The 72,089-nt window shown below is 39.0% G+C and overlaps 2 non-coding genes across 2 annotated transcripts; one reads left to right on the top strand and one right to left on the bottom strand.

The window, feature by feature from the left end:
- Positions 1-30,131: 30,131 nt before the first annotated feature.
- Positions 30,132-30,239, top strand: LOC130964533 (small nucleolar RNA R71). The gene has a single exon (XR_009080623.1). It is a non-coding gene; the product is annotated as a small nucleolar RNA R71 (small nucleolar RNA).
- Positions 30,240-41,974: 11,735 nt separating this feature from the next.
- Positions 41,975-42,082, bottom strand: LOC130964616 (small nucleolar RNA R71). Its single transcript, XR_009080704.1, has one exon. It is a non-coding gene; the product is annotated as a small nucleolar RNA R71 (small nucleolar RNA).
- Positions 42,083-72,089: the final 30,007 nt, after the last annotated feature.

The raw sequence follows: 72,089 nt of genomic DNA on the forward strand, positions 1-72,089 counted from the left end.
ACCAACAAAGAAGTAAGACAGAGCTAACTTCCATGAAACAAGCAACAAACACAGACTCTACATTCAAACAAAGTTTTTCCAAAACGAGAAAACGCTGCACCAAACAAAGAGGAGCTAACCTTTTTGTCTTCTTCGAAGAAACCAAAAACAGGGGAAGATAATGGTGTTGCAGAACAATAAATGATTCCCCCTCAAAGAAAAGCCCCACGTTCTTCAAAATTCTTCAAAAATGAAGCTTTAAAGCAAGAAGGGGGAAGGACTGGGGAAAAACGAAAGAGCGCAAATATCACATAGGGAGAGGAGAACAAAAAGAAAGAAAGAGAAAGGGGAGGAGTATTTAAAATACCCAAGGGACAAAATTGTAAAACTTCCTCCCCTCATTAAAGAACGTGCATGGTTATGGATGTAACCGCTTCCCATATGTCAAAGAGGGAAACCAGCCGACGCAACTATTGGCATTCGAAAACCACGTCAATTTTCTGGATTAAAAATAGAAACCGACCTGGAAGACCCGAAGTGATAATCATGCTCCTTGGCGTTCATCCGACTTCATTCATACTTGAATCCGACTTAAAGCAAAAGATCAAACTCAAGTAGGGGCACTATTCATACCAGGCCCAAAGCATAAGCTAGGCCCAAAGGCAGAGAAAGCCCAAACTACGGCCATCCACAACCGACCTCTTCACAGGTTGGACAAAGTGCTACAAAGTAACACCCTTCATCCCTGAAGGAGTTATAACCAAGGTTCTGAAAACCGAACCGGTCATCGAATCGTTCTAGTGACTGGTTCATTAGTTTATTGGTCCAACCGGTTCAATCGTAGTTCAACCGAAATAACCATTTTATAATAAATAAAATATAAATAATCACACCAAGATTAACAAAATTCAACTATATTAACTAAGATTAACAAAATTTTCAAACATAATTTTAACAAGATAAATTAACATAGTTTTCAAACCAATTTTAACAAGTTCAGCACAATGATTAATAGCGAAAAAAGGCTAGCACGGTCAACTCTTCAATTGCTTGATAACCTCCTTTCCTTTCTAACACCGTCAAAGTAATCTCTAGCTCATCCCACAATAAGTTATATCAATTAGAAATTATCAAACCACATTCATTTTGTATGTAAAAATAGTTTTAACATGGAAAGCTTCATTACAAGAATGCAAGAATGCAAGTCGGTGTGCAGGTCCTCAGATAGCAAATTATACAAACATTCAAGAAAAAAGAAAGATAACACAGCAACAACACAACAGCAGTAGAAACATTTAAAACAAAGTAACAAAGAAAGAAATATCTATGAATCAGCATTGCTAAGAATAATAACTTGAACGTGTATGCTCAAAGAATCAAAGGCTAAGCTTCACTGGGAAAGTGAAGAACACCCAAACAAAGAAAACATCAATCACAGCTTAAACCAAAATTCACAATCCCTTTAAATTGAAGCAGCAAGCAACTTGAGAACTAAAGCAAGGTTAACAAGGTTAAGCAGTGAACTAAATCAGCTTAATTTTAACAAAGATTAACTGAACTAAATCAACTAATTATTCAATGACTCAATCCAAAACAAGAAAACAGTATAATACAGCACAAGAGCAAAGCTAATCAATGATTTAAATTTCAATTGAGTAGCACTAACAGAATAAAAAAAAATTAATGTTCTAGTAGAATCTCAAAAAAATCATTGAATCAATGTTCTGAACAAAGATAAAAAAAATAGAAAACGAAATTTTTTTAAAAAATGAAGCCATTGCCTTCGTGAGCTCGAGGAAGACGCACCAATTATTGAATGAGGAAAAAGCGCGGAGCCACAGACAACCAGACGAAGACACGGTGGTGTCTGAGCGCAACGGATGGCGGTGTTGAGTGAGATCCTTGCGGTGGTGGGGGAGTAACCTAGGGTTTGTGTTTTGGGGGTGGGGAGCTATATACCTGTATCTGAATGAGGAGGAGGAGGAGAAGTGGGGAACCTGCACGACGGAGGCTTCCACATTCGCACAGTGGCTGCGCGATGGAAGGGAAGGAAAGTTTCTATCGCTGCGACGCGATGGAGGGGAAGTGAGGGAGCATGCAGTGGCTGTTCGAAGTTCTGACGGCGGCGGTAGCAGGCGGTGGCTGGACGGATGACCAGATGAGAGGAGTCCTAGACTGAGTGTGAGAGAGGCACTGAGGCTAAGGCGCATTCTGGATCTGGATTCGATTCTGGAGTCTGGACGATGGAGTTTGGGTAAGGCTAGTTAGTGTGCAGCACAATAAAAACGACATCGTTTTGTTCCTTATCAAAAAATCCGGCCGGGTCATGGTTTGGTTCAACCGACCAGTTCCCAACCGATTTGACGGTTCAATTACAGTTTTTGAAATTGGCGGTTTTAGCATTTGTCCGAGTCATTTTTTTGCAGCGGTTCACAGTTCAACCAGTTCGACCGGCAGGTCCGAACCGATTTTCAGAACATTGGTTATAACCAACCCCTAATATCTCTCTCCACTTCTAGAAGAGAGATCTCAACAATCTCTAGATAAAGGGACGGTTATCCACCATCAGTAGTGGAACTACTCCAACGGTGGTTATTAACTCATCACCTATAAATACACTGACACCCTCAAGTATGCTTAAGTTCCAATACACTTAAACCTACTAAGACCCTTGCTGACTTAGGCATCGGAGTATTTTGCAGGTACCACCTACATTTTCTCACAAACAATTTAGACGACGGCTGCTTGACGCAGACTAAGTCAGAAACACCCCACTAAGAGCTTGGACCTTACGTCCAGGTCCAGATACAATCTAATTTCAGATAACCCTCAAAATATTTACATAATAAAATAAAATTAAAATAAAATTTTAAAAGAGACTAAAATAAAATTTTTATATAATTTACATGTAAAAAAATAAAATAAGAGCCATTTTTACCTTTTACCATTACATGGCTCTACCCCTGAATTAAATACCCTAACTTAACAATAAACCCCAATTATCAAATACTAATATAAAATTTACAACTACATCACAACTTAGTTAAAATATGGAAATAAATGCTCTCTCTTCAACATGCGTTTTACTTTGCGTCTCAATTTACACTTGTTCCTACATGTGCGTCCTTAATCTTCGCATAAGCATAAATTTTTCACCCTAAATAAAAAATTCTTAATATTCTCAACAATAGAGTATCACAACTTAACTTGCCTAATAATAACTTCTTTCATATTACTTTTTCAATCAACAACTAATACTTTTAATAATTTATAATTAGTTAAATCATACTATTTTTAACCACTCTCTAAATACTTATAATTTAAAATTTCACAGACTTTAAAATACGTAATTAATTGGGATAAGTATTGTTTTGGTCCCTTACATTGAAGGTCGGAATTGAAACCGTCCCTAATATAATTTTCGATTTAAAATCATACTTAACATTTTTTTTCGTATTAAAATCGTCCTTTTAATTTTTTTGGACAAAATTACCCTCAACACTACCAACACAATTATCTCCTCCATCACCACCACCAACACCACCACCACAACCAGCACCACCACCACCACCACCACCAAATAACAGCAACAATATCAAACAACACCAAACCATACCAAACCAAGAAACAAAAACAGAAAACAAGACCACCACCACCACCACCACCACCACCACCACCAAACAACAGCAACAACACCAAACAACACCAAACCAAGAAGCAAAAACAGAAAACAAAAAAGCAGAACGGCGAGACGGAGGCGGCAAGACGGAGGCGGCAAGGCAAAGGCGGCAAGGCGGCGAGGCGGCGAGGCAGAGGCAGACGAGGCAGAGGCAGCTCCAAACTTTGCCGCCGCCACCGTCCCCCTCCCCCTTTCCCCTTCCCCCTCCCCCTCTGATCTCCCCTTCCCCCCACCCCCACCCCGACCTTGCGTCCTTTCCCCTCCCCCTCTGATCTCCCCTTCCCCCCACCTCCACCCCGACCTCGCGTCCTTTCCCTCTCCTCCTCTGATCTCCCCCACCACCACCCGACCCCGGCTTCTTCCACTTCCCCTCCTCCCTCTCTTTGCCGCCGGCGCTGTCCCCCTCCCCCCTTCCCCTTCCCCTTTTCCCTCCCCCCTTCGAATACCCTTTTCTTCCCCCCCCCCCCAACGCATTTCCCCCACCCCGAATCCGCGTCCCCTCATTTTCTTCCTCTTCTTCTCCAGCTTCTTCCACTTTCCCTCCTCCCTCTCTTCGCCGCCGGCGTCGTCCCCCTCCCCCCTTCCCCCTATCCCTCCCCCCCAACGCGTTTTCTTTTATTTTTTTTTAAATTTTATAATTTTTTATTATAGGGGTAGTTTAGGAATAAATTAAAAAATTTTATTAAAAATGATGATTTTAAATTTAAATACAACTTTAAGGATGATTTTAAATCAAAATATACACTAGGGACAAGTTCGATTCCGACCCTCAACGTGAGGGATCAAAACAATACTTATCCCTAATTAATTTTATCTTTATTCAACAAATTTGTTTTAACCATAATTTAATTTATTTAGATTACATACTCAAAATTCATTTCAACTAAGTACAAATACTAAACTACCAATAATTACATATGTATACACAAGTATATACATAATCTTTTTTAAACTGAATATATATATATATATATATATATATATATATTGGTAAATAAACTGAAAATTTACTTAGACCTAGAGCAGGTCTTCGGCGGTCCACCTAGGTCATATATGCCACTAAGTACAGACCCCGAGTCATTGGGTGTTCACATATTTACATATGTTATTATATTTCAAGGATCAAAATTAATCAAAAAAGGATAATATGTTCTTAAAAGACATTCCAACCCATCAAAAATACCTCATCTTTCTTTCTAACATTAAGTCTAAAACGGTCTATCTATAAGCCCAACAATTAGCCTAAGTTAATTATTTAGAACTAACTAAAATTAACAAATTCTTACGTAAATCCATCACATGATAATCATTAGACAAAGACACTGTATAATGCCAGAAATTGTCCCTTACTAGGACACTTGGTGTACATGGACAGCATAGTTTTACATGTGTAGAACTTTCCATTCATTTTATACCCGAGAATTTGCCATAAAAATATTATTAAGTGTTAATCCAAAATAACACTATTGCTGGTGTTGTAATGTGTAGATTGCTATTTTAAACGTGTACGCCAAAAATTAATCATGAAATCAACTATTATATATTAGTATATAATATATGTATTGCTTAACGAGTAGTGTTATACATACAAGTCATTTGAGTTTACAAGTCATATAAATTGGACCAAATCACACGTGTTACTCAACGGTTTTCATAACAGGCTTCACGTTCCTCCTCCTCCTCCTCCTCCTCTTCCTTCTTCTTCTCCTTCTTCTTTGCGTTTCTCCTCTTTTTTCTTCGCGTGTTTCATTTTTATCATTATTTTGTTATTAATGTTGTTGCTGCTGCATTTTTTCCCTCTTTCTCTTTTTATTGATTTTATAACATTATGTATTTTTTCTTCTTTGTTTGATTTTTTCTCCTAAGAAGAATTATAAGAAAACGAAATAAGAAGACGACGAAGATGAATGAGTAAAAGATGAGGAGGAGGAAAATGAAGAGTTTTAAATTATGCAGAACTTATCAGAATAAAAATACATCTAAAATTCTTAAAAATACACTTAAATATCTTCGTATTACACCCAAATTTACTGCAATATTTCTTTCTTTCTTTTATTTAAATGAATGTAAGTTCATTCTCTTCCAAATAATTTTGCAGCATTATGTATTTTTTTTTGTTTGATTTTTTTGTTTTTATTCTTGTTAAGAAAGGAAAACAAGAAAAAACTTGAGAAGGTAAAACAAAAAGAAAAAGATGAATAAGAAAAAAAGAAGATAGTGATGATGATGGAAAAAAACGAAGAAGCAGTAGAAGATGAGGAAGAGGAAGAGAAAGAGGAAGAGTTTTGAATTATGCAGAACTTATCAAAATAAAAATACACCTAAAAATTCTTAAAATACACCCAAATATCTTCGTGTTACACCTAAATTTACTGCAAATACAGAAAAATATTTTTTTCAATGCAGAACTTTTATATTATATTCAATTCTAACCATAAACGATGAAACATTATTCACATACAGAATCATAAACTACTAACAAAAAAACTAACTAGAAAAAATTCCAATGAAAAAAAAAGGAGGAAGAGGAGGAGGAGGAAGTGGTGGTGTTGATGATGACATTAACAAAAGAAGAAGAAAAAGAAGAGGAAGAAGAACGTACAGTAACGACTCGAAGCGTGTGAATATAAATGACTTATAAAGACTTGTATGAGAAAATACTTGTATGTGGAGAATTATTCTTGTTTAATATATATTTTATATTATAATAAATATTTTATATGAGTATTTAATTTAGTGATTAATTTTTAATATATTTTTAATATAGTTATGAATATTTTATCATGTCTATTTTAGAGATTTAAAGCCAATACTAAATTAATAAAAAATAAATTGTTTTGATTCGATACATAATTAGTGTATATAATTAAAACAACACCATATAAATTAAAACTATTAATTGAAATATAAAAATAAAATATTTTGTCACTAATTTAACGTAGCATATATATAACCTAATTTTGGAGTCGCTTTGCTCTGTTCAAAGGAATTGTTGGTTTTGTAGTCTTTAGCAAGGTTCTGAAAACCGGTTCGGATCGGCCGGTCGAACCGATTGAACCGTGAAATGTAGAGGAAAATGACTCGGACAAATGTCAAAACCGCAAATTTTAAAAACCGGAATTAAACCGGTGAACCGGTCAGGAACCGGTCGGTCGAACCGAACCGTGACCCGACCGATTTTTGAATGGGGAATGAAACGTCGCCGTTTCAGCTGCTGTACTTAGCCGTAAGTCCATCCTCGATGCCCAGATCCAGATTCCTCCACTCCAGAACGCCTTTGCCTCTCTCACACTCAATCTCCATCCTCTGCACTTAGCCCTAGCTCCTGGCCGTCCCTTACCTCTGTCCAGCCATTGCCTCGTGCCGCCGCCGTCGCTCCCTCCAGCAGCCACCGTTTGCTCGCTCACCTTCCCTCCATCGCGCTGCAGCCATCGATATCAACCTTCCCTTCCATCGCGCAGCCATCGCAACTTTCCTCCGTCGTGCAGTCGCGCAGCCACACCGCCGCCAGCACTAGCTCTGTTCTCCGCAACCATTATCCCAGTTCGAAGCCCATTCGAAGGTACTCCACTACAGCTCCTTGTCTTGGTCACTCGGTCTCTTTATCTCCCTCTTGCATGCTCTGTTCTCCGCAACCACATTCCCATTTCGTAGCCCGTTTGAAGACTTCTTCTAGCTTCTAGGTAAATTTTTTATTAACTATGATTGAACCATTGTTGATGTTTGATTCTGCGAAGCTCTGTGAACTGTGAAGTCACTGAAGTGTGAACTGAATTACTCATTTACTGAAACTTCTAGCTCTGTGAAGTCTCTGATTTACTGATTTACTGATTTTTTATTGTGCGACGGGTGTTTGATGAAATGCCTGAGAGGGATGTAGTCTCGTGGACCACAATGTTATCCGCGTATTCCCAGGCCAAGCTTCCACAGGAAGCGTTGGAGTTGTTTTGGGAGATGAGGCATACTGAGGTGAGGCTAGATGAGGTTACCATGGTGAGTGTGATCTCGGCTTGCACAAATTTGGGAGACATAGAGACAGAGAGGATGGTGCATGAGTACATAGAGTAGAATGGGTTTATGTGGATGGTTGCACTCTGCAATTCCCTGATCGATATGTATGGAAAATGTGAACTGATTTACTGATTTATTGAATAATTGTTTGATTCTTCTAGCTTCTTGTTCTAGGTAATTTTTTTTATTAACTATGTGATTTACTGATTTTGTATTGCTCTGTGAAGTGTGAACTAATTCAACTGAAGTTACTGAACTGGACTGTGAACTTTGTTTAATAATTATGAATTATTATTATTAGTTAAACTGTGAAGTGTGAACTACTGAAGTCACTAAAGTGTGAACTAATTTACTGATTTAATGAAGCTTCTAGCTCTGTGAAGTCTTTGATTTATTGGTTTATTGAATAATTGTTTGATGCTTCTAGCTTCTAGCTCTAGGTAATTTTTTTTATTAACTATGTAATTTACTGATTTTTTATTGCTCTGTGAAGTGTGAACTGATTCAACTAAAGTTATTGAACTGAATTGTGAACTTTGTTGAATAATTGTGAATAATTATTGTTAGTTAAGCTGTGAAGTGTGAACTACTGAATTTTGTTGTTTGTTGAATAATTGTGAATAATTTTAGATATTGTTTGTTGTGATCTTGAGATTATTGGGTTGGAGTGGGTTGTTGTGATATTGTAATTGAAAAAAAGTCAAAAAACCATTATTGGCTGGGATCAACCAAGAACCATTATTGTATTTGAATGAGATCATAATATTCTGGTTTATGTAGTTCTTTTAATTTGAATGATATTTTAAGGTTTATTTTAGACTATAACTATATTTTAACATGTTTATTTATATTTTATTTATTATTTTATTATAAAACGGTTTTTTCGGTTTAACCACGGTCAAACCGGTAGAACCTATAAACCAGTAAACCAGTAGTTAGAGCGGTTTAGTGACCGGTTCGGTTTTCAGAACCTTGGTCTTTAGTATGTATTTTTGATACCTTTATTTTATATTTGACCTCTGCTGATCATTAAAACTTCTCAATCTAAGAAGTTTCTGTAGGTACTTTTTTTTTAACGATAAAATATTAAATAATTTTAAAACAATTAAGATCAGCAATGAAAAGATATGTTTCGAATGCATGTGTCTATACCAAACAGAACAGATATATAACATACATTCAATATTTCTCGTACTGGCAAAACAAGTCCATCAATTAAACCAGGATAACTGAGATAGGTTTATATAACATATGATTCTAACTGATAAAGATTTTCATAAAAGTTCAACCTAAAGTGGCAAGGAGGATGAATGAAATGATGTCATTTTAGGTTTTATTCATACTATTTGGATATCAACAAATCGTGATTAAGTGCCAATAGAGTTACAACATTGAATTTGAGAGATCAAATTGAGTTCAATTGAAAATTAAATAATCAAACTGAGTTAATTAAAATTTGAGATCGAATTAAACTACACATAAAATTTAAGAGACCAAACTAAGTCTTTATTCTTTTCATTTCTATTATAATCTTGTCATGACAAATCCCTCAAGCATGCTTTGATTTTTAAAATGACTTCAAAAAAGAACAGAAGAGCAGTTTTGTTATAATGAATCAACTCCCAATACAATGCTTCCTATCAATCCATCACAATCAAACTAAGTTAGTTGTTTTAATATGCAGTATCTTTTCCAATTGCATGTCTTTTTAACCCTTTTAGTATTTTGAAGTTGCATTAGTTCTCATTGTTAGAGTTTTACAGAACAGTATGATGCTTTAAGTTGAGAATTAACCAAGATAAAGAGAAAATCTCAAGCAATTCAAATGCATTATCAAAGATAGAAATATACAAAAAACAATCTAAAGATGAGAGCATTAATAAAAAAATTTAACCAAGTTATTGGACTTGTCAATGAAGGATGATTAGAAATTCATCCACATTAAACTGAGAAGACGATAAATACTACTGCATCTTAGACAATAAACATTGCTCTTAGTTTGTGAAAGGTCATAGCCAATCCTTCTGCTGCAATTTCAAAGGCAAATAAACCTCAGATAGATACTGAAAGCCGAAGGTGCTCAGTACCTGAATTTCAGCCTTCTGCTTTATTTTCACCATTAATGTCAATTCCTCAACCCAACCTGGATTTTTCTTCACAAAATCCTCCTCCAACAAGCCCTTTCTGTTAGATGAACACTGATGAGCGGATATTTTATACGCTTTTTGGGGGTATTTTCATGTAAATTTTAGCATGTTTTAATTAGTTTTTAATATAATTTTATTAGTTTTTAGGCAAAAATCATATTTCTGGACTTTACTATGAGTTTGTGTATTTTTCTGTGATTTCAGGTATTTTCTGACTGAAATTGAGGGAGCTGAGCAAAAATCTGAGTTAGGCTGAAAAAGGACTGTTGATGCTGTTGGATCCTGACCTCCAACAATATATAATAGTCCATACTTTGCGCGAAGATAGACGACGTAAACTGGTGTTCAACGCCAGTATCATGCTGCTGTCTGGCGTCCAGCGCCAGAAACAGGTTACAATCTAGAGTTCAACGCCAGAAACAGGTTACAACCTGGCGTTGAACGCCCAAAACAGCCCCAGGCACGTGAGAAGCTTAAGTCTCAGCCCCAGCACACACCAAGTGGGCCCCAGAAGTGGATTTCTGCACTATCTATCATAGTTTACTCATTTTCTGTAAACCTAGGTTACTAGTTTACTATTTAAACAACTTTTAGAGATTTACTTTGTACCTCATGACATTTTAGATCTGAAATTTGTACCTTTTGGCAGCATGAGTCTCTAAACTCCATTGTTGGGGGTGAGGAGCTCTGCAGCGTCTCGATGAATTAATACAATTACCTTTGTTTTCCATTTAAACACGCTTGTTCCTATCTAAGATGTTCATTCGCGCTTAAACATGAAGAAGGTGATGATCCGTGACACTCATCACCTTCCTCAGATCCATGAACGTGTGCCTGACAACCACCTCCGTTCTACATCAGATTGAATGAGCTTCTCTTAGATTCCTTAATCAGAATCTTCGTGGTATAAGCTATAATTGATGGCGGCCACTCTTGAGGATCCGGAAGGTCTAAACCTTGTCTGTGGTATTCCAAGTAGGATTCAAGGATTGAATGGCTGTGACGAGCTTCAAACTCGCGATTGCTGGGCGTGATGACAAACGCAAAAGGATCAATGGATCCTATTCCAACATGATCGAGAACCAACAGCTGATTAGCCGTGCTGTGACAGAGCATTTGGACCATTTTCACTGAGAGGATGGGAGGTAGCCACTGATGATGGTGACACCCTACATACAGCTTGCCATGGAAGGAGCCTTGCGTGTGGAAAAGGATTTCAAGGAAGAGTTGAAGTCAGAGGACAAAGCATCTCCAAAATCCCAACATGTTCTTCATTAATAAAGTAACAATTACTTATTCCAAACACTTTTACTTCTTACAATTAAATCCAAATAACCTTATTGACATCCTGACTAAGATTAATAAAATAAACATAGATTGCTTCGAACCAATAATCTCCGTGGGATCGACCCTTACTCACGTAAGGTATTACTTGGACGACCCAGTGCACTTGCTAGTTAGTTGTACGGATTGCAAATTCGTGCACCACGTTTTTGGCGCCGTTGCCGGGGATTATTCGAGTTTGAACAACTAAAGGTTTATTTTATTTCTTAGATTAGGAATAATTTATTTTTGTTGCTATAGAGTCATTAAATTCTGATAGGATAATTTCTTTTCAAAAAAAATTTTCAAAAAAATATTATTTTTCTTTATCAATTTTTAAATTTTTTTCGTGAGTTTAGTGTCTTGTTCAAAGTTTGGTGTTAATTGCATATTTTATATTTTTCTTTAAATTTTCAAATTTGTGTTCTTTGTTCTTCATTGATCTTCAAGTTGTTCTTGTTTATTTTTCTTTTTTGATCTTGAGTTTTTCTTGTTTTGTGTCTTTTCTTGTTTTTCTTGTGCTTTTTCAAAACATTAACTTTCAAAAAAATTATACTTTTATCCATAAAAATAATACATCTTTAAAATACGTTACATTTTTAGCTCAGTTGGTTATAGCGTTGGCTTATGTTCTTGGCAATTGGGCACCTTCTTTTTAATATCCTTTTTCAAAAATAATTTTTCTTGATTTAATCTTGTGCCAAACTCTAAGTTTGGTGTTCTCTTGTTAATTTTAATATAATTTTCGAAAATTTATCTTGGTTTTCTAAAAATTTTAAGTTTGGTGTTCTTTCTTTTGTTCTTGGTGTTCTTGTGAATCTTCAAGGTGTTCTTGAGTCTTTCTTGTGTTTTGATCTTAAAATTTTTAAGTTTGATGTTCCTTGGTGTTTTCCCTCCAAAATTTTCGAAAATAAGGAGCATTAAATCTAAAAATTTTATGTCTTGTGTCTTTTGTGAGTTTTTCTCTTTCATCATAAAATTCAAAATTCAAAAAAAAAAATTATCTTTTCTAACTAATTTTAAACTACATTTTCGAAAATTTTATATAAAAATTCAGATTTCAATTTCAAAATTTTTCAATTCTTATCTTTTTAATATATATTTTATTATCTTTTTCAAAAATTTTATCCTAACCACTTTCTCCCTTTCCTCAAATTTTTCGAAAATCTTCAAAAAAAAAGTATATTTTTTCATTTTTTTATTTTATTTATTTTATTTTGTTTTTATTTGCTTTATTTTTATTTTATTTTATAAAACAAATTTTTATAAAATAAATAATATCAACATACATACCATCTCCCTTGCTCCATCATGGAACTAAGTGGAAATGCACAGTGCAAGAGGACTCTGGGGTCATATGCTAGCCCCACTACTGCTTCATATGGGAGTAGTATCTGTATACCCTCCATTGGAGTTAGTAGCTTTGAGTTGAATCCTCAGCTCATTATCATGGTGTAGCAAAGCTGCCAGTATTCTGGTCTTCCACATGAAGAACCTACAGAGTTTCTGGCACAATTTTTGTAAATTGCTGACACAGTACATGGTAAGGAAGTAGATCAGGATGTCTACAGATTATTACTGTTTCCATTTGCTGTAAAAGATCAAGCTAAGAGGTGGTTAAATAACCAACCTAAGAACAGCATAAAAACATGGAAACAGCTGTCAGAAAAATTCCTGAATCACTATTTCCCTCCAAAACGGATGACACAGCTAAGGCTAAGCATCCAAGGCTTCAAACAAGGAGATAGTGAATCCCTTTATGATGCCTGGGAGAGATACAGAGAGATGCTAAGAAAATGCCCCTCTGAGATGTTTTCAGAGTGGGTGCAATTAGACATCTTCTACTATGGGCTTACAGAAAAAGCTCAGATTTCTTTAGATCACTCAGCTGGTGGATCTATACATATGAGAAAAATAATTGAAGAAGCTCAAGAGCTTATTGATACAATTGCCAGAAATCAGCATCTGTACCTAAGCAGTGAATCCTCCATGAAAGAAGAAGCTAAAACAGTAACTACTGAACTCAGTCCTGTGGATCAGGCTAATGAATTCAATCAGCAATTAGATTTTCTAACCCAGCAGCTAGCCGAATTCAAGGAAATACTACAGGAAACAAGAATGGCTAACAGGAATATGGAAGTACAGTTAAAGCAAACAGAAAAGCAACTGTCAAAACAAATAGCAGAAGAATGCCAAGCAGTTCAATTAAGAAGTGGGAAAACATTAAATACCTCACTTCAAAGCAGCAGGAAGCCAAGAAATGAACAAATGGCTACTCAAAATCCCTCTGAGGACAATCAGAGCCCAGAGAGGAATAATGCTGGCGCTAAACGCCAAGACCATGCTCATTCCTGGCGTTCAACGCCAGAAACAAGCATGAATCCGGCGTTGAACGCCCAAAGGAAGCACAGTTCTGGAGTTCAGATGCCAGTAACAGATAAGGAGTTGGCGTCTAACGCCACTCCAGCTTCCACCCCTGGCATTCAAATGCCAGTGGGGGATCAGTCACATACAAGTGCTGATAACAACCCTTCTAAAAAGGCTTCCCAACCCACTTCTGTAAGTAATAAACCTGCAGCAACTAAGGTTGAGGAATACAAAGCCAAAATGCCTTATCCTCAAAAACTCCGCCAAGCGGAACAGGATAAGCAATTTGCCCGCTTTGCAGACTATCTCAGGACTCTTGAAATAAAGATTCTGTTTGCAGAAGCACTTGAGCAAATACCCTCTTATGCCAAGTTCATGAAAGAGATCTTAAGTCATAAGAAGGATTGGAGGGAAACTGAAAAAGTTTACCTCACTGAGGAATGCAGTGCAGTTATCCTGGAAAGCTTACCTGAGAAGCTTAAGGATCCCGGAAGCTTTATGATACCATGCACATTAGAGGGTACTTGTACCAAGCAGGCTCTATGTGATCTTGGGACAAGTATCAACTTAATACCTGCATCTATTATCACAAAGCTTGGTTTGACTGAAGAAGTCAAACCAACCCGGATATGTCTTTAACTTGCTGATGGCTCCATTAAATACCCATCAGGCGTGATTGAAGACATGATTGTCAAGGTTGGGCCATTTGCCTTTCCTACTGACTTTGTGGTGCTGGAAATGGAAGAGCACAAGAGTGCAACTCTCATTCTAGGAAGACCTTTCCTAGCAACTGGCCGAACCCTCATTGACGTCCAAAAAGGGGAAGTAACCCTTAGAGTCAATGAGGAGGAGTTCAAGTTGAATGTTGCCAAAGCCATGCAACATCCAGACACCCCAGATGACTGCATGAGTGTTGATATCATTGACTCTCTGGTAAGAGAGGTCAATATGGCTGAGAGTCTCGAATCAGAGCTAGAGAACATCTTTAAAGATGTTCAGCCTGATTTGGAGGAATCAAAGAGAATAATAGAACCTCTGAAAATCCCACAGGAAAAGGAAAAACCTCCCAAACCTGAGCTCAAACCATTACCACCATCCCTGAAATACGCATTTCTGGGAGAAGGTGATACCTTTCCTGTAATCATAAGCTCTACCTTAGAGCCACAGGAAGAAGAAGCACTAATTCAAGTGCTAAGGACACACAAGACAGCTCTTGGGTGGTCCATCAGTGATCTTAAGGGCATTAGCCCAGCCAGATGCATGCACAAGATCCTATTGGAGGGTGACGCCAAGCCAGTGGTCCAACCACAAAGGCGGCTGAATCCAGCCATGAAGGAAGTTGTGCAGAAGTAGGTCACTAAATTACTAGAGGCTGGGATTATTTATCCTATTTCTGACAGCCCCTGGGTAAGCCCTGTCCAAGTCGTCCCTAAGAAGGGAGGCATGACAGTGGTTCATAATGAAAAAAATGAATTGGTTCCTACAAGAACAGTTACAGGGTCGCGTATGTGTATTGATTATAGAAGGCTCAATACAGCCACCAGAAAGGATCATTTTCCTTTACCATTCATAGACCAGATGCTAGAAAGACTAGCAGGTCATGAATACTACTGCTTCCTGGATGGATATTCAGGTTATAATCAAATTGCAGTAGATCCCCAGGATCAAGAGAAAACGGCATTCACATGCCCATCTGGAGTATTTGCATACAGAAGGATGCCATTTGGCTTGTGCAATGCACCTGCAACCTTTCAAAGGTGCATGCTCTCTATCTTCTTTGATATGGTAGAGAAGTTTCTGGAAGTCTTCATGGATGACTTTTCAGTATTTGGAGACTCATTCAGCTCCTGCCTTAACCATTTAGCACTTGTTCTGAAAAGATGCCAAGAGACCAACCTAGTTTTAAACTGGGAAAAAGGTCACTTTATGGTGACTGAAGGGATTGTCCTTGGGCATAAAATTTCAAACAAGGGAATAGAGGTGGATCAAGCTAAAGTTGAAGTAATTGAAAAATTACCACCACTTGCCAATGTTAAGGCAATCAGAAGCTTTTTGGGGCATGCAGAATTCTATAGGAGGTTTATAAAGGATTTTTCAAAAATTGCAAAACCTCTAAGCAATCTACTAGCTGCTGACATGCCATTTGTGTTTGACACAAAGTGTCTGCAGGCGTTTGAGACCCTGAAAGCTAAACTGGTCACAGCACCAGTTATTTCTGCACCAGACTGGACATTACCCTTTGAACTAATGTGTGATGCCAGTGACCATACCATTGGTGCAGTATTGGGACAGAGGCATAACAAGCTTCTGCATGTCATTTATTATGCTAGCAGTGTTTTAAATGATGCCCAGAAAAATTACACAACCACAGAAAAAGAATTACTTGCAGTAGTTTATGCCATTGACAAGTTTAGATCCTACTTAGTAGGATCAAAAGTGATTGTGTACACTGACCATGCTGCTCTTAAATATCTAATCACAAAGCAGGATTCAAAGCCCAGGCTCATAAGATGGGTGTTGTTTCTACAAGAGTTTGATATAGAAATAAGAGACAGAAAAGGAACAGAGAATCAAGTAGCTGATCACCTGTCCCGGATAGAACCAGTAGCAGGAGCATCCCTCCCTCCTACTGAGATCTCTGAAACCTTTCCGGATGAGCAATTGTTTGCTATTCAGGAAGCTCTGTGGTTTGCAGACATTGCAAACTATAAGACACAAGGTTCTCCTTTTGTAACCATGGAGAGGAAGCATGAAAAGCTTCTCTCACTGCAGAGTCAACCAAAGCCCCAACAGTCCAACTCTAAGTTTGGTGTTGGGAGGCCACAACTAAACTCTAAGTTTGGTATTGAACCCCCACATTCAAACTCTAAGTTTGATGTTGGGAGGTCCCAACCTTGCTCTGATTATCTGTGAGACTCCATGAGGGCTCACTGTCCAGCTAAGGACAATAAAAAAGAGCTTGCTGGGAGGCAACCCAGCCATTCACAAAATTTAATTTTATTTCTTTTTACTAATTAATTTTTACAGGTATATGTCAAAGTATCTTCAAAAGGTAAAATAGTAATTGATTGGATTCACAGAGTTACAAGGGAATTTGGAAGCTCACTGGCGTGAAAAAGCCAGTAAGAAACATTTTGGGCGTTGAACGCCCAAAAGAAGCACCCACTGGGCGTTCAACGCCAGTAAGGGTAGCCATCTGGGCGTTAAACGCCAGAAAGGAGCATCTTCTGGGCGTTGAACGCCAGAAAGAAGCACCTTCTGGGCGTTTAACGCCAAATTGACAGCGTCCTGGGCGTTCAGAAAAACGCCCAGTGACAAAGGACTTCCTGGCGTTCAACGCCAGAAAGAAGCAACAGCTGGGCGTTGAACACCCAGGAGAAGCAGCAATTGGGCGTTAAACGCCCAAAACAAGTAGCATTTGAGCGTTTAACGCCAGAATGGTAGGGAGGAGGTAAAATTCATTTTTCTTCACAAATTTTCTAATTTTTATGTTTCAATTCATAATTTCTTGCATAAACATCTTTTAAAATATCATCCTTCAATTCCAAAAATTTTAATCCTAATTTCTAAAAACACTAATTTCTAAAATCCCTTTTTCAAAAATGTCAAATGTATCTTAATTCATAAACACAAATCTTTTTCCAATCCAAATCTTTTTCAAATCTTTTTCAACTCATCATATCTTTTGGATTTCGAAATTGCCTCTCCCTCTATTCCTCTCCTTTCCTTTCTTTTGCTTGAGGACAAGCAAACCTCTAAGTTTGGTGTGATTTTCCATGATCACTGAGCTAAAACTCATCAAGATCATGGCACCTAAGGGAACAGGAAGAGCAAGGATGTGAACTGAAGGAACTAAAGTGTCAGAAGCTATTCCTTGAAGGACCAAGCACCCCACAGACTAGAGGAACATCCACTTCCCAAAATACAGGTTGTTAAGTTCTAATTTTAAGCTTTAACTCTGTGATAGTATTTTTATAGAAATTTACCTTAGAAGTTATATAGGAGTAGTAGTAATTAGTATCTCTATTTTGATTTATCTCCAATTAAGCTATAATTTATTTTTCTCATCTTCATCAAACATGAATAAAGTAGTAGATTTTTAGAATAAAGAGGCAATATTTTTTTGAGTTCTTAATAAGGAAAATTCTAATTATTTATATGTGGTGGCAATACTTTTTGTCTTCTGAATGAATGCCTGAACAGTGCATATTTTTGATATTGAATTTTATGAATGTTAAAATTGTTGGCTCCTGAAAGAATGATGAACAAGAGAAATGTTATTGATGATCTGAAAAATCATGAAATTGATTCTTGAAACAAGAAAAAGCAGTGAAAAACAAGCTTGCGAAAAAAAAAGTGGCAAAAAAAATAAAAAAAAAAAGAAAAGCAAGCAAAAAAAGCCAATAGCCCTTAAAACCAAAAGGCAAGGATAAAAAGGATCCAAGGCTTTGAGCATCAATGGATAGGAGGGCCCAAGGAAATAAAATCCAAGCCTAAGCGGCTAAATCAAGCTGTCCCTAACCATGTGCTTGTGTCATGAAGGCCCAAGTGAAAAGCTTGAGATTGAGTGGTTAAAGTCGTGATCCAAAGCAAAAAGAGTGTGCTTAAGAGCTCTGGACACCTTTAACTGGGGACTCTAGCAAGGCTGAGTCACAATCTGAAAAGGGTTCACCCAGTCATGTGTCTGTGGCATTTGTGTATCCGGTGGTAATACTGGAAAACAAAGTGCTTAGGGCCACGGCCAAGACTCATAAAAGTAGTTGTGGTCAAGAATCAACATACTTAACTAGGAAAATCAATAATACTATCTGAATTCTAAGTTCCTATGGATGCCAATCATTCTGAATTTCAAAGGATAAAGTGAGATGCCAAAACTGTTTGGAAGCAAAAAGCTACTAGCCCCGCTCATCTAATTAGATTCTGAGCTTCACTTAAAACTCTGAGATATTATTGCTTCTTGATTTCTTTTTATCCTCTTTTATTCATCTAGTTGCTTGGGGACAAGCAACAGTTTAAGTTTGGTGTTGTGATGAGCGGATATTTTATACGCTTTTTGGGGGTATTTTCATGTAGATTTTAGCATGTTTTAATTAGTTTTTAATATAATTTTATTAGTTTTTAGGCAAAAATCATATTTCTGGACTTTACTATGAGTTTGTGTATTTTTCTGTGATTTCAGGTATTTTCTGACTGAAATTGAGGGAGCTAAGCAAAAATCTGAGTTAGGCTGAAAAAGGACTGCTGATGTTGTTGGATCCTGACCTCCCTGCACTCGGAATGGATTTTTTGGAGCTACAGGAGTCCAATTGACGTGCTCTTAATTGGTTTAGAAAGTAGACATCCAGGGCTTTCCAGCAATATATAATAGTCCATACTTTGCGCGAAGATAGTCGACGTAAACTGGTGTTCAACGCCAGTATCATGCTGCTGTCTGGCGTCCAACGCCAGAAGCAGGTTACAAGCTGGAGTTCAACGCCAGAAACAGGTTACAACCTGGCGTTGAACACCCAAAACAGCCCCAGGCACGTGAGAAGCTTAAGTCTCAGCCCCAGCACACACCAAGTGGGCCCCAGAAGTGGATTTCTGCACTATCTATCATAGTTTACTCATTTTCTGTAAACCTAGGTTACTAGTTTACTATTTAAACAACTTTTAGAGATTTACTTTGCACCTCATGACATTTTAGATCTGAAATTTGTACCTTTTGGCAGCATGAGTCTCTAAACTCCATTGTTGGGGGTGAGGAGTGGTGTGCGAAATTGTGATCACTACTTTTCACAACTCAATTAATCCCTAGTAATGGCCCCAAAGACTTGGTGCTCAATACCATGGCATAAACACAACTTTGCACAACTAACCAGCAAGTGCACTGGGTCGTCCAAGTAATAAACCTTACGCGAGTAAGGGTCGATCCCACGGAGATTGTTGGTATGAAGCAAGCTATGGTCACCTTGTAAATCTTAGTCAGGCAGACTCAAATGGGTATAGATGATATATGAATAAAACATAAAGATAAAGATAGAGATACTTATGTATATCATTGGTGAGAGCTTCAGATAAGCGTATGAAGATGCTTGTCCCTTTCGTCTCTCTGCTTTCCTACTGTCTTCATCCAATCCTTCTTACTCCTTTCCATGGCAAGCTTATGCAAGGGTTTCACCGTTGTCAGTGGCTACCTCCCATCCTCTCAGTGGAAATGTTCAACGCACCCTGTCACGGCACGGCTATCCATCTGTCGGTTCTCGATCAGGCCGGAATAGAATCCAGTAATTCTTTTGCGTCTGTCACTAATGCCCCGCCCTCAGGAGTTTGAAGCACGTCACAGTCATTCAATCATTGAATCCTACTCAGAATACCACAGACAAGGTTAGACCTTCCAGATTCTCTTGAATGCCGCCATCAGTTCTTGCCTATACCACGAAGACTCTGATCTCACGGAATGGCTGGCTCGTTTGTCAGGCGAGCACTCGGTTGTCAGGCGATCAACCATGCATCGTGTATCAGGAATCCAAGAGATATTCACCCAATCTAAGGTAGAACGGAGGTGGTTGTCAGTCACACGTTCATAGGTGAGAATGATGATGAGTGTCACGGATCATCACATTCATCAAGTTGAAGAACAAGTGATATCTTGGAACAAGAACAAGCGGAATTGAATAGAAGAACAATAGTAATTGCATTAATACTCGAGGTACAGCAGAGCTCCACACCTTAATCTATGGTGTGTAGAAACTCCACCGTTGAAAATACATAAGAACAAGGTCTAGGCATGGCCGTGAGGCCAGCCCCCAGTGATCAAAAGATTCAAAGATCTCCAGATGTAAAATACAATAGTAAAAGGTCCTACTTATAGGGAACTAGTAGCCTAAGGATTACAAAGATGAGTAAATGACATAAAAATCCACTTTCGGGCCCACTTGGTGTGTGCTTGGGCTGAGCAATGAAGCATTTTTCGTGTAGAGACTCTTCTTGGAGTTAAACGCCAGCTTTTGTGCCAGTTTGGGCGTTTAACTCCCATTTTTGGTGCCAGTTCCGGCCTTTAACGCTGGGAAATCTGAAGGTGACTTTGAACGCCGGTTTGGGCCATCAAATCTTGGGCAAAGTATGGACTATCATATATTGCTGGAAAGCCCAGGATGTCTACTTCGAGTGCAGGGAGGTCAGAATCCAACAGCATCTGCAGTCCTTTTCAGTCTCTGAATCAGATTTTTGCTCAGGTCCCTCAATTTCAGCCAGAAAATACCTGAAATCACAGAAAAACACACAAACTCATAGTAAAGTCCAGAAAAGTGAATTTTAACTAAAAACTAATAAAAATATACTAAAAACTAACTAGATCATACTAAAAACATACTAAAAACAATGCCAAAAAGCGTACAAATTATCCGCTCATCACAACACCAAACTTAAATTGTTGCTTGTCCTCAAGCTACTGAGAATCAAATAAGATAAAAAGAAGAGAATATGTAATGAACTCCAAAAACATCTATGAAGATCAGTATTAATTTAGATGAGCGGGGCTTTTAGCTTTTTGCCTCTGAATAGTTTTGGCATCTCACTTTATCCTTTGAAATTCAGAATGATTGGCTTCTTTAGGAACTCAGAATCCAGATAGTGTCATTGATTCTCCTAGTTAAGTATGATGATTCTTGAACACAGCTACTTATTAAGTCTTGGCAGTGGCCCAAAGCACTCTGTCTTCCAGTATTACCACCGGATACATACATGCCACAGACACATAATTGGGTGAACCTTTTCAGATTGTGACTCAGCTTTGCCAAAGTCCCCAATTAGAGGTGTCCAGGGTTCTTAAGCACACTCTTTTTGCCTTGGATCACAACTTTATTTCTTTCTTTTTTTTCTTTCTTTTTCTCTTTCTCTTTTTTTTTCGTCTCTCCCTTTTTTTTTTCTTTTTGTATTCACTGCTTTTTCTTGCTTCAAGAATCATTTTTATGATTTTTTCAGATCCTCAGTAACATGTCTCCTTTTTCATCATTCTTTCAAGAGCCAACATTCATGAACCACAAATTCAAAAGACATATGCACTGTTTAAGCATACATTCAGAAAACAAGTGTTGCCACCACATCAAAATAATTAAACTGTTATAAAATTCAAAATTCATGCAATTCTTATCTTTTTCAATTAAGAACATTTTTCATTTAAGAGAGGTGATGGATTCATAGGACATTCATAACTTTAAGGCATAGACACTAAGACACTAATGATCATAAGACACAAACATGGATAAACATAGCATGAAAATTCGAAAAACAAGAAAATAAAGAACAAGGAGATTAAAGAACGGGTCCACCTCAGTGATGGCGGCTTGTTCTTCCTCTTGAAGGTCTTATGGAGTGCTTGAGCTCCTCAATGTCTCTTCCTTGTCTTTGTTGCTCCTCTCTCATGATTCTTTGATCTTCTCTAATTTCATGGAGGAGGATGGAATGTTCTTGGTGCTCCACCCTTAGTTGTCCCATGTTGGAACTCAATTCTCCTAGGGAGGTGTTTAGTTGCTCCCAATAGTCTTGTGGAGGAAAGTGCATCCCTTGAGGTATCTCAGGGATCTCATGATGAGAGGGGTCTCTTGTTTGCTCCATCCTTTTCTTAGTGATGGGCTTGTCCTCATCAACGAGGATGTCTCCCTCTATGTCAACTCCAAATGAATAACAGAGGTGACAAATGAGATGAGGGAAGGCTAACCTTGCCAAGGTAGAGGACTTGTCCGCCACCTTATAGAGTTCTTGGGCTATAACCTCATGAACTTCCACTTCTTCTCCAATCATGATGCTATGGATCATGATGGCTCGGTCTAGAGTAACTTCGGACCGGTTGCTAGTGGGAATGATTGAGCGTTGGATAAACTCCAACCATCCTCTAGCCACGGGCTTGAGGTCATGCCTTCTCAATTGAACCGGCTTCCCTCTTGAATCTCTCTTCCATTGGGCGCCCTCTTCACAAATGTCAGTGAGGACTTGGTCCAACCTTTGATCAAAGTTGACCCTTCTTGTGTAAGGATGTTCATCTCCTTGCATCATGGGCAAGTTGAATGCCAACCTCACATTTTCCGGACTAAAATCCAAGTATTTCCCCCGAACCATAGTAAGCCAATTCTTTGGATCCGGGTTCACACTTTGATCATGGCTCTTGGTGATCCATGCATTGGCATAGAACTCTTGAACCATTAAGATTCCGACTTGTTGAATAGGGTTGGTAAGAACTTTCCAACCTCTTCTTCGGATCTCATGTCGGATCTCCGGATATTCACTCTTTTTGAGTTAAAAAGGGACCTCGGGGATCACCTTCTTCAAGGCCACAACTTCATAGAAGTGGTATTGATGCACCCTTGAGATGAATCTCTCCATCTCCCATGACTCAGAGGTGGAAGCTTTTGCCTTCCCTTTCCTCTTTCTAGAGGTTTCTCCGGCCTTAGATGCCATAAATGGTTATGGAAAAACAAAAAGCAATGCTTTTACCACACCAAACTTAAAAGGTTTGCTCGTCCTCGAGCAAAAGAAAGAAGAGAGTAGAAGAAGAAGAAATGAGGAAGAAGGGAATGGCTTTGTGTTCGGCCAAAGAGGGTGAGAAGTGGTGTTTAGGTTGTGTGAAAATGAAGGAGTGAAGAAGGGTTTATATAGGAGAGGGGGGGCTCATGGTTCGGTCATGTATGGGTGGGTTTGGGAGGGAAAGTGGTTTGAATTTGAAGGGTGAGGTAGATGGGGTTTTATGAAGGATGGATGTGAGTGGTGAAGAGAAAGATGGGATTTGATAGGTGAAGGGTTTTTAGGGAAGAGGTATTGAGGTGATTGGTGAATGGGTGAAGAAGAAGAGAGAGTGGTGGGGTTGGTGGGGATCCTGTGGGGTCCACAGATCCTGTGGTGTCAAGGAAAAGTCATCCCTGCACCAAATGGCATGCAAAAACGCGTTTTGAGCCAATTCTGGCGTTAAACGCCGGGCTGGTGCCCATTTCTGGCGTTTAACGCCAGGTTCTTGCCCTTTCCTGGCATTTAACGCCAGTCTGGTGCCTCTTTCTGGCGTTAAACGCCCAGAATGGTGCCAGACTGGGCGTTAAATGCCCATCTGCTAGCCTTACTGGCGTTTAAACGCCAGTAGGTTCTTCCTCCAGGGTGTGCTGTTTTTCTTCCTATTTTTCATTCTGTTTTTGCTTTTTCAATTGATTTTGTGACTTCTCATGATCATCAACCTACAAAAAACATAAAATAACAAAGGAAAATAGATAAAATATGACATTGGGTTGCCTCCCAACAAGCGCTTCTTTATTGTTGATGAGCGGATAATTTATACGCTTTTTGGCATTGTTTTTAGGTAGTTTTTAGTAAGTTCAAGCTACTTTTAGGGATGTTTTCATTAGTTTTTATGTTAAATTCACATTTCTGGACTTTACTATGAGTTTGTGTGTTTTTCTGTGATTTCAGGTAATTTCTGGCTGAAATTGAGGGACTTGAGCAAAACTCTGAAAAAGGCTGACAAAAGGACTGCTGATGCTGTTGGAATCTGACCTCCCTGCATTCGAAATGAATTTTCTGGAGCTAGAGAACTCCAATTGGCGCGCTCTCAACGGCGTTGGAAAGTAGACATCCAGGGCTTTCCAGCAATATATAATAGTTCATACTTTATTCGGAATTTGATGACGTAACTTGGCGTTAAACGCCAAGTACATGCTGCTGTCTGGAGTTAAACGCCAGAAAAACGTCATGATCCGGAGTTGAACGCCCAAAACACGTCATAACTCGGAGTTCAACTCCAAGAGAAGCCTCAGCTCGTGGATTGATCAAGCTCAGCCCAAGCATACACCAAGTGGGCCCGGAAGTGGATTTATGCATCAATTACTTACTCATGTAAACCCTAGGAGCTAGTTTATTATAAATAGAACTTTTTAACTAATGTATTGGAGATCTTTTGATCACTTTAGATCTGAAGAGCATCTTTGAACGCATACTTTCGAGGGCGAGCAACATTTTAAGTTTGGTGTGGTAAAAGCATAAGCTTTTTTTTGTTTTTCCATTACCAATGGCACCTAAGGCCGGAGTATCCTCTAGAAAAGGAAAAGGGAAGACAAAAGCTTCCACCTCCGAGTCATGGGAGATGGAAAGATTCATCTCCAAGAGCCATCAAGACCACTTCTATGATGTTGTGGCAAAGAAGAAGGTGATCCCTGAGGTCCCTTTCAAGCTCAAGAAGAATGAGTATCCGGAGATCCGACATGAAGTTCAAAGAAGAGGTTGGGAAGTCTTAACCAACCCCATGCAACAAGTCAGAATCTTAATGGTTCAAGAGTTCTATGCCAATGCATGGATCACTAAGAACCATGACCAAGGTATGAACCCAAGTCCAAAGAATTATCTCACAATGGTTAGGGGGAAATACTTGGATTTCAGTCCGGAAAATGTAAGGTTGGCATTCCACTTGCCTATGATGCAAGGTGATGAACGCCCCTACACTAGAAGGGTCAACTTTGATCAAAGGTTGGACCAAGTCCTTATGGACAATTGTGTGGAAGGAGCTCAGTGGAAAAGAGACTCCAAAGGCAAGCCAGTCCAACTAAGAAGACTGGACCTCAAGCCTATAGCTAGAGGATGGTTGGAGTTCATTCAACGCTCCATCATTCCTACTAGTAACCGATCTGAAGTTACTGTAGATCGGGCCATCATGATTCATAGCATCATGATTGGAGAGGAAGTAGAAGTTCATGAGGTCATCTCCAATGAAATCTACAAAATAGCCGACAAGCCCTCACCTATGGCACGGCTAGCTTTTCCTCACCTTATTTGCCATCTATGTTACTCAGCTGGAGTTATCATAGAAGGAGATGTCTCCATTGAAGAAGACAAGCCCATCACCAAGAAAAGGATGGAGCAAGCAAGAGAAGCTCCTCACGGTCCTCAAGAGGTACATGAGGAAGTTCATCATCAAGAAATCCCTGAGATACCTCAAGGGATGCACTTTCCTCCAAACAACTATTGGGAGCAACTCAACACCTCCTTAGAAGATTTAAGCCACAATGTGGAACAATTAAGGGTGGAACATCATGAGCACTCCATCATTCTCCAAGAAATAAGAGAAGATCAAAGAGCAATGAGGGAGGAGCAACAAAGGCAAGGAAGGGACATAGAAGAGCTAAAGAACATCATTGGTCCTTCAAGAAGAAGACGCTACTAGAGGTGGATTCATTCCTTGTTCTTTATTTCTTTCTGTTTTCGGTTTTTAGTATTGTGTTTATCTATGTTTTGCGTCTTTATTTCATGATCATTAGTATGTAACCATGCCTTAAAGCTATGAATAAATTCCATTAATCCTTCACTTCTCTTAAAAGAAAAATGTTTTAATTCAAAAGAAAAAGAAGTACATAAATTTTGAAAATAGCTCTTGAATTTAGTTTAATTATATTGATGTGGTGACAATACTTTTTGTTTTCTGAATGAATGCTTGAACAGTGCATATGTCTTTTGATCTTGTTGTTTATGAATGTTAAAATTGTTGGCTCTTGAAAGAATGATGAACAAAGAGAAATGTTATTGAGGATCTGAAAAATCATGAAATTGATTCTTGAAGCAAGAAAAAGCAGTGAAAAAGAAGAAGCATCCGAAAAAAAAAAAGAGTATATAGAAAAAGAAAGGAGCAGTAGAAAAAGCCAATAGCCTTTAAAACCAAAAGGCAAGGGTAAAAAGGATCCAAGGCTTTGAGCATCAATGGATAGGAGGGCCCAAGGAAATAAAATCCAGGCCTAAGCGGCTAAATCAAGCTGTCCCTAACCATGTGCTTGTGTCATGAAGGTCCAAGCAAAAAGCTTGAGACTAAGTGGTTAAAGTCGTGATCCAAGGCAAAAGAGTGTGCTTAAGAGCTCTGGACACCACTAACTGGGGACTTTAGCAAAGCTAAGTCACAATCTGAAAAGGTTCACCCAGTTATGTGTCTGTGGCATTTATGTATCCAGTGGTAATACTGGAAAACAAAGTGCTTAGGGCCACGGCCAAGACTCATAAGTAGCCGTGTTCAAGAATCAACATGCTTAACTAGGAAAATCAATAACACTATCCGAAATTCTAAGTTCCTAGAGGAGCCAATCATTCTAAACTTCAAAGGAAAAAGTGAGATGCCAAAACTGTTCAGAAGCAAAAAGCTACAAGTCCCGCTCATCTAATTATAATTAATATTCATTGATATTCTGGAATTTATAGTATATTCTCTTCTTTTTATCTTATTTGATTTTCAGTTGCTTGGGGACAAGCAACAATTTAAGTTTGGTGTTGTGATGAGCGGATAATTTATACGCTTTTTTGCATTGTTTTTAGGTAGTTTTTAGTAAGTTCAAGCTACTTTTAGGGATGTTTTCATTATTTTTTATGTTAAATTCACATTTCTGGACTTTACTATGAGTTTGTGTGTTTTTCTGTGATTTCATGTAATTTCTGGCTGAAATTGAGGGACTTGAGCAAAACTCTGAAAAAGGCTGACAAAAGGACTGCTGATGTTGTTGGAATCTGACCTCCCTGCACTCGAAATGAATTTTCTGGAGCTACAGAACTCCAATTGGCGCGCTCTCAACGGCGTTGGAAAGTAGACATCCAGGGCTTTCCAGCAATATATAATAGTCCATACTTTATTCGGAATTTGACGACGTAACTTGGCGTTAAACGCCAAGTACATGCTGCTGTCTGGAGTTAAACGCCAGAAAAACGTCATGATCCGGAGTTGAACGCCCAAAACACGTCATAACTCGGAGTTCAACTCCAAGAGAAGCCTCAGCTCGTGGATTGATCAAGCTCAGCCCAAGCATACACCAAGTGGGCCCCGGAAGTGGATTTATGCATCAATTACTTACTCATGTAAACCCTAGGAGCTAGTTTATTATAAATAGAACTTTTTAACTAATGTATTGGAGATCTTTTGATCACTTTAGATCTGAAGAGCATCTTTGAACGCATAGTTCTTAGACTATGGGGGCTGGCCATTCGGCCATGCCTGAACCTCTTACTTATGTATTTTCAACGGTGGAGTTTCTGCACACCATAGATTAAGGGTGTGGAGCTCTGCTGTACCTCAAGTATTAATGCAGTTCTATTTTCTTTTATTCAATTCTCTCTTATTCTTATTCCAAGATATTCATTCGCACCCAAGAACATGATGAATGTGATGATTAGATAACCCTCATTATCATTCTCACTTATGAACGCACGTGATTGACAACCACTTCCATTCTACATGCAACAGAGCTTGAATGTGTATCTCTTAGATTCCCCAACAGAATCTTCGTGGTATAAGTTAGATAGATGGCGGCATTCATGAGGATCCGGAAAGTCTAAACCTTGTCTATGGTATTCCGAGTAGGATTCTGGGATTGAATGACTGTGACGAGCTTCAAACTCCTGAAGGCTGGGCGTGATGACAAGCGCAAAAGAATCAATGGATTCTATTCCAACCTGATTGAGAACCGACAGATGATTAGCCATGCGAGTGACAGCCGCAGAGGACCATTTTCACTGAGAGGATGGGATGTAGCCACTGACAGCGGTGATGCCCTACATACAGCTTGCCATGGAAAGGATTAAGAAGGATTGAGTTGAAGCAGTAGGAGAGCAGGCGTCCTTGAGCCTTACAGTACCTCCATATGCTTATCTGAAATTCCCACCAATGAATCTGCATAAGTATTCTATCCCTTTTATTATTTCTCTTTTATTCTTAATTTTCGAAACCATAAACAAATTTAATCTGCCTAACTGAGATTTACAAGGTGACCATAGCCTGCTTCATACCAACAATCTCTGTGGGATCGACCCTTACTCACGTAAGGTTTATTACTTGGACGACCCAGTACACTTGCTGGTTAGTTGAACGGAGTTGTGAATTCAACTGCTGCCATAATAATGATTTCATCCAAAAATAGTTAGAACATTGATCACAATTTTGTCCACCAATTGTCAGTAGCTTGACAGAGGGCTCTCATGGAGCCTCACAAATGCTCAGAGCAATGTTGGAACCTCCCAACACCAAACTTAGAGTTTGGTTGTGGCCTCCCAACACCAAACTTAGAGTTTGACTGTGGGGGCTCTGTTTGGCTTTGATTTGAGAGAAGCTCTTCATGCTTCCTCTCCATGGTGACAGAGGGACATCCTTGAGCCTTAAACACAAAGGATTCTTCATTCACTTGAATGATCAGTTCACCTCCATCAACATCAATCACAGCCTTTGCTGTGGTTAGGAAGGGTCTGCCAAGGATGATAGATTCATCCATGCACTTCCCAGTCCCTAGGACTATGAAATCAGTAGGGATGTAATGGTTTTCAATCTTCACCAAAACATCCTCTACAAGTCCATAAGCTTGTTTTCTTGAATTGTCTGCCATCTCTAGTGAGATTCTTGCAGCTTGTACCTCAGAGATCCCTAGCTTCTCCATTACAGAGAGAGGCATGAGGTTTACACTTGACCCTAAGTCACACAGAGCCTTCTTGAAGGTCATGATGCCTATGGTACAAGGTATTGAGAACTTCCCAGGATCTTGTCTCTTTTGAGGTAATTTCTGCCTAGATAAGTCATCCAGTTCTTTGGTGAGCAAAGGAGGTTTGTTCTCCCAAGTCTCATTTCCAAATAACTTGTCATTTAGCTTCATGATTGCTCCAAGGTATTTAGCAACTTGCTCTTCAGTGACATACTCATCCTCTTCAGAGGAAGAATACTCATCAGAGCTCATGAAAGGCAGAAGCAAGTCCAATGGAATCTCTATGGTCCCATTTTGAGCCTCAGATTCCCATGGTTCCTCATTGGGGAACTCAGTAGAGGTCAGTGCACGCCCATTGAGGTCTTCCTCAGTGGCGTTTACTTCCTCTCTTTCCTCTCCAAATTCGGCCATGTTGATGGCCTTGCACTCTCCTTTTGGATTTTCTTCTGTATTGCTTGGAAGAGTACTAGGAGGGAGTTCAGTAACTTTCTTGCTCAGCTGTCCCACTTGTGCCTCCAAATTCCTAATGGAGGACCTTGTTTCAGTTATGAAACTTTGAGTGGTTTTGATTAGATCAGAGACCATGGTTGCTAAGTCAGAGGGGTTTTGCTTAGAATTCTCTGTCTGTTGCTGAGAAGATGATGGAAAAGGCTTGCCATTGCTAAACCTGTTTCTTCCATCATTATTGTTGTTGAAACCTTGTTGAGGTCTCTGTTGATCCTTCCATGAGAAATTTGGATGATTTCTCCATGAAGAATTATAGGTGTTTCCATAGGGTTCTCCTAGGTAATTCACCTCTTCCATTGAAGGGTTCTCAGGATCATAGGCTTCTTCTTCAAATGAAGCATCCTTAGTACTGCTTGGTGCATTTTGCATTCCAGACAGACTTTGAGAAATCAAATTGACTTGTTGAGTCAATATTTTATTCTGAGCCAATATGGCATTCAGAGTATCAATCTCAAGAACTCCTTTCTTCTGATTAGTCCCATTGTTCACAGGATTCCTTTCAGAAGTGTACATGAATTGGTTATTTGCAACCATTTCAATTAGCTCTTGAGCTTCTGTAGGCGTCTTCTTCAGATGAAGAGATCCTCCAACAGAGCTATCCAAAGACATCTTGGATAGTTCAGAGAGACCATCATAGAAAATACCTATGCTGCTCCATTCAGAAAGCATATCAGATGGACATTTTCTGATCAATTGTTTGTATCTTTCCCAAGCTTCATAGAGGGATTCTCCATCCTTCTGTCTGAAGGTTTGGACTTCCACTCTAAGCTTACTCAATTTTTGAGGTGGAAAAAATTTTGCCAAGAAGGCATTGACTAGCTTTTCCCATGAGTCCAGGCTTTCTTTAGGTTGTGAGTCCAACCATGTCCTAGCTCTGTCTCTTACAGCAAAAAGGAATAGCATAAGTCTGTAGACCTCAGGGTCAACCCCATTAGTCTTGACAGTGTCACATATTTGCAAGAATTCAGCTAAGAACTGATGAGGATCTTCCAATGGAAGTCCATGGAACTTGCAATTCTGTTGCATTAGAGAAACTAATTGAGGCTTTAAGCTCAAAGTTGTTTGCTCCAATGGCAGGGATAGAGATGCTTCTCCCATAGAAGTCGGGAGTAGGTGCAGTAAAGTCACCCAGCACCTTCCTTGCATTGTTTGCATTATTGTTGTTTTCGGCTGCCATGTCTTCTTCTTTGAAGATTTCTGTTAGGTCCTCTACAGAGAGTTGTGCCTTAGCTTCTCTTAGCTTTCGCTTCAAGGTCCTTTCAGGTTCAGGGTCAGCTTCAACAAGAATGCCTTTGTCTTTGTTCCTGCTCATATGAAAGAGAAGAGAACAAGAAAATATGGAATCCTCTATGTCACAGTATAGAGATTCCTTGAGGTGTCAGAGGAAAAGAAAAATAGAAGGAAGAGGTAGAAGAATTCGAACTTTAATCAGATAGAGTTCGAATTGTGCATTGAGAAGGAGTAGTACTCCATAAATAGAAGGATGTGAGAAGAGAGGAAGAAATTTTCGAAAATTAAGTTAAAAAGATTTTAAAAACATTTTGAAAAACTTTAATTGATTTTCGAAAACCAAGAGTGCGAAAGAAATCAAGTGATTTTTGAAAAAGATTTTGAATTTAGAAATCAAAAAGATATGATTGAAAACTATTTTGAAAAAGATGTGATTAAAAAGATTTGATTGAAAAGTTATGGTTTTTAAAAAGATATGATTGAAAAGATATGATTTGAAAACAATTTAAAAAGATTTGATTTTAAAAATTAATGACTTGCCTAACAAGAAAAGATATGATTCAAACATTAAACCTTTCTCAACAGAAAAGGCAACATACTTGAAATGTTGAATCAAATCATTAATTGATAGCAAGTATCTTTGAAAAAGGAAAGAAATTGATTTTGAAAACATTTGATTGAAAAGATATGATTTGAAAAAGATTTGATTTTGAAAAACTTTGAAAACTTGAAAAAAATTGATTTGAAAACAGAATCTTCCCTCTTGTGCCATCCTGGCGTTAAACGCCCAGAATGGTGCACATTCTGGCATTTAACGCCCAATGCACTACCTTTTTGGGCGTTAAACGCCCAACCAAGCACCCTGGCTGGCGTTTAAACGCCAGTCTGTCCTTCTTCACTGGGCGTTTTGAACGCCCAGCTTTTTCTGTGTAATTCCTCTGCTGCATGTTCTGAATCTTCAGTTCCCTGTACTATTGACTTGAAAATAGAACCAAGATCAAATAAACAATGCATGCAAGACACCAAACTTAAAATTAGACACTAGACTCAAACAAGAAACATAAAATATTTTTTTGGTTTTTATGATTTTGAAATTTTTTTGGATTTTTCGAAAATTATATGGAAATAGAAAATGAAGGTTTCAGAATTCTCAATTTGGATTCCAGGAATCATTGCAATGCTAGTCTAAGACTTCGGTCCAGGAATTAGACATGGCTTCACAGCCAGCCAAGCTTTCAAAGAAAGCTTCGGTCCAAAACACTAGACATGGCCAATGGCCAGCCAAGCCTTAGCAGATCATTGCTCCAATAGCCCGATTGATAGAAATCAACAAGCTCTTGTGATGATAAGTTGAAACCTCGGTCCAATAAGATTAGACATGGCTTCTCAGCCAGCCAGATTTCAACAGATCATCATGAAACTCTAGAACTCATTCTTAAGAATTCTGAAAAATACCTAATCTAAGCAACAAGATGAACCGTCAGTTGTCCATACTCGAAACAATCCCCGGCAACGGCGCCAAAAACTTGGTGTGCGAAATTGTGATCACTACTTTTCACAACTCAATTAATCCCTAGTAATGGCCCCAAAGACTTGGTGCTCAATACCATGGCATAAACACAACTTTGCACAACTAACCAGCAAGTGCACTGGGTCGTCCAAGTAATAAACCTTACGCGAGTAAGGGTCGATCCCACGGAGATTGTTGGTATGAAGCAAGCTATGGTCACCTTGTAAATCTTAGTCAGGCAGACTCAAATGGGTATAGATGATATATGAATAAAACATAAAGATAAAGATAGAGATACTTATGTATATCATTGGTGAGAGCTTCAGATAAGCGTATGAAGATGCTTGTCCCTTTCGTCTCTCTGCTTTCCTACTGTCTTCATCCAATCCTTCTTACTCCTTTCCATGGCAAGCTTATGCAAGGGTTTCACCGTTGTTAGTGGCTACCTCCCATCCTCTCAGTGGAAATGTTCAACGCACCCTGTCACGGCACGGCTATCCATCTGTCGGTTCTCGATCAGGCCGGAATAGAATCCAGTGATTCTTTTGCGTCTGTCACTAACGCCCCGCCCTCAGGAGTTTGAAGCACGTCACAGTCTTTCAATCATTGAATCCTACTCAGAATACCACAGACAAGGTTAGACCTTCCGGATTCTCTTGAATGTCGCCATCAGTTCTTGCCTATACCACGAAGACTCTGATCTCACGGAATGGCTGGCTCGTTTGTCAGGCGAGCACTCGGTTGTTAGGCGATCAACCATGCATCGTGTATCAGGAATCCAAGAGATATTCACCCAATCTAAGGTAGAACGGAGGTGGTTGTCAGTCACACGTTCATAGGTGAGAATGATGATGAGTGTCACGGATCATCACATTCATCAAGTTGAAGAACAAGTGATATCTTGGAACAAGAACAAGCGGAATTGAATAGAAGAACAATAGTAATTGCATTAATCATGAAGAAGGTGATGATCCGTGACACTCATCACCTTCCTCAGATCCATGAACGTGTGCCTGACAACCACCTGCGTTCTACATCAGATTGAATGAGCTTCTCTTAGATTCCTTAATCAGAATCTTCGTGGTATAAGCTAGAATTGATGGCGGCCACTTTTGAGGATCCGGAAGGTCTAAACTTTGTCTGTGGTATTCCAAGTAGGATTCAAGGATTGAATGGCTGTGACGAGCTTCAAACTCACGATTGCTGGGCGTGATGACAAACGCAAAAGGATCAATGGATCCTATTCCAACATGATCGAGAACCAACAGCTGATTAGCAGTGCTGTGACAGAGCATTTGGACCATTTTCACTGAGAGGATGGGAGGTAGCCACTGATGATGGTGACACCCTACATACAGCTTGCCATGGAAGGAGCCTTGCGTGTGGAAAAGGATTTCAAGGAAGAGTTGAAGTCAGAGGACAAAGCATCTCCAAAATCCCAACATGTTCTTCATTAATAAAGTAACAATTACTTATTCCAAACACTTTTACTTCTTACAATTAAATCCAAATAACCTTATTGACATCCTGACTAAGATTAATAAAATAAACATAGATTGCTTCGAACCAATAATCTCCGTGGGATCGACCCTTACTCACGTAAGGTATTACTTGGACGACCCAGTGCACTTGCTGGTTAGTTGTACAGATTGTAAATTCGTGCACCAAACACAAAGTAATGTGAAAAATGATTCTGATTTCTAAAAAATATCAATTGTGAAGTCATACAAGTATATATATATATATATATATAATCTGCCACTGATGCATAATGCCTAATATCTCCCCTCAAATTGGAGCATATAACTTGTATATTCCCAATTTGGACATGAGGAAACGAAACTGAGGTGCTGGAAGAGCCTTGGTGAACACATCAGCCAGCTGATGTTTGCTTGGTACATGCACGAGTTTGACAGTTCCTACTGCAACCTTTTTCCTGATGAAGTGACAGTCAATTTCTACATGATTGGAACGCTCATGCAGTGTTGGATTTGTGGCCATTTGGATAGCAGAAATATTGTCACAAAATAACATGGCAGAGTTGACTTCAATATCATGAATTTGAAGAGTGCAATGATAGAGAAAATCTCACATGATGCATTTGCCAACGCCCGATACTCAGCTTCCGTAGAGCTTCGAGAAACCAGATCTTGCTTCTTGCTTTTCCAGGATACAAGGGAATCTCCCAAAAAGGTGCAATAACCCATAGTTGATCTGCGAGTGTCAACGTAGCTGCCCCAGTCAACGTCAGCATATAGTGAGATGTTGAACTTTTAATTTGCTGAGAAACGAATCCTTTGCCCAGGGGATGCTTTCAAATAGAGCAAGACGTAATGAACAGCATTTAAATGTGGCATTCTTGGAGTAGACATGTACTGTGCAAGCTTTACAACAACGAAAGTGATGTCTGATCTGGATATAGTGAGGTACATTAACCTCCCAACAAGTTTGCGATAGGTAGACGGGTCTGGTACTGGCTCACCCTCTGCAGCTCGAAGCTTGAGGTTAGCTTCCATGGGTATATTTGCGGGCTTACAATCGACATAACCCGTATCTTTCAAAAGAGAAAGAGTATATTTTTGTTGGCATAAGGAGATGCCGTGCTGCGATCTCGCCAACTCCAAACCCATGAAAAAGTTTGAGGTCAGCCAATATCTTTAACTTGAAGATAGCTTGAAGACTGTCCTTCACGGCATTCACGGATGCTTGTGTTAGCCCAGCTATGATGATATCATCAACATACACAATCAAGAATATAGTTGAATCACCACTACTGGTGCACAAATCCCAACACTCCATATAGCTGTACCAGCAAGTACACTGGGTCGTCCATGTAATACCTGAGTGAGTCAGGGTCGATCCCACGAAGATTGTGGTTTGAAGCAAGCTATGGTTATCTTGCAAGTCTTAGTCAGGCGAAATCAGAAGGTTGTTGGATTGAGGCTTAATTTCATTAAAGGAATATTGGATAAATTACTTTTTATATTAGAATGGAATAAATGATAAGAATATGGTTAAGGATCGGAGTTGCTTTGTCTTTCTGAATTAACTCTGGCATTACAGTATCCTTTGCTTATGAAGTAGCCTTGTTTACATTGCTTGAAGCCGTGGTCAGTGAGGGTTGTACAAAATTTCGTAAACCATTGTCTCGAAGCTTGTCTTAAACCATAGAGGGACCTAGTTAGTTTGCAAACCAAACCTTGATGTGCTGTGGATGACTGAGAGGCAAGTCCATATACACCTCCTCATTCAATTCTCCCTTGAGGAAGGCATTGTTAATGTCTAATTGAAAGATGCTCCAATTCTTTACGGCAGCAATGGTAAGTAGGACGCTTACTGTTGTTATTTTTGCCACGGGGCTAAAAGTATCTCTGAAATCCATCCCAACTTGTTGGGTGTACCCCTTTGCATCCAACCGTACCTTGTACCTCTCAAGAGAGCCATCGGCTTTCGTTTTATCCTTGTAAACCTATCGACAACCAATTGCACATTTACCTTCAGGTAGGGGTAGCAGTTCCCAGGTGTTGTTAGCCTCAAGTGCATCTAATTCATATTGCATAGCTCATCTTAATTCGGAGAAGTGTACTGCCTGATGGTAAAATTGTGGTTTGGATATGGCATTAGCTTGGGGTAAGGAAGTGGTGATAATTTGAACTAAGTCTATGATTTCTGACGTAGTAGGAAAGAGGGTAGGGCGTGTTGGTAAGGCATACATAGTTAGTGAGGTGTGGTGGAGGGTGATAGGTTCTAGAGGATTTTCGGGGTAGGGATGGGGTTGAAGGAATGTTGGAAGTAGTAACTGGTGCTATAGAAGGTTGGGTAGGCATTGGAATTGGAGAGGAATCTTTGGGTGTAAGGTCTTGTGCTGGGGTAGGTAAGACAAAATCTGCAAACAAGTCTTTATGGAGTTGAAGGTGTGGGAAATTGCTAAAGGGCATGACATGTTCATGGAAAATCACATCTTTGGAGACAAAAATCTGTGTGGTCTCAAGGTTGTATAGTTTGTAACCCTTGTATCCAAGGGGATAGCCACGGAAGACTAATAGAACTGCCCTAGGTCAGAACTTGGTTGTGGAACTCGAATTAGTTGCTATATAGGCTAAACAGCCAAAATTTCTTAAACCATCATAGTTGGGGGCTTTGTTGAATAGTAGCTCGAATGGAGACTTCAGGTTTAGGAAGGGACTTGAGGTTCTAATGATGAGAAAGGCAGCAGTGGTGATGCACTCTCCCCAAAAAAACACGGGCAGTTTAACTTGAAAGTAGAGAGCTCGAGCCACATTAAGAAGGTGTTGGTGTTTGATACATGAAAACTTGTCTCTCAACAAATTTCCACCGGTAAGTGCACCAGATTGTCGTCAAGTAAAAACTCACAGTAGAGTGAGGTCGAATCCCACAGGGATTGGTTGGTTAATCAACTTTAATTAGAGAATTATTCTAGTTTAACTGAATCAGAATTTGAATTTAGGTTGCAGAATGTAAATTGGCGGAAAACTTAAAGTGCAAGAAATATAAATAACTGAATGTAAATAATAGGAATTAAATGGCAGAAGGGAAATTGCAGGGAATTAAAGTGTAAAAGCTTAAATTGCAAGAAATTAAATGGGAATGGGGGTTGTTAAGCATAAATGTAACAGCAGAATTAAGAGAATGGGTGAGATCAGAAATGGGAAGCTCATTAGGGTCAGGAGATGTTATAATCCTCCGAATCAAGTTCATTTTAATTTCTTCCTTAATCAATGCATTCATTGATCTCCTTGGCAATCTTAAATGATTGGATCCCAATTTCTTGGCAATACAATCTCTCTAAGCTTGAACAATTGCCCAATTCCTTGATTTAATTGCTCATGGGAAGAGATGAAGTATGGTCACTGATTATACCACACACATTCATAGATCAAAGTGTTGGTAGGATTACATGTCACGATATCCATCCAAACCCCAACCTAATCCAATGTGAAAAAGATTTCAAGCATGATTCTGTGATTTCTCTTCCAAGCCTATCACAAAACCCAATTACATCCAATTTCTCTCCCAAGACAATTGAATGATTGAATGAAGAACAAAATCTTTCTAGTAGACCAAGAGAAAAAACAGAAGAAGAAGAAGAAGAATGAAAACTAGTATTGATCCATTGAATCACAACAGAGCTCCCTAACCCAATGAAGGTGAGTTTAGTTGTTCATAGCTCAATTCAAACGGAGAGAAAGAAAGTGCAGAAAAATAAAGATGAAGAATAAAAACCAAAATTGAAAACTACAAAGTTCATAAATGAAAATTACAAATTAAAACTAAACTACTACTAAGGAAAGAACGAAAAGTGTGTGAGGGGAGGGAGTCTGAAGACCCCTCTCTGGTGTGTTTTCTAACTTAAACTCTAAGCTATTTATACACTTTCTTCATTGGGTCTTCCAGTCTTGGATGTGGGTCTTGGCCTTTTGTTGAAGCAGATTGAAGTGGATCTCGGTCATGTAGAGGAGAGAGGTGCTCAATTGCATAGTTCTAGTATCAACGTTTGGGTCAACGTTTTTAAGCAAACGTTGGGTCAAACGTTCTTTTAAAGAAAATGGATTCTGGGTGTTTCAAGCAACGTTTGACTCAACGTTGGGGCACCAACGTTCACTTGTTCACGTGTCTGCGTGGCCCATGCGTACGCGTGAATGGGCAAATTTTCCATTCTACGCGTATGCGTTTCATATGCATGCGCGAGGTTGGAACAAAAATGCACATCCACACGTACGCATCATCAACACGTACGCGTCACTACAAATTCCCCAACTCCAGGTTTTGAATAATTATCGCAAATGTTGGACTCAGCGTTGGCTTAGAAACTCTCCCTCCAACGTTGGTCTACCCACACGTGCGCGTCATCCACGAGTACACGTAGATTGTTTGCTTCAATTTCCAGAAAGCAAAACGTTGGGGGTAACATCGGTGTACCAACGTTCCCACCAACATTGGCACCAGAACTTTTCAGAGCTTTCCATTTCCCTTCCTCCAATGTTTGAGGCAACGTTGGTGAGCCAACTTTGGCCACCAACGTTGCTTGCTCTGCTTCTTCTCTACCCTTTCTTTGCTTCTTCTTACCTATCATCAACCAAACAAAATACATCAAAGTATTGCCATAATCACAAGATAATGCATCATTCATAGCATCAAACAATTCTTGCATAAATCTCATGAAAATACACATAATTAACAATGTTTGATTAAATCAAGACATTGATGAGCGGATAATTTGTACGCTTTTTGGCATTGTTTTTAGTATGTTTTTAGTATATTTAGTTGAGTTTTTAGTATATTTTTATTAGTTTTTAGTTAAAATTCACTTTTCTGGACTTTACTATGAGTTTGTGTGTTTTTCTGTGATTTCAGGTATTTTCTGGCTGAAATTGAGGGACCTGAGCAAAAATCTGATTCAGAGACTGAAAAGGACTGCAGATGCTGTTGGATTCTGACCTCCCTGCACTCGAAGTGGATTTTCTGGAGCTACAGAAGCCCAATTGGCGCGCTATCAACGGCGTTGGAAAGTAGACATCCTGGGCTTTCCAGCAATATATGATAGTCTATACTTTGCCCAAGATTTGATGGCCCAAACCGGCGTTCAAAGTCACCTTCAGGTTTCCCAGTGTTAAACGCCGGAACTGGCACCTAAATGGGAGTTAAACGCCCAAACTGGCACAAAAGCTGGCGTTTAACTCCAAGAAGAGTCTCTACACGAAAAATGCTTCATTGCTCAGCCCAAGCACACACCAAGTGGGCCCGGAAGTGGATTTTTATGTCATTTACTCATCTTTGTAATCCTTAGGCTACTAGTTCCCTATAAGTAGGACCTTTTACTATTGTATTTTCATCTTTCAATCTTAGAAGCTTTTGATCATGTTTTTATGATTGAACCCTCTTTGGGAGGCTGGTCTCACGGCCATGCCTAGACCTTGTTCTTATGTATTTTCAACGGTGGAGTTTCTACACACCATAGATTAAGGTGTGGAGCTCTGCTGTACCTCGAGTATTAATGCAATTACTATTGTTCTTCTATTCAATTCCGCTTGTTCTTTGTCCAAGATATCACTTGTTCTTCAACTTGATGAATGTGATGATCCGTGACACTCATCATCATTCTCACTCATGAACAAAGTGACTGACAACCACACTTGTTCTACAAGCATATGAGGCTCTAGTGTTTATCTCTTGGATTCCTGATACACGATGCATGGTTGATCGCCTGACAACCGAGTGCTCGCCTGACAAACGAGCCAGCCATTCCGTGAGATCAGAGTCTTCGTGGTATAGGCAAGAACTGATGGCGGCATTCAAGAGAATCCGGAAGGTCTAACCTTGTCTGTGGTATTCTAAGTAGGATTCAATGATTGAATGACTGTGACGTGCTTCAAACTCCTGAAGGCGGGGCGTTAGTGACAGACGCAAAAGAATCACTGGATTCTATTCCGGCCTGATTGAGAACCGACAGATGGATAGCCGTGCCGTGACAGGGTGCGTTGAACATTTCCAATGAGAGGATGGGAGGTAGCCACTGACAACGGTGAAACCCTTGCATAAGCTTGCCATAGAAAGGAGTAAGAAGGATTGGATGAAGACAGTAGGAAAGCAGAGAGACGGAAGGGAAAGCATCTTCATACGCTTATCTGAAGCTCTCATCAATGATATACATAAGTATCTCTATCTTTATCTCTATGTTTTATTCATATATCATCTATACCCATTTGAGTCTGCCTGACTAAGATTTACAAGGTGACCATAGCTTGCTTCATACCGACAATCTCCGTGGGATCGACCCTTACTCACGTAAGGTATTACTTGGACGACCCAGTGCACTTGCTGGTTAGTTGTGCAAAGTTGTGTAGTGAATCACAATTTCGCGCACCAAGTTTTTGGCGCCGTTGCCGGGGATTGTTTCGAGTATGGACAACTGACGGTTCATCTTGTTGCTTAGATTAGGTATTTTTTTCAGAGTTCTTAAGAATGAATTCTAATGTTTCAAGGTGATGTTCTTATCATCACCAAGGCTGATTGATCCTCATCAATTTAGCTCTTGAATGCAATGTCCTGCTGAAGCTTGGCTAGCCATGTCTAATTCCTTTAGACTAAAGCTTTAGACTAACATTGCATGATTCCTGGAATTCTCATTAAGAATTTTGATATCTTTATTTCCTTTTCCACTTAAATTTTCGAAAAATTCAAAAAAAATTTCAAAATCATAAAAACCAAAAATATTTTATGTTTCTTGTTTGAGTCCAGTGTCTAATTTTAAGTTTGGTGTCTTGCATGCATTGTTTATTTGATCTTGGTTCTATTTTCAAGTCAATAGTACAGGGAACTGAAGATTCAAAATATGCAGCAGAGGAATTACACAGAAAAAGCTAGGCGTTCAAAACGCCCAGTGAAGAAGGACAGACTGGCGTTTAAACGCCAGCCAGGGTGCTTGGTTGGGCGTTTAACGCCCAAAAAGGTAGTACACTGGGCGTTAAACGCCAGAATGTGCACCATTCTGGGCGTTTAACGCCAGGATGGCACAAGAGGGAAGATTTTGTTTTCAAATCAATTTTTTTTCAAGTTTTCAAAGTTTTTCAAAATCAAATCTTTTTCAAATCATATCTTTTCAATCAAATCTTTTTCAAAATCAATTTCTTTCCTTTTTCAAAGATACTTGCTAACAATTAATGATTTGATTGAACAATTCAAGTATGTTGCCTTTTCTGTTGAGAAAGGTTTAATGTTTGAATCATATCTTTTCTTGTTAGGCAAGTCATTAATTTTTAAAATCAAATCTTTTTAAAATTGTTTTCAAATCATATCTTTTCAATCATATCTTTTTAAAACCATAACTTTTCAATCATATCTTTTTAATCACATCTTTTTCAAAATAGTTTTCAATCATATCTTTTTAATTTCTAATTTCAAAATCTTTTTCAAAAATTACTTGATTTCTTTCCCACTCTTGGTTTTCGAAAATCAATTAAAAGTTTTTCAAAATGTTTTTTTTTAAAATCTTTTTAACATAATTTTCGAAATTTCTTCCCCTCTTCTCACATCCTTCCATTTATGGAGTACCACTCCTCCTCAATACACCATTCGAACTCTATCTGACTAAGTTCGAATTCTTCTACCTCTTCCTTCTAATTTTCTTTTTCTCTGACACCTCAAGGAATCTCTATACTGTGACATAAAGGATTCTACATTTTCTTGTTCTCTTCTCTTTCATATGAGCAGGAACAAAGACAAAGGCATTCTTGTTGAAGCTGACCCTGAACCTGAAAGGACCTTGAAGCGAAAGCTAAGAGAAGCTAAGGCACAACTCTCTGTAGAGGACCTAACAAAAATCTTCAAAGAAGAAGAACCCATGGCAGCCGAAAATAACAACAATGCCAACAATGCAAGGAAGGTGCTTGGTGACTTTACTGCACCTACTCCCGACTTCTGTGGGAGAAGCATCTCTATCCCTGCCATTGGAGCAAACAACTTTGAGCTTAAGCCTCAATTAGTTTCTCTAATGCAACAGAATTGCAAGTTCCATGGACTTCCATTGGAAGATCCTCATCAATTCTTAGCTGAATTCTTGCAAATCTGTGACACTGTCAAGACTAATGGAGTTGACCCTGAGGTCTACAGACTAATGCTATTCCCTTTTGCTGTAAGAGACAGAGCTAGGACATGGTTGGACTCTCAACCTAAAGAAAGCCTGGACTCTTGGGAAAAGCTAGTCAATGCCTTCTTGGCAAAGTTCTTTCCACCTCAAAAATTGAGTAAGCTTAGAGTGGAAGTCCAAACCTTCAGACAGAAGGATGGAGAATCCCTCTATGAAGCTTGGGAAAGATACAAACAATTAATCAGAAAGTGTCCCTCAGACATGCTTTCTGAATGGAGCATCATAGGTATTTTCTATGATGGTCTCTTTGAACTATCCAAGATGTCTTTGGATAGCTCTGCTGGAGGATCTCTTCATTTGAAGAAGACGCCTGCAGAAGCTCAAGAGCTCATTGAAATGGTTGCAAATAACCAATTCATGTACACTTCTGAAAGGAATCCTGTGAACAATAGGACAAATCAGAAGAAAGGAGTTCTTGAGATTGATACTCTGAATGCCATATTGGCTCAGAACAAAATATTGACTCAACAAGTCAATTTGATTTCTCAAAGTCTGTCTGGAATGCAAAATGCACCAAGCAGTACTAAGGATGCTTCATCTGAAGAAGAAGCTTATGATCCTGAGAACCCTTCAATGGAAGAGGTGAATTACCTAGGAGAACCCTATGGAAACACCTATAATTCTTCATGGAGAAATCACCCAAATTTCTCATAGAAGGATCAACAGAGACCTCAACAAGGTTTCAACAACAATAATGGTGGAAGAAACAGGTTTAGCAATAGCAAGCCTTTTTCATCATCTTCTCAGCAACAGACAGAGAATTCTAAGCAAAACACCTCTGACTTAGCAACCATGGTCTCTGATCTAATCAAAACCACTCAAAGTTTCATGACTGAAACAAGATCCTCCATTAGGAATTTGGAGGCACAAGTGGGACAGCTGAGCAAGAAAGTTACTGAACTCCCTCCTAGTACTCTCCCAAGCAATACAGAAGAAAACCCAAAAGGAGAGTGCAAGGCCATAAGCATGGCCGAATTTGGAGAGGAAGGAGAGGAAGTGAACGCCACTGAGGAAGACCTCAATGGGCGTGCACTAGCCTCCACTGAGTTCCCCAATGAGGAACCATGGGAATCTGAGGCTCAAAATGAGACCATAGAGATTCCATTGGACTTACTTCTGCCATTCATGAGCTCTGATGAGTATTCCTCCTCTAAAGAGGATGAGTATGTCACTGAAGAGCAAGTTGCTAAATACCTTGGAGCAATCATGAAGCTAAATGACAAGTTATTTGGAAATGAGACTTGGGAGAACGAACCTCCATTGCTCACCAAAGAACTGGATGACTTGTCTAGGCAGAAATTACCTCAAAAGAGACAAGATCCTGGGAAGTTTTTAATACCTTGTACCATAGGCACAATGACCTTCAAGAAGGCTCTGTGTGACTTAGGGTCAAGTGTAAACCTCATGCCTCTCTCTGTAATGGAGAAGCTAGGGATCTTTGAGGTGCAAGCTGCAAGAATCTCATTAGAGATGGCAGACAATTCAAGAAAACAAGCTTATGGACTTGTAGAGGATGTTTTGGTGAAGATTGAAGACCATTACATCCCTGCTGATTTCATAGTCCTAGAGACTGGGAAGTGCATGGATGAATCTATCATCCTTGGCAGACCCTTCCTAGCCACAGCAAAGGCTGTGATTGATGTTGATGGAGGTGAACTGATCATTCAAGTGAATGACAAATCCTATGTGTTTAAGGCTCAAGGATATCCCTCTATCACCATGGAGAGGAAGTATGAAGAGCTTCTCTCAAATCAGAGTCAAACAGAGCCCCCACAGTCAAACTCTAAGTTTGGTTTTGGGAGGCCACAACCAAACTCTAAGTTTGGTGTTGAACCCCCACATTCAAACTCTAAGTTTGGTGTTGGGAGGTTCCAACATTGCTCTGAGTATCTGTGAGGCTCCATGAGAGCCCTCTGTCAAGCTACTGACATTAAAAGAAGCGCTTGTTGGGAGGCAACCCAATGATTATATTTTATCTATTTTCCTTTGTTATTTTATGTTTTTTGTAGGTTGATGATCATAAGAAGTCACAAAATCAATTGAAAAAGCAAAAACAGAATGAAAAACAGGAAGAAAAACAGCACACCCTGGAGGAGAACTTGCTGGCGTTTAAACGCCAGTGAGGCTAGCAGTTGGGCGTTTAACGCCCAGTCTGGCACCATTCTGGGCGTTTAACGCCAGAAAGGGGCACCAGACTGGCGTTAAACGCCAGGAAAGGGCAAGAACCTGGCGTTAAACGCCAGAAATGGGCACCAGCCCGGCGTTTAACGCCAGAATTGGCTCAAAACGTGATTTTGCATGCCATTTGGTGCAGGGATGACTTTTCCTTGACACCTCAGGATCTGTGGACCCCACAGGATCCCCACCAACCCACCACTCTCTCTCTTCTTCTTCACCCATTCACCAATCACCTCAATACCTCTTCCCCAAAAACCCTTCACCTATCAAAACCCATCTTTCTCTTCACCACTCACATCCATCCTTCATAAAACCCCAGCTACCTCACCTTTCAAATTCAAACCACTTACCCTCCCAAACCCACCCATACATGACCGAACCATGAGCCCCCCCTCTCCTATATAAACCCTTCTTCACCCCTTCATTTTCACACAACCTAAACACCACTTCTCCCCCTCTTTGGCCGAACACAAAGCCATTCCCTTCTTCCTCATTTCTTCTTCTTCTACTCTCTTCTTTCTTCTTTTGCTCGAGGACGAGCAAACCTTTTAAGTTTGGTGTGGTAAAAGCATTGCTTTTTGTTTTTCCATAACCATTTATGGCATCCAAGGCCGGAGAAACCTCTAGAAAGAGGAAAGGGAAGGCAAAAGCTTCCACCTCCGAGTCATGGGAGATGGAGAGATTCATCTCAAGGGTGCATCAAGACCACTTCTATGAAGTTGTGGCCTTGAAGAAGGTGATTCCCGAGGTCCCTTTTTCACTTAAAAAGAGTGAATATCCGGAGATCCGACATGAGATCCGAAGAAGAGGTTGGGAAGTTCTTACCAACCCCATTCAACAAGTCGGAATCTTAATGGTTCAAGAGTTCTATGCCAATGCATGGATCACCAAGAACCATGATCAAAGTGTGAACCCGGATCCAAAGAATTGGCTTACTATGGTTCGGGGGAAATACTTGGATTTTAGTCCGGAAAATGTGAGGTTGGCATTCAACTTGCCTATGATGCAAGGAGATGAACATCCTTACACTAGAAGGGTCAACTTTGATCAAAGGTTGGACCAAGTCCTCACTGACATTTGTGAAGAGGGCGCCCAATGGAAAAGAGATTCAAGAGGGAAGCCGGTTCAATTGAGAAGGCATGACCTCAAACCCGTCGCTAGAGGATGGTTGGAGTTTATTCAACGCTCAATCATTCCCACTAGTAACCGGTCCGAAGTTACTCTAGACCGAGCCATCATGATCCATAGCATCATGATAGGAGAAGAAGTGGAAGTTCATGAGGTTATAACCCAAGAACTTTATAAGGTGGCGGACAAGTCTTCTACCTTGGCAAGGTTAGCCTTCCCTCATCTCATTTGTCACCTCTGTTATTCAGTTGGAGTTGACATAGAGGGAGACATCCCCATTGATGAGGACAAGCCCATCACTAAGAAAAGGATGGAGCAAACAAGAGACCCCTCTCATCATGAGATCCCTGAGATGCCTCAAGGGATGCACTTTCCTCCACAAGACTATTGGGAGCAAATTAACACCTCCCTAGGAGAGTTGAGTTCCAACATGGGACAACTAAGGGTGGAGCACCAAGAACACTCCATTCTCCTCCATGAAATTAGAGAAGATCAAAGAATCATGAGAGAGGAGCAACAAAGACAAGGAAGAGACATTGAGGAGCTCAAGCACTCCATAAGACCTTCAAAAGGAAGAACAAGCCGCCATCACTAAGGTGGACCCGTTCTTTAATCTCCTTGTTCTTTATTTTCTTGGTTTTTCGAAAATTTATGCTTTATGCCTGTCCATGTTTGTGTCTTATGATCATTAGTGTCTATGCCTTAAAGTTATGAATGTCCTATGAATCCATCACCTTTCTTAAATAAACAATGTTCTTAATTGAAAAAGAAAAGAATTGCATGAAATTTTGAATTTTATAACAGTTTAATTATTTTGATGTGGTGGCAACACTTTTTGTTTTCTGAATGCATGCTTAAACAGTGCATATGTCTTTTGAATTTGTGGTTCATGAATGTTGGCTCTTGAAAGAATGATGAAAAAGGAGACATGTTACTGAGGATCTGAAAAATCATAAAATGATTCTTGAAGCAAGAAAAAGCAGTGAATACAAAAAAAAAAGAGAAAAACGAAAAAAAAAGAGGAGAAAAGAAAACGAAAAAAAAAAGAAGAAAAAGAAAGAAAAAGAAAGAAATAAAGTTGTGATCCAAGGCAAAAAGAGTGTGCTTAAGAACCCTGGACACCTCTAATTGGGGACTCTAGCAAAGCTGAGTCACAATCTGAAAAGGTTCACCCAATTATGTGTCTGTGGCATGTATGTATCCGGTGGTAATACTGGAAGACAGAGTGCTTTGGGCCACGGCCAAGACTCAATAAGTAGCTGTGTTCAAGAATCATCATACTTAACTAGGGGAATCAATAACACTATCTAGATTCTGAGTTCCTAAAGAAGCCAATCATTCTGAATTTCAAAGGATAGAGAGAGATGCCAAAACTATTCAGAGGCAAAAAGCTAAAAGCCCCGCTCATCTAATTAATACTGATCTTCATAGATGTTTTTGGAGTTCATTGCATATTCTCTTCTTTTTATCTTATTTGACTTTCAGTTGCTTGGGGACAAGCAACAATTTAAGTTTGGTGTTGTGATGAGCGGATAATTTGTACGCTTTTTGGTATTGTTTTTAGTATGTTTTTAGTATATTTAGTTGAGTTTTTAGTATATTTTTATTAGTTTTTAGTTAAAATTCACTTTTCTGGACTTTACTATGAGTTTGTGTGTTTTTCTGTGATTTCAGGTATTTTCTGGCTGAAATTGAGGGACCTGAGCAAAAATCTGATTCAGAGACTGAAAAGGACTGCAGATGCTGTTGGATTCTGACCTCCCTGCACTCGAAGTGGATTTTCTGGAGCTACAGAAGCCCAATTGGCGCGCTCTTAACGGCGTTGGAAAGTACATATCCTGGGCTTTCCAGCAATATATGATAGTTCATACTTTGCCCAAGATTTGATGGCCCAAACCGGCGTTCAAAGTCCCCTTCAGGTTTTCCAGCGTTAAACGCCGGAACTGGCACCTAAATGGGAGTTAAACACCCAAACTGGCACAAAAGCTGGCGTTTAACTCCAAGAAGAGTCTCTACACGAAAAATGCTTCATTGCTCAGCCCAAGCACACACCAAGTGGGCCCGGAAGTGGATTTTTATGTCATTTACTCATCTTTGTAATCCTTAGGCTACTAGTTCCCTATAAGTAGGACCTTTTACTATTGTATTTTCATCTTTCAATCTTAGAAGCTTTTGATCATGTTTTTATGATTGAACCCTCTTTGGGAGGCTGGTCTCACGGCCATGCCTAGACCTTGTTCTTATGTATTTTCAACGGTGGAGTTTCTACACACCATAGATTAAGGTGTGGAGCTCTGCTGTACCTCGAGTATTAATGCAATTACTATTGTTCTTCTATTCAATTCCGCTTGTTCTTTGTCCAAGATATCACTTGTTCTTCAACTTGATGAATGTGATGATCCGTGACACTCATCATCATTCTCACTCATGAACAAAGTAACTGACAACCACTCTTGTTCTACAAGCATATGAGGCTCTAGTGTTTATCTCTTGGATTCCTGATACACGATGCATGGTTGATCGCCTGACAACTGAGTGCTCGCCTGACAAACGAGCCAGCCATTCCGTGAGATCAGAGTCTTCGTGGTATAGGCAAGAACTGATGGCGGCATTCAAGAGAATCCGGAAGGTCTAACCTTGTCTGTGGTATTCTGAGTAGGATTCAATGATTGAATGACTGTGACGTGCTTCAAACTCCTGAAGGCGGGGCGTTAGTGACAGACGCAAAAGAATCACTGGATTCTATTCCGGCCTGATTGAGAACCGACAGATGGATAGCCGTGCCGTGACAGGGTGCGTTGAACATTTCCAATGAGAGGATGGGAGGTTGCCACTGACAACGGTGAAACCCTTGCATAAGCTTGCCATGGAAAGGAGTAAGAAGGATTGGATGAAGACAGTAGGAAAGCAGAGAGACGGAAGGGAAAGCATCTTCATACGCTTATCTGAAGCTATTATCAATGATATACATAAGTATCTCTATCTTTATCTCTATGTTTTATTCATATATCATCTATACCCATTTGAGTCTGCCTGACTAAGATTTACAAGGTGACCATAGCTTGCTTCATACCGACAATCTCCGTGGGATCGACCCTTACTCACGTAAGGTATTACTTGGACGACCCAGTGCACTTGCTGGTTAGTTGTGCAAAGTTGTGTAGTGAATCACAATTTCGCGCACCAGACATGCATACAATTCTCATCCAAATACTTGCTTATTGCTCAAGAAAGTGCATGAAACTAACCTAAAATAACTAAAAATGGCTTGTGAAACTAGCCAAGATGCCCTGGCATTACAATACCAAACTTAAATTTTGCTTGTCCCTAAGCAAGCAGTAAAACATAAGGAAAATGAACGAAAAACAGAGAGAGAGAGAGAGAGAGAGAGAGAGATAATAGCCCTTATTGGAAGACATTCATTGGGGTTTTCATGCACGATATCTTAGTTATTTTTCTCTGTGGCTGAAGTATCAACACTTCTTTGGATCCTTACTTGAATTACACAAAAAATGAGAAATTTTATGCTTTGGTCCTAAGTTTTTCTTGCTTTCTTTCTTTTGATTCAGACTTATTGCTTGCTGAGGCAAAATGCTATGTGTTAAGGCAGCTCTTTAAAATAAGCTTTCAGCCAGCATTCCTGCCCCAATTGGTTCAAGATGCTAGGTGTTGAGACACCCCTAAGGGCTTACTTGCTTAAGCCTCTCGTTAACACACACACATCACAGGCATTTAGCTTGTTTTATTCTTTGGACATTGGTGCCCAGCACCTCTTTGGGTCAGTAAATGCTTTGTCTCAAAGTAGCTTTTGATGGTGGACTTTCAATTGGCAATCGCAGGTTAGTTAACCCAAGTTGCAAGGTGATGAAGCACCCCCTTAGAACCTAGTTGCCTAAGCTTATCTTTGTACAAGAGCATCACAGGCATATATCCAAAATCTCAAGCTATTGGTGCCCAGCCTCGTTTATTTCTTTTTTTTTCTTTCTTTTGCATTTTCTTTCTTTTATTATGGACCTCTTTCATTTGTCAAGTCTCATGGAATGTAACTTAGGTTCATATCTCAAAGTCATGTCAACCTCTAGCGTTATTCATGAATCAGCTAATGAACAAGCACATACCACCACATAACCTTATTCTGTCTCTTATCAAAATAGACCTTTACTCTTTCTCTATTTCATATAATTTTTCTTTTATTCAAGCATGGGAAACAAAGCATACAACTTAAGCAAAATATCATGATCCAAGCACTTAAACTAGTAAGCCAAAAATAAACACAAAATCATCCTAATGCAAATGAATCATGAAAACAGAACAACACTGATCAACAGGAGCACAATTTGCAGTTTCAATTAACATATTTAAGCTAAAGACAGTCAAGTAACAACACAACCTCTTGGTGTCCATTTGTTTCCTCCTTGTCATCATCATTGTTGGCTTCCATGTCCTTCATTTGTCCTTTCACATGATGATGCATCTTTCCCTCTAAGAAATTGAATGACTTTCTACAAAGATATTGAAAGTTGTTTGCTCTCCAAGCACTTGAGAAATGGTTAGCATGCATGTATGTTTGTAGGCTTCTGAACTTAGATTGGTGTGTGAACACCAAACTTAGTTCCTTACCTTATGCAGCAAGTTGAATATATGCAGAAAACCTCATGTACTTTTATTAAAAAAACAAACTGTGAACTAGAAAAATAAACTATGAACTAGAAACTAAACACATGTTAAGTAGTTTCTCTAATTGTTTGGAGTTAGTGACTTGTCATTAAAGGGTTACAATATGTTGTTAAATGAATTCTGTGGTGGAACACCAAACTTAGAATTACACATTCACCCCTGAATTACTTTGGTGTGCAACACCAAACTTAGCTCCTTGCAATACAGATAAATCTACTTACTCTTTTATTGAAATAACTAGGAAAAGAAAACTACCTCGGGTTGGGTTGCCTCCCAACAAGCACTCTTTTAATGTCATTATCTTGACATTTTGTTCATGAATTTCTTCCTCTTCTTTCAGTTTGTTAAGAGGAATGACCTCAAGTGGAAGAAGGACCCAGTTAATGCCCCTTGTTGTGAGTGCCTTTTTCCAGCAAGCTTTCTTTTGTGATTAGCTTGAGTGAACTTGCTTGTTGGATTAAGAGTTGGATTATTCTTTGACCTTCTCTTTTTCATGGATATGATCCTTTGTTTTTCGGTCATAATCCTCCTTTTGGTGCTTATTTCTACTGCCTTCATATCTTTGATCTCAAGACTTGGGTGTTGTTGGATAGTTGGAGCATCCTATTTATCAAGAGCTTCTTGAATTGGTGGTTCAATGAACTCACCCTCTATGCAACTCTCTGTTTCATTGGAGTGTGGACTCCCTTGATTGACTTCCTCCCTTTCTTCTACATGATATTGCATTGAGTCTTTTGGGAGTGAGTCTTCATGTTCCTTCGTCACCCTTAATAGCCTCTGTGGGTATGGAGCCTTAGGCTTATATACCCTCACAACCTCCTCCTTCTTCATATGAATCTCACTTGTTATGGGTACATCTTTTTCTTGTTCTTCTAATTCCTCCCTTGTTCTTGACCATTGAATGAACTCCTCTGTTTCTGGAGAGAGTGAAGTGGTCTCTCCTTGTGATCTCAATTCTTCAATGAATTATTCTTCAAAATAGGATTGTGCTATCTGTCTCAATTTTTCTTCATGCTCCCTTTTTGATATTTTCTCCCCTTCGTTTATCTTTATTATTTCTTCAAAGAGGGGTTCTATCCTAGCCAGTCTATCTTTTTCTCTACTTTTTTTGAGTTCTTCAATGATGAGTTTCATCCTAGCAAGTCTATCTAAAGGAGGTTGTGTAGGTTGTGATGGTTGGTTGGGGTTGGCTTGTGAATGGAATTGGTTGTTTTGTGGTTGTGTGTTCTGAAAGTGGTATGACTTTTGTGGGTAATGGAATGGGTTTTGTGGATGGTGAAATGAATTATATGGATTTGGGACGGAATTTTGTGCTAAGGTATACTCAAGTGATGAAGAATTTAGACATGTAAAACTAGGAGGTGAGGTTGGATAATTAAGAGGTGATGGCTGTTGATGAACGTGGTATGAATGAGTGAAATCTCTTTGATTTTGATCTTTCCAGCCACAACTTGAGTAGTGATCAATTTCATCAAAATATGGACCATTTATGGCTCTGGAAAGTACCCCATTTCATGTTCTTAATACTCCCACCCACCATGAGCATAATAATGTGAATCATTATGTGGTGGTGGAAAGTTTCCCATGAAATTTGATTGACCAAAGTATGATGGATACTCCTTTCTTTCTTGTAAAAAGCTTTGTCTCAAACAATGATCACCAAAAGAAATTGGAATCTCCATTGTCATAAATGAGGGATTCTTAGTGAAGCAATATCACAAACAACTAGTGATTAGTGTGCTAACAAGTAAATAAACAAGGACAACCAAATTAAAATTGAAGAAAATAATAGTAACTACTGAAATTAAAACTAATTAGAAGAAAAGAAAAATGTTCAATCTAGTCATCCTCCAATTTAATCATTGTCAATACAAAACCAATCCCTGGCAACGGCGCCATAAACTTGATACACAAAAACTTGTCTCTCAACAAATTTTCACCGACAAGTGCATCGGATTGTCATCAAGTAAAAACTCACAGTAGAGTGTGGTCGAATTCCACAGAGATTGATTGGTTGATCAACTTTAATTACAGAAACATTCTAGTTGAACTGAATCAGAATTTAAATTTAAGTTTCAGAATGTAAATTGGCGGAAAACTTAAAGTGCAAGAAACGTAAATAACTGAATGTAAATAACATGAATTAAATGGCAGAAGGGAAATTGCAGGGAACTAAAGTGCATAAGCTTAAATTGCAAGAAATTAAATGGGAATGGGGGTTGTTAAGCATAAATGTAACAGCAGAATTAAGAGAATGGGAAGCTCATTGGGGTCAGGAGATGTTATAATCCTCCAGATCAAGTTCATTTTTATCTCTTCCTCAATCAATGCATTCATTGATCTCGTTGGAAATCTTAGATGATTGTATCCCAATTCCTTGGCAATCCAATCTTTTTAAGCTTGAACAATTGCCCAATTCCTTGATTTAATTGCTCATAGAAAAAGATGAAGTATGGTCACTAATTATACCACATACAGTCATAGATCAAAGTGTTGGTAGGATTATGATAAACCACTATTTTATGGTTTATCTTATGCTCAATTGAGTGGTTTTTATCAACTCTTTACCCACATATTCATACTATTTGCATGAGTTTACGTTTTCCTTCTAGATTTTGTCCTATGATTGAAAACATGCTTCTTTGGTCTTATATTTGTTAATATTAATCCTCTTTTATTACCATTAGATGCCGTGATATGTGTGTTAAGTGATTTCAGGGATTACAGGGAATGAATGGCTCAGAGGATGGAAGGAAGCATGCAAAAGTGGAAGGAGTACAAGAAGTTGAAGAAATTGCTAAGCTGTCCAGCCTGACCTTATCACACTCAAACGATCATAACTTGAGCTATAGAGATTCAAATGAGATGGTTCTAGTTTCATTGGAAAGCTAACGTCTGGGGCTTCGCAATGATATATAATTTGCCATAGCTGCCTCGACGCCAGGTGACGCGAACGCATGGATCACGCGGCCGCATGACCTGGCAGGAACACAACCCACGCTAACGCGTGGACGACGCCTCTGCATCATTCTTCCGCGACCTGTATGGACCATAAAGCGCTGGGAGTGATTTTTGGGCTGTTTTTGACCCAGTTTTCAGCCCAGAACACACAGATTAGAGGCTATAAAGTGAGGGAATGCATCCATTCATAGTCATGCTTTCATAATTCACTTTCCATGATTTAGATTTAGTTTGGAGAGAGGTTCTCTCCTCTCTCTCTTTAGGATTAGGATTTAGTTTTAGGATTTTATTTGCTTCCAGGATTATCTTTTTACCAGGTTCAATGTTCTTTTGCTTGACAGTTATCTCTTATTTTCAGATACCATTAATGCTTGCTTGTATTAGTTATGTTGCCTATTTGGCTTATGCTACATTCATGTTATGATTTTCTTATTTAATGTTACTTGAGATATTTCAGTTCAATATTGCTCTTTTTATTCATGTTATTGATCATTCCCAATCTGAAGATATTCTTATTCCAGTAGATTTAATTTCCTTCCCTTTTGGTCTTGGTTAAGAAATCAGTAACTCAGGAAGTTATCTTAGCTCAACATAATTGATAACTGTTATCTTGCTAATTGAACTGAACTTCAATAATCCCAACCTTTTCCTAGGAAATAAATAGGATTCGAAGGTCTAACTAATTAGTCCCTTGACTTTCCTTTGCTTTAGCAAATGTTAACTACAGTATTTATTTATTTTAATTGTCATTTAAATTACTTGTCATACTTCCCCCTTATTTCCAAAACCCCCAATTTTACCTTTTTCATAGCCAATAATAAGAACATACCTTCCTGCAATCCCTTGAGAAGACGACCCGACGTTTAAATACTCCGTTATCAATTTTAAAGGGGTTTGTTACTTGTGACAACCAAAACGTTTGCACGATGGGATTTCTGTTGGTTTAGAATCTATATCTACAGCACGACTATTTTTATAAAATTCTTTACTAGCAAAAATTCTAACGTCAAAATGGCGCCATTGCCGGGGAATTGCAAACGTGTGCCTTATTATTGGTTATTGTAAATATTTAAAAAAAATATATTTTTCTTTTACTTGTTTATTTGTTTCTCCTTTTTCCCCCTTATTTCTGATATCTACTATGAATTCTCACCCCTCTCGCTTTGAGTTTGGTTCTAACTTTGTTGAAGGAAATAGAAACCACAGCAGGAATATGCATCAAGATCAGACCAATCAAGGATGGATAGAGCCAAGAGGATCTAATCAACCCTTTAGGCAACAACACCCTCCAAGATATCATGGACAACGACCATTCTACAATGCATACCCAGCTGAAAGATATGGTGGACAACCTTGTAACTACCAACAAGCCCCACCCTGTGCTCAGAGACCATCCTCTCGACATAACCTCGAACCACCACACTCACAAGCTTCTTTTCACCATTCACTACCATATGATCCTTATTCACCCCAACGCCAATCCAATTACCCCTAAGAACCACCACTCCCTTATGCACCATGTCCATATCCATCAAGCCAAGAATCACAGGTTCGCTTCAAGGAATCAATAAAACAATTTAATGCAACCCTTCATCAACTGGAGCAAGCAATAAATCAATTATCTTCCAAACGTTCAGCTACTCAACAGACCCCCATGGCTTCATGTGGAGAATCTAATGAAGAATGTATTGTGAAGAAGACACAAGAGACTCCAGTGGACAGCAAAGAGCATAACTTTGTACTGGACCAAGTAGAAGACGCCGTCATTGTAGAAGAAGAAGAGTTGGTTGAAGATTTAGGAGATGCTGAACCTCCTAGGGAATACAGAGTCATGGAAGACCCCGTCAAGGATGTTACAACTGACGCTAAAGAGGATGTTGCACAACCTCCAATGCGGATATCTTATGAAGAACTGGACGAAGTAACTCAAGACGCATGTTTCCTTGATGATGATGATCACGAGTCCTGTTCTCTTAGTGACGAACTTGCATCCGCAAGTTATTTCTTTGAGACAGAAGAATCTTTCCCGAGTGAATATGAAGATGATGCTGAGGTAGATTTTTCTCAACCTCCAATATATGACTTGAGCGATAATGAGGGAGAAATTGAAGACTCTGATCAAGATATGGTTGAAGTGGAAGAAATTTGCAATGAAGTGGAGAAATTCACAGAAGAGCACAAAGGAGTAAAACTTACAGAACCACTGGAACCACCTATCCCGAGGCCACTACCACCCAATACAAGCTTCAAATGGGTAAAATCCTTAGCTTTTATCTTTACTTTTCCACTTGAATATGGTCTACTTAAAACAGATGGCCAGCTTAGAGCTCTCTGCGGCTTTAAGAGTAAGAGGAAAATGGCTCGTACTCAGAGCGGGTGCACAAGGTTCAATAAGGTTCCACGCTTCAACTCGAAGTGCAAGGATTGGTATCATGCTCAATTGAATAGATCACGGAGAACGTTTGGTCACCATGGTGAGAATCTACTTTTTAAACAGCCCGGATGGAATCATGTAGATCAAGACAGAGGCGGATTTAAAAGTAAAGCTTGGGATCATGGATCCTATCCTGACACTCGTCATCCCGGGAGCCTGAAAATTTGTTTGAAGCTGCTCAGAAGCTTTACATGCCTAGTTTGGGACCCCGGAGGCTATTGGCCGTCCAAGCATTGGTGGAGATTTCTGGATGAATTTAAACATAAGCCGCCATAACAGGAAGCTCAACCAATGTCCAACTTAAGGACTTTAACTAAAAGTGCTAGGTGGGAGACAACCCACCATGGTACGATCGTTTCTTTTTCATTTTTATCTAGTTTTATTTGTTTTCGAGTTTTATTTTATTTTATTGTATTGAACCTGAAATTTTGCATAACATTCATATTAGCATTGCATTCTGCATACTACATTATTAAAAAAAAAAAACACGCACGCGACGCGGCAGCGTCGCTGACGCGTCCGCGTCACATGTGCGTTGTGAAGAAGAGAAATCGAACAGAGAGTCACGCGAGAGCGTGGCTGGAGGTGTCCCAGTGGCACAAATCGTCCCACGCGACCGTGTGACACACGCGGCTGCGTGCCCTGATTTTTGACGTACAAAGGGTGCACAACGAATTATTGTGCGAGAGTGGTGCTGGATTGGTGCTGGACGCACAATCTCTATCACGCGACCGCGTCGCCGACGCGTCCGCGTCATTCCCTTCTCAAGCCCACTCACGCGATCGCATGCCTCACGCGATCGCGTCACCCCAAATTTGGCCAAAATAAAAATTCGAACAGAGAGTTGTGCGAGCGCAAGGCTGCCCTCGCGCCAGTATCATAACCTGAATCACGTGTCCGCGTGACCGACGCGACCGCATCGATTAATTTAAGCGCCAGTCGCGCGACCGCGTCCCCCACGCGTCCGTGTCGCTTGCGCCGCACAACTTTTTTAACGCAGCCAAATATCTTATCTTCTCTTCCCTATACCTAATTCTTTTCTTCCTTTCTTATTTCTTTTCTTCCTTCTTCTTCCTTTTCTTACTTTCTTCTTCTCCTCTTTTTCACCTTCATTCTATTTTATTTAATTTATTTGCATACTTTCTTCCATTGCATTTTAATTTTGTGCATCTTTTTATTTTCTTTTCTAAATTTATTAATTTTTTCATTGGTGTTACTTGTTCATATTCAACTGTTGTGTCTTTTCTGGTATTATTTTGGTACTCAGTGACTTGTTTTACATTGTTGGGTAATATTGTTTAAGTCAATGCTATTCTTTTATGATATTTGTATTAATTTTGCATTGACATGAATTTATATTATCTTGCACTCTCTTTCCCATTGTTGGAAATTTTTGCACTCTTGCTTTGCCATGTACTTCTACTGTTTCTCACTTGCATGTTGTAGCTACCATGTAATTGAGACCCTTATTATCTGGCATTAACACCCATATTTTATTTATTTTCTATCTTTATTTTTGGGTTATTTTTCTTCTTTTTCCTCTTCTTTCAGGATGGCCACCACGAAGGGAGAGGAAAAGCTTCTTAATAGGAAGACAAACAAGTCCATCTGCACAATCTTTGGAGAAAGACATCAGTTGGAGCAGCCCATCCACTTGTCCATCTTAGCATGCACCGAGGACGGTGCAATCTTTAAGTGTGGGGAGGTTGACACCGATTTCCATGGGTTAGTACTTTCTTGTCTCAACACCAATGTTTAAATTTTCTTTGTAGCTAGTTGTTGTATTTGCATATTTATTTGATTATTGTGCATATTTTACCACTTGGTTGAAGAAATATTTTATTTTTCAAGAAATTTTTATAGTATTTCACTAATTTAAATTGAAAAATTTGTGTTAAACTTGTTTTGAAGTTGTATTTGGAATATGGTTTTTGAGCCAAAGAACACACAACCTGTGAGATTTTGAGCTTATTTATATGGTTACATTATTTAACCATAAATTTTTATTCTTGTGTGTTTTCGTCTCTATAATTGTAATCTTTGCTTTGTTCCATTCTATATGTCCAATATTTAATATATTTACATGCTTGCATATGATTGAGGCCATTGTTTGATTCTAGCTCACTTATCCCAAAATTAGCCTACCTTTTACATCACCCTTGTTAGCCCCTTTGAGCCTTTTAATTCCCTCTTATTCTATAAACCACAACACTAGCCTTAAGTAGAAAAACAAATTTAAAATCCCAAGTTGAATCTTTGGTTAGCTTAAGATAGAAATTGTGTAATTGTTTAAGTGTGGGAAACCTATTGGGAATATGGATGATAAAAACAAAGGGTAGGAAGCTGAAAAGAATGAAATAATTCAAAATAAAAATTTTGGGAAGCATGCTCATGTGAAATCAAAATAATTGAATTACCATGTGCATTAAAAAAAATTAATTCAGTATTTGAATAAAGGGGATACAAAAGAATTCCCCAAATGCAAAATAAAGCAATGCACATGGGACAAAATTAAAACTAATACATGAGCATGTAACATCAAAAGTGGGAAAAATATGGGAGAATAGGTAAAGAAGCTTTGCTTTACAAAGTATGTATGTTAGGTGAGATCTTAGACTAATCAAGGATTCACTTAATTAGCTCACTTAGCCTTATATATACCCTTACCTTTACCTCAGCCCCATTACAACCCTGAAAAGACCTCATGATGTTTGCATTGGTATGCTAAATATTTGTTAATTGATTAGATGAGGAACAAAAGTTTAGAAAGCATGATTAGAGAAGAGTAGAGAGATTGACCCTAGACACTTGAGAGATTTGAACGCATATACACTACCAGTGAGGGTTCAATGCTTGATTCTATGTTCCCTGCTTTCATGAGCTATCTTCTTACAAGCTTACTTGTTTTCACTGTATGATTTGAATTAGTGAAATCTAATTTATGTTTGTCTTAGAGAACTTATTTATTTTTAACCAAGTAGGTAGAAATATTTTGCATTTAGTTGCATTCATAGGTTGCATCTCATACATTCTATCATTCCTCTTCATCTCTTTATAGTTTCTCTTGAGCTTAGCATGAGGACATGCTATTGTTTAAGTGTGGAGAGGTTGATAAACCACTATTTTATGGTTTATCTTATGCTCAATTGAGTGGTTTTTATCAACTCTTTACCCACTTATTCATACTATTTGCATGAGTTTACGTTTTCCTTCCGGATTTTGTGCTATGATTGAAAACATGCTTCTTTGGTCTTATATTTGTTAATATTAATCCTCTTTTATTACCATTAGATGCCGTAAAATGTGTGTTAAGTGATTTCAGGGATTACAGGGCATGAATGGCTCAGAGGATGGAAAGGAAGCATGCCAAAGTGGAAGGAATACAAGAAGTTGAAGAAATTGCTAAGTTGTCCAGCCTGACCTCTTCGCACTCAAACGACCATAACTTGAGCTACAGAAGCCCAAATGAGATGGTTTCAGTTGCATTAGAAAGCTAACGTCCGGGGCTTCGCAACGATATATAATTTGCCATAGCTGCCTCGACGCCAGGTGACGCGAACGCGTGGATCACGCGGCCGCATGACCTGGCAGGAACACAACCCACGCTAACGCGTGGACGACGCCTCTGCATCATTCTTCCGCGACCTGTATGGACCATAAAGCGCTGGGAGTGATTTTTGGGCTGTTTTTGACCCAGTTTTCAGCCCAGAACACACAGATTAGAGGCTATAAAGTGAGGGAATGCATCCATTCATAGTCATGCTTTCATAATTCACTTTCCATGATTTAGATTTAGTTTGGAGAGAGGTTCTCTCCTCTCTCTCTTTAGGATTAGGATTTAGTTTTAGGATTTTATTTGCTTCCAGGATTATCTTTTTACCAGGTTCAATGTTCTTTTGCTTGACAGTTATCTCTTATTTTCAGATACCATTAATGCTTGCTTGTATTAGTTATGTTGCCTATTTGGCTTATGCCACATTCATGTTATGATTTTCTTATTTAATGTTACTTGAGATATTTCAGTTCAATATTGCTCTTTTTATTCATGTTATTGATCATTCCCAATCTGAAGATATTCTTATTCCGGTAGATTTAATTTCATTCGCTTTTGGTCTTGGTTAAGAAATTAGTAACTCAGGAAGTTATCTTAGCTCAACATAATTGATAACTGTTATCTTGCTAATTGAACTGAACTTCAATAATTCCAACCTTTTCTTAGGAAATAAATAGGATTCGAAGGTCTAACTAATTAGTCCCTTGACTTTTCTTTGCTTTAGCAAAGGTTAACTAAGTGGAATTAAGATTCAACTTTCATTATTATTGATAAAAATAATTAAGTCTGGACTTCCAATTTCTCATACCTTGCCAAAAGTTTGCTTTACAGTATTTATTTATTTTAATTGCCATTTGAATTACTTGTCATACTTCCCCCTTATTTCCAAAACCCCCAATTTTACCTTTTTCAGAGCCAATAATAAGAACATACCTCCCTACAATTCCTTGAGAAGACGACCCGAGGTTTAAATACTCGGTTATCAATTTTAAAGGGGTTTGTTACTTGTGACAACCAAAACGTTTGCACGAAGGGATTTCTGTTAGTTTAGAATCTATATCTACAACGCGAGTATTTTTATAAAATTCTTTACTAGCAAAAATCCTAACGTCAGATTACATGTCACGATATCCATCCAAACCCCAACCTAATCCAATGTGAGAAAGATTTCAAGCATAATTTTGTGATTTCTCTTCCAAGCCTATCACAGAGCCCAATTACATCCAATTTCTCTCCCAAGACAATTGAATGATTGAATGAAGAATGAAATCTTTCTAGTAGACCAAGAGAAAAGACAGAAGAAGAAGAATGAAAATTGGTATTGATTCATTAAATCACAACAGAGCTCCCTAACCCAATGACGGTGGGTTTAGTTGTTCATAGCTCAATTCAAACAGAGAGAAAGAAAGTGCAGAAAAATAAAGATGAAGAATTGATGAGCGGATATTTTATACGCTTTTTGGGGGTAATTTCATACAGTTTTTAGTATGTTTTAGTTAGTTTTTAGTATATTTTTATTAGTTTTTAGGCAAAATTCATATTTCTGGACTTTACTATGAGTTTGTGTGTTTTCAGTGATTTCAGATATTTTCTGGCTGAAATTGAGGGAGTTGAGCAAAAATCTGATTCAGGCTGAAAAAGGACTGCTAATGCTATTGGATTCTAACCTCCCTTCACTCAGAATGAATTTTTTTGAGCTAAAGAAGTCCAATTGGTGCGCTCTTAAATGGGTTGGAAAGTAGACATCCAGGGCTTTCCAGCAATATATAATAGTCCATACTTTGCACGAAGATAAACAATGTAAACTGGTATTGAACGCCAGTTCTATGTTGCATTCTGGTGTTAAACGCCAGAAATAGGTTACAAAGTGGAGTTAAACGCCAGAAACAGGTTACAACCTGACGTTTAACTCCAGAAACAGCCCAGGCATGTGAGAGGCTTAAGTCTCAGCACCAGCACACACCAAGTGGGCCCCAAAAGTGGATTTCTGCACTATCTATCTTAGTTTACTCATTTTCTCTAAACCTAGGTTACTAGTTTAGTATTTAAACAACTTTTAGAGACTTATTTTATATCTCATGACATTTTAGATCTGAACTTTGTACTTTTGACGGCATGAGTTTCTATTGCGGGTGAGGAGCTCTACAGCATCTTGATGAATTAATGCAATGATTTCTGTTTTCCATTCAAACACTCTTGCTTCTATCTAAGATGCTGATTCGTACTTAACTGTGATGGATGTGATGATCCGTGACACTCATCACCATTCTCAACCCATGAACATGTGCCTGACAAACACCTCCGTTCTACATTAGATTGAATGAGTATCTCTTAGATTCCTGAATCAGAATCTTCGTGGTATAAGCTAGAATCCATTGGCAGCATCCTTGAGAATCTGGAAAGTCTAAACCTTGTCTGTGGTATTCCGAGTAGGATTTAGGGATTGGATGACTGTGACGAGCTTTAAACTCGTGAGTGTTGGACGTAGTGACAAACGCAAAATGATCAGTGGATCCTATTCCGACATGATCGAGAACCGACAGATGATTAGCCATGCTGTGACAGAGCATTTGGACCATTTTCACTGAGAGGATGGGAAGTAGCCATTGACAACGGTGATGCCCTACATACAGCTTACCATGGAAGGAGCTTTGCATGTTTGAAAGTGAGAAAGCATTATGTTACATAGATTCAGAAGACAAAGCATCTCCAAAACTCCAACATATTCTCCATTATTGCGTAACGAGTACTTATTTTATGCCCTTTCACTTTTTACAATTGAAACTAAAGAACCCTATTGGTATCCTGACTAAGAATAATAAGATAACTATAGCTTGCTTCAAGCTAACAATCTCCGCGGGATTCGACCCTTACTCACGTAAGGTATTACTTGGACGACCCAGTGCACTTGCTGGTTAGTTGTGCAGATTGCAAAAGTGTGATTGCAATTTCGTGCACCAAGTTTTTGGTGCCGTTGCCGGGGATTGTTTGAGTTTGAACAACTAACGGTTTATTTTGTTACTTAGATTAGGAAAAATTTGTCTTTTTTTTTTTGTTTAGAGTCACTAGAATTACATCTTTTATTATCCCTTTAAAAAAAAATTTTCTTCAAAAATATTATTTTTCTTCATTAATTGTTAGTTCTTCTTTGAGTCCAAGTTTCTTGATTTAAGTTTGGTGTCAATTGCATGCTTTTTGTGTTCCTTCAATTTTTCAAAAAAATAGTTTTTCTCTGTTTAGTCCATGCATTTTTTGAATGTGTCTATTTTCTTGGGAATAGTTGCCCCTGTGAATTTTCCTTTTAAAAATCTTTTTCAAAAATAATTTTTATTTGATTAAATCTTGTGCCAAATTTTAAGTTTGGTGTTTTCTTGCTAAATTTTTCTTAGCTTTCGAAAATTTATTTTTGGTTTTCTAAAAAATTTAAGTTTGGTGTTCTTTCTTTTGTTCTTGTTGTTCTTGTGAGTCTTCAAGGTGTTCTTGGGTCTTCTTTGTGTTTTGATCTTAAAATTTTTAAGTTTGGTGTGCCTTGGTGTTTTCCCTCCAAAATTTTCGAAAACAACGAGCATTGAGTTTAAAAATTTTAAGTCTTGTGTCTTTTGTGTGTTTTTCTCTTTCATAATAAAATTCAAAAAATAAAAAATATCTTTTCTAACTATTTTTAAGTAGATTTTTCGAAATTTTCTATAAAAATTCATATTTCAATTTCAAAATTTTTCAAATCTTATCCTTTTTAAAAATTACATCTTTTTCAAAATATCCTAACCACTTTCTCTCTCCTCATTTTTTCGAAAATCTTCAAAAAAATATTTTCAAAATCCTTTTTTATTTTTATTTTATTTTATTTTATTATTTCGAAAATAATTTTTTTAATAATATAATAAAATAAATCCACATCATCTCCCTTACTCCATCATGGACCTAAGTGGAAATGAACAGTCCAGGATGACTCTGTGGTCATATGCTAACTCCACTACTGCTTTATATGGGAGTAGTATCTGTATACTCTCCATCGGAGTCAGTAGCTTTGAGTTGAATCTTCAGCTCATTATCATGGTGCAGCAAAGTTGCCAGTATTTTGGTTTTCTACAGGAAGAACCTACAGAGTTTCTGGCACAGTTTTTATAAATTGCTGACACAGTACATGATAAGGAAGTAGATCAGGATGTCTACAGATTATTACTATTTCCATTTGCTGTAAAAGACCAAGCTAAGAGGTGGTTAAATAACCAACCCAAGGCTAGCATAAGGACATGGAAACAGCTGTCAGAAAAATTCCTGAATCAATATTTCCCTCCAAAACGGATGATACAGCTAAGGCTGAGCATCCAAGGCTTTAAACAAGGAGATAATGAATCTCTTTATGATGCCTGGGAGAGGTACAGAGAGATGCTAAGAAAATGCCCCTCTGAAATGTTTTCAGAGTGGGTACAGTTAGACATCTTCTATTATGGGCTTACAGAGAAAGCTCAGATTTCTCTAGACCACTCAGCCGGTGGATCTATACACATGAGAAAGACAATTGAAGAGGCTCAAGAGCTCATTGATACAATTGCCAGAAATTAGCATATGTACCTAAGCAATGAACCCTCTGTGAAAGGAGAAGCTAAAACAGTAACTGTTGAACTCAGTCCTACAGAACAAGTTATGGAATTCAATTAGCAATTGGATTTTCTAACAAAACAGCTAGCCAAATTCAAGGAGATATTACAAGAAACAAGAATGGCTAATATGAATATGGAAGTGCAGTTGAAGCAAACAGAACAGCAATTGTCAAAACAAATAACAGAAGAGTGCCAAACAGTTAAATTAAGAAGTGGAAAAACATTAAATACCTCACTTCAAGGTAGCAGGAAGCCAAGAAATGAACAAACTGCTATCCAAAATCCCTCTGAGAACAGTCAGAGCCCAGAGAGGAATAATTCTGGCACTCAAACGCCAGAAAAGGGGTAGAGAGCTGGCATTGAACGCCCAACCCATGCTCAGTCTTGGCGTTCATTGCCAGAAACAGGCAAAGAATTGGTGTTGAACGCCCAAAGGAAGCACAGTTCTGGCGTTCAGACGCCAGAAACAGGTAAGGAGTTGGCGTCTAACGCCACTCCAGCTTCCACCCCTGGCATTCAAACGCCAGTAGGGGATCACACACATACAAGTGCTGATAGCAACCCCTCTAAAAAGGATCTCAACCCACATCTGTAGGCAATAAACCTACAGCAACTAAGGTTGAAGAATACAAAGCCAAAATGCCTTATCCTCAAAAACTCTGTCAAGTGGAAAAGGATAAGCAATTTGCCCGCTTTGCAAACTATCTCAGGACTTTTGAAATAAAGATTCCGTTTGCAGAGGCACTTGAGCAAATACCCTCTTATGCTAAGTTCATGAAAGAGATCTTAAGTCATAAGAAGGATTGGAGGGAAACTGAAAAAGTTTACCTCACTGAAGAATACAGTGCAGTCATTTTGAAAAGCTTACCTGAGAAGCTTAAAAATCCCGGAAGCTTTACGATACCATGCACATTAGAGGGTACTTGTACCAAGCAAGCTTTATGTGATCTTGGGGCAAGTATCAACCTAATACCTGCATCTACTATTAGAAAGCTTGGTTTGACTGAAGAAGTCAAACTAACCCAGATATGTCTCCAACTTGCTGATGGCTCCATTAAATACCCATCAGGCATGATTGAAGACATGATTGTCAAGGTTGGGCCATTTGCCTTTCCCACTGACTTTGTGGTGCTGGAAATGGAGGAGCACAAGAGTGCAACTCTCATTCTAGGAAGACCTTTCCTAGAAACTGGACGAACCCTCATTGACGTCCAAAAAGGGGAAGTAACCATGAGAGTCAATGAGGACGAGTTTAAGTTGAATGTTGTCAAAGCTATGCAGCATCCAGACACCCAAAATGACTGCATGAGCATTGATATTATTGACTCTCTGGTAAAAGAGGTCAATATGACTGAGAGTCTCGAATCAGAGCTAGAGGATTGGTGCACGAAATCTTAATCTCAATATCAAAATCAAAATTTCTTATGATCTCGTACCACTAACCAGCAAGTGCACTGGGTCGTCCAAGTAATACCTTACGTGAGTAAGGGTCGATCCCACGGAGATTATTGGTTTGAAGAAAGCTATATTTATTTTATTAATCTTAGTCAGGAGGCCAGTAAGATTATTTGGATTTAATTGTAAGAAGTCAAAGTGTTTAAAATTGTTAGAAAAATAAAAGAGAATCAAAACGTTACTTGTTGTTCAGTAATGAGAAATATGTTGGAGTTTTGGAGATGCTTTGTCCTCTGAACTTCAACTCTTCCTTGAAATCCTTTTCCACACGCAAAATCCCTTCTATGGCAAGCTCTATGTAGGGTGTCACCGTTGTCAATGGCTACTTCCCATCCTCTCAGTGAAAACGTTCCTATGCTCTGTCACAGCACGGCTAATCATCTGTCAGTTCTCAATCAGGTTGGAATAGAATCTATTGATTCTTTTGCGTTTGTCACTAACGCCCAGCCTTCAGGAGTTTGAAGCTCGTCACAGTCATTCAATCCCAGAATCCTACTCGGAATACCACAGACAAGGTTTAGACTTTCCAGATTCTAGTGAATGCCGCCATCAATCTGGCTTATACCACGAAGATTCTGATTAAGGAATCTAAGAGATACTCATTCAATCTGATGTAGAACGGAGGTGGTTGTTAGACACACGTTCATGGACTGAGGAAGGTGATGAGTGTCACGAATCATCACCTTCTCCATAATTAAGCGCGAATGAACATCTTAGATAAGAACAAGCGTGTTTGAATGAAAAATAAAGGAATTGTATTAATTCGTCGAGACGCTGCAGAGCTCCTCACCCCCAACAATGGAGTTTAGAGACTCATGCCGTCAAAAAGTATGTAATTCAGATCTGAAAATGTCATGAGGTACAAGATAAGTCTCTAAAAGTTGTTTAAATAGTAAACTAGTAACCTAGGTTTACAGAATATGAATAAACTAAGATAATTGGTGCAGAAATCCACTTCTGGAGCCCACTTGGTGTGTGCTGGGTGATACGTAAAAATTTAGATTTCACGTATAACCGGCAAGTATACCGGGTCGTATCAAGTAATAAAACTCACAAAGAGTGAGGTCGATCCCACGGAGATTGGTAGATTAAGCAACTTTAGTTAATGGTAAATTTAGTCAAGCAAACATAGTTTTGATTTCATGAGCATTTTGATTTTTGAACATAATTGCATGAATGTAACTGACACAAAATGTAAAGAACTATAATAGAGAAATAAAATGAAAGTAAATGACGGAAACTTAAAGTGCAAGAAACTTAAATGACATCAAAGATAAATTGCAAGGAATTAAAGGTTGCAGAAATTTAAAGAACATAAGAGTAAATGGCAAGAAATAAAGGAACAGAATGTAATAACAAGAATAGTAAATTGACAGGATGTAGAAGGGAGTTGGGCAATGGGTTTTCAAACACTAAAAACAAGAGAAATAAGAATTAATGATAGAGAGGATCATTAGGGATCAGAGATGCTAGTTTTCATGAATTGATGTTAGTCAAATCTTCCTCAATCATGGGTATAGATCCATGGCAAGTGGGTGATTGAATCCCAATCTCTTGGTGATTCAATCTCTCTCAACATAACCAATTGCCACTCTCGTGATCTAATTGTTCATGAGAAGAGATGAAGCTCAAATCTAATCCAGCCACACAATTCCTATAATCTCAACCAAGGAGAGTTACATCTCACATACTAACCAAGGTATATTGATTAAAGAAATCATGAAAGGATGAACTCTAAACTGAATTATGTGGCTCATTCCTCAAATTCACCACATAATTCATGTAGATTAACCCCTCTCTCGATGGTGGTTGAATCTATGAAGAGCAAGAGTTCCCTCTTTAGATCAACCACTAGAATTGAGGAGGAGAAGATGGGTTCACCAATTCATTCCAACAAACAGAGCTCCTCCCCCTAATGAAAGTGGGGTTTAGTGAGTCATTGCTCCAATTTCAACAACAATTGCCATAAATCAAAAATTAAACTAAGTATAAAGGGAGAAGAAGAAGAAGAAGAATGAAGTGCTTAAAACTTGAAAATGAAGAAGAAAAATTCCAATAGAAAACCAAAGATGAGCTTTCCGGGAGAGTACCCGGAAGTTCTAACAAAAGCCAAATAAAAGTGCTAAAAGTGTCTAAAAATTCTAAGTGTTAAAAAGTATTCCAAAGTCCTCTACAAGTACAAACTCAATCTCTATTTATACTAGTCCCCAAAACTCTTTCAAAGATCTTGAATTGGGTTAGCAATATGGGCTTCCTCTTTGTTGAATTCTTGGCTCAATTGGAAGTGTTGCTAGACTTGGAAAGGAAGAGTTCATTCATCATGCTTCTGGCCCATTGGCTTGGCGTTATTGGCACTAACTCCAGGCCAAATGCACGTTGGCAACGTGCAAGACATTTTCCTGGAAGTGAAGTATGAGACTTGGGCGTTGCTAGCCCAAGTTGTTGCCAACAACTTGCTTTTCCTCTTCTTGGCTCTACTTTCATGCTAAATGTAGCCCAGAATTTGAGTGTCAACCTTCAGCCTCAATATGGACTATTATACATCATTGGAAAGCTCTTGATGTCTATTTTCTAATGCCACTGGAATCACCTCAATTGGACTTTCCTAGCTCAAGTTATGGTTCCTCAAAGAAGGTAAGGTCAAGCTGCCAAGTTGTTGCCAAAAACGCACCCTCATTCCCAAGTTGGCAACGTGCTCGTGCCTAGCCTCCCAAGGCAGGGGCTTGGGGCTGGCGTTGTTGCAAAACACGCCCCCTATCCAGCACGTTGGCAACGTGCTCGTGCCACACTCCAAGGCTAATCTCTAGCCTTCTTGAATTTCACTTCATGTTCTTGTTTTTAGGGCCTAAAGATGACTCTGGTTTGGCTTCAATTTTGTGCTCCACCATAGACTATTATATATGGTTGGAAAGCTCTGAATGTCAGCTTTCCAATGCAACTGGAAGCACTCAATTTGGATCTCTGTAGCTCAAGATATCTTCCATTGAAGAGGACATGGTCAGGCTGCCTTGTTGGAGTTGTTGTGGATAACGCCCATTCATTCCAAGTTAGCAACGTGCATCACAATTTCCTCACCATCCTGGCATTATTGCCAAACACTCCTTCTCTTCAGCACGTTGGCAACGTGCTCGAGCCCTTCTCAAGGCTCCATGCTTGCTTCCTGGCGTTGGCAACGTGCATGGCAAGGCTTATGGGCGTTGGCAACGTGGTTGGTGCGGCATATGGGCGTTGGCAACGTGGCTGGTGCGGCACATGGGCATTGGCAACTTGGCTGGCACCCAAGACTTGGTGCCTAGCCAAGCTCCCATTTCTGGCGTTGCCAAGGATAACGCCAATGATAGTGGCGTTGGCAACGCCCTCGAACTTGTTTCCTATGGTGCCAAAGTTGCTTGGCGTTGCCTTGAATAACGCCCATAGTTCTTGGCGTTGGCAACGCCCTCGAGCTCCACTTCAAGGCTTCATTCTTGTGCTTGGCGTTGCCTTGAATAACGCCCATAGTTCTTGGCGTTGGCAACGCCCTCGAGCTCCTCTTCAAGGCTTCATTCTTGCTTGTGTGCGTTGCCAAGGAACACGCCTTCATAACTCGGAGTTGGCAACGTGCATCTCATTTTCCTGGGCCAAGTTTGCTTGTGTGTGGCGTTGGCAACGCCCTCCTCAAGTTGGCAACGTGCTTCACTTCATCCAGGGCCAAGCTTGCTTGTGTGGCGTTGCCTTCAACAACGCCCATAGTTCTTGGCGTTGACAACGCCCTCGACACTCCTTCATGGCTCAAGCTTCTTGCTTGTGTGGGCGTTGCCTTCAACAACTCAGCCTATTCTTCAAGTTGGCAACGCCAACTTTGCTTCCAAGGCTGCCTGGCGTTGTCCTCAACAACGCCCTCTCTTCCCAAGTTGGCAACGCCAACTCTTCTTCTTGGTAGCCTGGCGTTATCCTCAACAACGCCCTCTAATCCCAAGTTGGCAACGCCAACTCCTCTTCCTGGCGTTGGCAAGAACAACGCCCATTATATCCAAGTTGGCAACGCCAACTTCTTGCCCAGCTTGCATCATTCTTGCTTCCATGCTTCCTTGTTTCGTCACCTATCATCAACAAGGGAAATAGCTTCAAAGTCTTACCAATTCATGCAATAAATTTCATGAGATTCATTCATACTCATTCATATATGCATTCCTTAAATCATTTGCATGAATTTGGCTAGAATCAACATATTCCTTGGTATTCTCATGCATGGAAACAAAATTCATAAAAGGACTTGTTTATTTAGAGAAAATGAGTGAAATTAAGCTAAAACTAACTAAACTAACTAACTAATAAAGCAAATATGCATTTGCATCACAACACCAAACTTAAAGTATTGCTTGTCCTCAAGCAAAATATAAAGGACTTTGTCACAAGAATTTAAGATGTAAGACTTGAATGTTCTTCCAGAGAGTAATTTTTCATTGAGCATGTCATCCTCACTTGTGTGGTCATTAATTTATTGTAATTGAACACAACTATTCAACTTTTTCAATTAAAATGCTTGCTTCAATACTAAATTGATTAACTTCACTAGACTTCCTTTTATACCTTAGCACATGATCCTTGAACCAATTTTTTTCTTGATGCTTCTCTTCCTTTTTTTTTTATATTTCCCCTTTTTTTTCATTTTAAATGAGCTCGAAATCTTGTCTTAAGGCGGCTCTTTAGCATAAGCTTTCAATCAACAATCCCAAACCAGTTGGTTCAAGTTGTTAAGTGTTGAGACACTCTTAAAGATTTACTAACTCAAGCCTCTTTCCTTAACACATTCAGTCACAGGCATATAACATTGAAATTTTGTTTGGATAGTGGTGTCCAGCACCTCTTTGGGTTGCTAAATGTTCTGTTATAGAGCTACTCTTGATTGTGGGTTTTCAATCAATAATCCCGAGTTAGTTAACTCAAGTTACCGGGTGATGAAGCACCCCTCGGATTTACTAGCCCAAGTATGTCTCTTAACATCAATCACCACAGACACATATCCAAATTTTGTCATTGATGCCTAGCCTTTCATTCTTTGTATTCTATTTTCTTTATTGTCAAGGTTATTTATGCTATTACTGATAAAGTCTTTGTGATCCTTAACCAAACTAGTCTTGTATAAGCAAGCATTCTTTTGAGTTCATTGAACCTTGATTCTTTCACAATAAATGCATGTATGCTAGCACTTTTCTCATGGGACAGCATGCTTCTTTTTAAGCTAGAATTCTCTCTGTTCTTGCTCAAACTACATCTTTTATTCCATTGACAAGTAAAAGTACTTAAGACAAGCAACCATTCCAAATCTGTGAGTGGTGATGCATGGAATGGGCAATCATAAAAGACAATGCTTCAAAAAGAAAATGCATCCTAGAAGGTATACCATATTTCAGACATACATCTTCTTTATTTAATGAAACATAAAGAAACATAAAGAAAAACAAAGGAACTTCACCACCTTTAGTCTTCATGTCCCTTTTCCTTTGCTTGATTCTCCTTGCTTTCCTTTGTCCTTTGGATCTTGTTTCTTTTTACTTCTTAACTCTCCTTGTTGCTTTGTTGTTGAATCCCCCTTTGGATCTTCTTTCTTTTTACTTCTTGACTCTCCTTGTTGCTTTGTTGTTGAATCCCCCTTTGGATCTTCTTTTTGCCAAATTCCTGAGCTTATCATCGTCTCCTGTAGCCTCTGTTGATTGAATCTTACCCTTGCAAGTTCCTGCTCTTCAAATATCTTGCGAGCTTCATTAAAGGTTTTAATTTGTGGGTTGAGTAATGGGGGTGTGGAGCAGAGGTAACTGAGCTTTTCTTGGGTGCATATATCATAGTCAAGTCTGTCCTTGTGCCTGGCTTCCCTGAACATTCTGCTTTCATTGAAATCTTTGTGAAATGTATCATGTCTAGCATCCAACCTATGGAGAAGCTCCCTTTGCTGAGCTTGCTCTTTCCTTAGTTGAGCTTGTTCTTCTATTACTTTCTCCATGGCTTTTCCGTATTCCACAGTTGAATTGTTGATGGCTTCTTGCATCTTGGCATATTGTTCTTGTTGTAGTTCCATCATGTGTGTTTGGTATTCATTTTGTTGGTTCATCCATTGAACTTGAATACCTCTTTGTTGATCCATCAATTGCCAAAGGTCCCTTTGTTGTTGAGCTTGTTCCTCTTGGCTTCTTTGAATTTGTGAGTATTGCCCAGAGATTCCGTCCAAGGCGGCTTGGAGTTGATTCATGTTCAAGGTGTGGGATTCATCCATTTCTTGAGGTTCCTCCTCTTGTCTTACTTCTTTCCTTTTCTTCCTTCTTGCTAAAGGTTGCCTTTCCAATTGGGTTGTGGTGATAAATTCCAACCTTTCTCGGGTGAGAGGCTTTCCAATAGAGACCAAATCAGTTTCTCCAAATTCTTCAAGAGGCACTCCAGCTTCTTCACAAAGGCGCAGAATAGTACTAGGATATCCTAGCCAGCTATCCTGTTTGACTTTTTGAGCTATGTCAATGATGTTCTTGGCTATAATGTCTCCAACATTGATTTCCCCTCCTTTCATTATACAATGGATCATTATTGCTCTATTCACCGTTACCTCAGAATTATTTGAAGTGGACATCAATGATCTCCTCACTATGTCATGCCATCCTTTTGCTTGAGGTATGAGATCTCCTCTCCGAAGTTTGAGTGGTTGTCCATGTGAATCAAACACCCAATCCGTGCCTACCCTGCATAAGTCGCTCACCACATCCATGTATTTTGGGTTATTTTCAACCCTTTCTTCATAGCTAGCTCGTTTGAACTGTTTGTGCTTGACCTTTAGCACCCTGTTGATGGTGTCCGGGCTAAAATCAACAGTCACACCTCTTACATAGCTCATGTATGGTTCTTCATCATCATATTCTCTTATCACATTAGTGTAGAACTCATGGATGAGAAGCATGCTCACTTCTTGAGGTTGGTCACAGAGAAGCTCCCATCCCCTTTTTCTGATTATTTTTTGTATCTCAGGGTATTCATCTTTCTTTAGCTTGAAAGGTAACTCCGGAACAACATCTTTGCTTGACATCCAACTAAAGATGCGCTCATTGTGTTTGGCTTTGAATCTTCTTTCATCAAAGGTGTTTTGTCCTTCATCTTCTCTCCTTCCCCTTGATGATGAGGCCATTGAGATTCACTTGCAAAAGTTGAATCTCCCCAACACCAAACTTAGTTGAATGCTTGTCCTCAAGCACAAGGAAAATA

Source organism: Arachis stenosperma, chromosome 2 (genome assembly GCF_014773155.1).
Source record: "Arachis stenosperma cultivar V10309 chromosome 2, arast.V10309.gnm1.PFL2, whole genome shotgun sequence".
In the NCBI taxonomy this organism is placed as follows: domain Eukaryota; kingdom Viridiplantae; phylum Streptophyta; class Magnoliopsida; order Fabales; family Fabaceae; genus Arachis; species Arachis stenosperma.